General features: G+C 42.4%; 1 protein-coding gene across 1 annotated transcript; it reads right to left on the bottom strand.

The window, feature by feature from the left end:
- Window positions 1-15,244: 15,244 nt before the first annotated feature.
- Window positions 15,245-48,847, bottom strand: MMD (monocyte to macrophage differentiation associated; the record flags this gene model as incomplete). Its single annotated transcript, XM_080712608.1, has 7 exons — window positions 15,245-15,445; window positions 28,157-28,226; window positions 30,604-30,705; window positions 32,733-32,807; window positions 37,414-37,574; window positions 40,746-40,827; window positions 48,822-48,847. The coding sequence occupies 7 exons, from the start codon at window positions 48,845-48,847 to the stop codon at window positions 15,245-15,247; spliced, it is 717 nt and encodes a 238-aa protein (XP_080568734.1).
- Window positions 48,848-72,089: the final 23,242 nt, after the last annotated feature.

Below are 72,089 nucleotides of genomic sequence, written 5' to 3'. Positions count from 1 at the left end.
AAAGGGAAAACCAGACGCAGATATTCTTCAAGCCTTGAGCTCATTTTCCTTCAATACTGTTGGAAATCTGACTAACATCACAGGATAGCAAAATATCGACAACCCCATTGGGGTAGTTGTTGTTTAGAGTTGAGTTACTAGAAACTTTTGTATACATACGAAATGTTCCACAATAAAAAGTTCAAACTTTTTTTTTTTTCTATGTGTGTATGTGTGTAATATCGGGATTTGAACCTAGGAAGGTTCTACCTCCAAGCTGCATCTCCAGCCCTATTTTATTTTTTATGTTGAAACAGGGTTATGCTGAGTTGCCGAGGTTGGTGTTGAACCTGCGATCCTCTGGTCTCAGTCTCCCTAGTACTGAGATTGCAGGTATATACTACCATGCCCACCTAGTTCAAATATTTTTTTTTGTTGTTGTTGCAGTACTGGAGATGAAACCCAGGGGCATTCTACCTCTGAGCTATACCCCCCAGCCCTATTTTCTTTTTCTTTCTTTTTTTCTTTCTTTCTTTCTTCTTTCTTTCTTTCTTTCTTTCTTTCTTTCTTTCTCTTTCTTTTCTTTCGGTGGTACTAGAGGTGGAACCCAGGGGTTTTTCTACCTCCGGGCTATACTCCCATACCTTTTTTATACTTTATTTGGAAACAGGGTCTCACTAAGTTGCTGAGAGCCTCACTAAGTAGCTGAGGCTGGCTTTGAACCCGTGCGATCCTCCTGTCTCAGCCTCTCAAGCGCGGGGATTACAAGCGTGCACCACCACGCCCAGCCTTATTCTTTATTTTGTAACAGGGTCTCACTGAGTTGCAAAGGGCCTCACTAAGTAGCTAGGCAGTTTGTGAACATTGTGATTTGAACCTAGGAAGGTTCTACCTCCAAGCTGCACCCCCAGCCCTATGATCCAGTATCCTTCTGTCTCAGCCTCCCAAATGCTGGGATTACAAGCGTGAGCCATCACGCCTGGCTCTATTATTCTTTTTATTTTTTTTTTCCTTTTTCTTTTTAAAGTACTGGGGATGAAACCCAGGGACATTCTAACTTCGAGCTACACCCCCAGCCCTATTTTTTATTCTTTATTTTGAAACAGGGTCTCACTGAGTTCAAATAGCCTCACTAAGTAGTAGCTGAGGCTGTTCGTGAACCAGGATCCTCCTGTCTCAGCCTCCCAAATGCTGGGATTAGAAGCGTGTGCCACCACGCTGGCTCAAGTAGTTTTTAAAAGAGCAGATTTGAGTTGCTTGGTCAGCTCCTCTTGGAATAAATCAAGGAAGCTCAGGCCCCAAGGAAGTCAGGTGCTGAAGAGCTGGAGCTTCAGCACTTTCAGATTTAACTTTTTTTTTTTTTTTTTTTTAAAGAAGAAGGAACATTTGGGAATAAGGAATACAGAAAATCTTATGCATACTCAAGCAGCTTAAAAAAAAGGCACAAAAGAATTATTTGTTCCCTCTGGGTTTTATATTCTCTTGCCAGATCCTTTAATTATGCTTCTATTCTTTTTTCCCTAAGTTTAATTTCCCCCCAGACTTAAATAAAGAACAGATGACACTTCATAGAGGCCTTGGTAAATTAACCTTTCAGCAGGTCTCTGTCCGGGTGCAGGTCTCTGTCCGGGTGCAGGTCCTGGTTCCTTCTCCAATTCGCCACATGATGTTGGGTTATTAACCTCCTAGGAGCTTCAGACTCTCAACTGTAACACAGGATTCAGAACATTTACCACACAATGGCCTCCCAAGAAAATTGAGAAGGGGGATGGCCATGAAGGAACTTGGACAATTGCCAAAGAGGGACACTTCAGGCCTTAGGCTGGGAGATATTAAAGCATTTCTCAGAATCAGCTGGGTTTGTGTGTTCCTGTAGTCCCAGGTCTTCTGGGTCCCTGGTTTTAAAGTCGACAACCTGAGCAATCTGTGTGGCTGAGATCTTCTGAACTGCATGTTTTACTGTCCTCAAAAGATATCTTCTTGTTAATTTGCTTGTTTTGTTTTTGGTACTGGGGATTGAACCTAAGGGCCATTCTACCTCTAGGCTACACTCTCAGCCTTATTTATTTATTTATTTATTTATATTATTTTTGTGGTACTGGGAATGGGACCCAGGAGCATCTATCTCCAAGCTACACTCCCTGTCCTATTTTATTGTTTCTCTCTCTCTCTCTCTCTCTCTCTCTCTCTCTCTCTCTCTCTCTTTCTCTCTCTCTCTTTCTTGTTTTTAGAGGTACTGGGAATGGAACCCAGGGACATTTTACCTCCAAGCTACACCCCAGCCCTATTTTTTATTATTTATTTTGAAACAGGGTTTCACTGAGTTGCAAAGAGCCTCACTAAGTAGCTGAGGCCAGCCGTGAACCTGTGATCCTCCTGTTTCAGCCTCCCAAGTACTAGGATAACAAGCATGCACCACCATGCCTGGCTCCTATTTTATTATTTGGAAACAGAGTCTCATTGATGAGGGGTTGTTGAGATTCTCACTACTTGCTGAGGCTGTCCTCGAACCGGAAATCCTCCTGTCAGTCTCCTCAGTACAGGGATTACAAGTATGTGCCACTAACTATGCCCCACTGATTTTGTTGTTTTGACATAACTTTCATCTGGAAAGGTGTTACCAATTTGCGATGATGCTTCAGGAAAGAGTATTCTGGAAAGAGATGAGATCAGTCCTTGGTCATCCAGACTACAGGGCAGAGAACAGCCTCCAAAAGCAGACTATCTCAAGGATTGCGAGTCATTTGAATTTGATATCACAATGATGATGATGATGATGACGATGGAGTTTTACCTTCTTAATTTTGTTTCGCTCAGGCTGACTTTTGAAAGGGCAAGGTGGCCTGGGTAGACAGTCTGTGGTGGGAGGAAGTCATACCTCGAGAGTCCCCTCTCTTTGTTGGTCACCTGGGAAGATTTCTGACACACACAGATGGCTCAGCTGCCTGCTAGCTTGGTCTATTTCTTGTCTTCTTAGTACTACTGATGTTCTTTTCTTTCTTCCCTTCCTTTCTTTTTTCTTTACCACCAAGTTCTTCCTTCTTTTTGTGGTACTACTGGGGATTGAACCCAGGGGCATTCTGCCGTCAAGCTATAACACCACCCTTTCTTACTTTCTGTTTTAAATAGGGTCTCTCAAGGAGCAAAGGATAGCAGTAGCCAGAAAGGTGCAGCTAGGGGCAGATAGGAAAGAAAGGCTAGCCGGAATGATTTCAGCTTCCTCCCTGTTGCTTGGCACATTTGAGACTGTGCTAATCTACTTTTCTTTACCACCAAGTAGCATTTTTGCTATTTATTTATTTATTTATTTATTTATTTATTTATTTATTGTGGCACTGGGGATTGAACCCAAGGACATTCTGCCTCTGAGCTATACTCCCCGCCCTTTTTATTTTGAAATGAAGTCTTGCTACGATAGCGCATGCTGGCCTGTAACCTGTGATCCTCCTCAACCTCTCAGATACAGGGATTACAGGTAGATGCCACTGCACCAAGTTTAATTAGTTTTTTTTTTTTAAGGTTTTTTATTTTAAGGTTTACCAGAGCTAGCTCCTGTATATTAAAATTGAAAAGAATACGATATAATCCATTATGAATGGGTAGGATGGGTGATCCATCACTGGGAATTATGATCCTTCTCTCTTAATGTCGCATTCTACCTCTAAGCTACATTTCTAGCCCTTTTATTTTATTTGTGGCACTGGGGGTGGGACCCAGGGCCATTCTATCTGCAAGCTACACCCTCAACTCTATTTTTTATTCTATATTTTGAAACAGGGTCTCACTGAGTTGCAAAGGATCTCACTAAGTAGTTGAGGATGTCCGCGAGTAGTTGAGGCTATCCTCCTGTCTCAGCCTCCCGAATGCTGGGATTACAAGCAGCGCCACCACACCCGGCTCCCTAGCCCCTTTAAATTTTTGTTTGGACATAGGGTCCCACTAGGTTGCTAAGAGTCTTGCTGTGTTGATGAGGTTGTCCTCCAAACCTGCAATCTTTCTAGCTCAGCCTCCCAAGTATTAAAATTCCAGGTGTGCACTACCATGCCTGGCTACTAACCCCCCCCACACACACACACACGTGCCTGGCAGGAGAGTGCCTTGCGAGGCCCTGCGTACTCTGTCATCCAATACCCCTGTTCAAGGAAAAATAATGTATGACACTGGTCAAGGCAGCCTTTATTCAAGGGAGTTACTACAGTAAACTGTGAAAACAAGCAAAAGTAGAGATTTATAACCAGTGAGTAGCAAAGGGGTCAGTGGATGGAAAATTTCTAAGAGGAAACAATCAGGCTATGGGCATTCTTGCCGAAGGCAGGCTGGGGTGATATTAAAGGTAAGGGAGAGCTGGGCGCTGTGGGGCATGCCTCTAACCCCAGTGCTTGGGAGGCTGAGACAGGAGGATCACACGTTCAAGCCAGCCTTAGCTACTTAGTAAAATCCTCTGTGGTTTCAAAATATTATTTGAAATATTTCAAAACATTTAAGACCCTGTTTCAAAATAAAAAAATAAAATAAAATAGGGCTGGTGGTATAGCTCGGAGGTAGAATGCCCCTGGGTTCAATCCCTGGTACCACAAAATGATAAATAAATAGATAAATAAATAAATAAATAATAAAATAAAGGTAAGGGATAAGAAATCCAATCCACTGTCAAAGGTGGAAAATTTTCAATCAAATGACCAAGTCTGGCTAAAACTGGACTAGATGGATGACAAAGACCAAGAAGGTCAGGGACTAGTCAGAAAGACTTGGAGGAGTCTGACTCAAGGATGATCAGAGGAGAGTGCTTGCCACCGGTGACCTCACTGCCAAGACGATTCTGCCCTCGCTCCAAATACGTCAGGGCCTCCTCCTTAGCCAGGCTCTCCGGCTGAGGCTGTGCGCTGCCTGTGGGCTCTGCCTGAAGCCTTTCCCAGCAGGTCTTGTGGGTGGTCAGGGCCTTCTGCCTCTCAGGTCTTTACCCAGATATCTCTTCTTTATGAGGTCTTCCTTCCTCAAGCCACTGTATTTAAGAACTTGCATCCACCGCTGTCCTGGGCGTTTCCGGGGCCTCTTGCCTGGTTGATTCTTCTCCTTAGGGCTTATTCCCACCTAACAGTTTGTTTTCCTTAGGTCTTGTACTTATTGTCTGTTTCCTCCTCTTATCTGTCCCACAAGCTAGGAACTTGTGCCTGTTTTCTTAAAGGTCTGTACCCCAATACCTGCAAAAGCACCTGGTGTGTGGGAAGGGCTCACTGTTTGAATAAATGGTGCCCCCAGCCACTCCCACAAGTATGGCACAGCACAGGACTAGGGTGAATGACGGAGGGACCGTGGGCGTCCCTGTAAACAGGGAAGGGAAGCATCTCAGCCCAGGCAGGTGTTTCTCACCCATCATGCTTTGTCTGGAAGGATAAATCAACCCCATTTCCGCTGAGCCTGACACACTGGATGTCTGGATGAAGGTCTCTCTGAATACCCTCAGATCTTGATTATCGACATTAAGAGAGAAGGATCATAATTCCCAGTGATGGATCACCCATCCTACCCATTCATAATGGATTATATCATATTCTTTTCAATTTTAATATACAGGAGCTAGCTCTGGTAAACCTTAAAATATTACAGGCATGTGTCCCAACGCCCAGCACAATATTTTATTTCTATAAAAATTTTACTGAGGTTTATGGTTATAAGGGGTAGATAAAAGGCAAAGGGCCAGAAATGCTGAAACAAACAAACAAAAAAAAATCCTTCTAGGATTCCATTTTCTGCAAAAGAAATCACATTCATACAAGACCACCTTCCTCACATCTCAAAAATAATAGCTGAGTTAATATATATGTAGCACATGCAGCCAGGTGTGGTAGCACTTGCCTGTAATCCCAGCACTTGGGAAACTGAGGCAGGAGGATTGCAGGTTTGAAGTCAGTGCTTGGTAATTTAATGAGACCCTGTTTTAAAATAAAAATAAATAAAAAGGGCTGGGGATGTAGCTCAGAGGTAGGCGACCCCTGGGTTCAATCCCTGGTACTAAAATAGGAAAGGAAATAAAATGAAATAATAAAATAAAATGCACTAGCCAGGCATTGTGGTGCGTGGCTGTAATCCCACGATTTGGGAGGCTAAAACAGAATTGTGGGTTTGAGAGCAGTGCATGGTAACTTAGCCATGCCCTTTTAAAATAAAAGGGCTGAGGATAGAGCTGAGAGGTAGGACACCACTGAGTTCAATCCCCAATACTGAAAAAATAAAATAAAATAAAATCCATTAGCCAAGCATGATGGTGCCTGCCTGTAATCCCAGTACTTGGGAGGCTGAGATGGAAAGACCACAGGTTTGAAGCCAGACTCAGGAACATAGGGAGGCCCTCAGCAACTTGGTGAGACTGTCTCAAAATTAAAAATAAAATATGGCTGGGGGAAGAAGCTCAGAGGTAGAATACCCCTAGGTTCAATCCTCAGTACAAGGAGGAGGAGGAAGAAAAGGAGGAGGAGGAGGAGGAAGAGGAGGAGGAGAAGGAGGAGGAGGAGGAGGAGGAGGAGGAGGAGGAGGAGGAGGAGAATTGTTTATAAAATATGAAAAATGGCTGGGTCCTGAGCAGGAACACAGTTAATATTCGCTATCACTACTATCACCCTTCCAGATACCCCATGCAGCATCCTTCCAAGTATACCGCATGCTGTTCTGAAACCCTGCTGCTTCCTAGGCCTTCCTTCCCCTGCCTCTGCACACTGCCCTCTCACTGGCCAATCAAGCTCAAATGCTGCTCTGCAAGGAGGTCTCCTTACTCCCCCCCACCACCCCAGGCACAGTTTATCACTCTCTCCTCCACAAGAGCATCCCTTACAAACACGGCAGGATAACTGTTCATTGGTCCCCATGTCCTGCTCCTTAGGAGACTGTAGGGACCTGCAGGGCAGGGACTTAGCTGCTTCAGTACTGTATCCCCAGCTACTCTCAGAAGCACAACACAGAGCATCACTCTAAACAGGGAAGGGAAACATCTGGGCCCAGGCAGGTGTCTCTTGTTCATCATCCTTTGCCTGGGAGGATAAGTCAACTCTGCTTCCGAAGAGTGAGCCTGACACAAACAAAAGTGCAGCCAGAGGATGAGGGTAGGTCGTCCCCACACCAGGGCTCCTCATTTGAGGGCAGAGGTCACCACGGGTCCCTCTAGCCATGACCTGCTTGGGTGTCCCCAAAGGACCTATCTCTAGACAGGTAATTCGAATGCAGCCTTGCAGATACACAAATCTCCAGCACAAAGCGAGGCACTGGGTTGAGAAGCTGCGTAAACCAGTAGCGCTTTCTACTTGCCTCATACCCGCTGTTGTTCCCTAGCACCAGGCACCTGTCTCTATGGTGCACACAACCAGGACTACAAAAGCTCACTGGGTGTCAAGTTCAGGCTAAGGAACCGAGGCCCCTGGAGCATCTAATCTCAGCAACAGGCACTTGGGTCTTTTTTTTTTTTTTTTTTCTCTAGCATCCCTAGTCCCTGGAACATAGTTGGTACCCAGGGAACATTTGTTGAATGAATATGTGAATCAGGAACCCTGAAATAACACTGGGAAACAGGTGGAGACATTATAGCACTGTAGTTTAAAAGGATTCTTTAATAAGCCGCTGAAGGTTGCTATAGTAAGTGAATCTGCTCTAGCAGGTATGCTCAAGCTAACAATATATGGAGACCAAATGGTCTAATTCATCAGAGTATGGGTCTGGTTAACTGAAAGTGTGTGTGTGTGTGTGTGTGTGTGTGTGTGTGTGTGTGTGTGTGTGTGTTGCTGTGGGTGGAACCCAGGGGCATTCTTTCTCTGAGCTACTCCTAGCCCTGTTTTATTTTGAAACAGGATCTCATAAGTTCCTGAGAGTCTCACAAAGTTGCTGAGGCTGTCCTCAAACACGTGCAATCCTCTTGTTGCAGTCTCCCAAGTACTGGGGCTAGTGCGTGCCACCATACTCAGCTGCTTTTTGGGTCTTTTGTTTTAATACATGGAGTGTGCAGCTCCCACCTGGGCTCAAGAGAACTGCTACAGCTTCCTTTCTCCTGGAGCACTCAGCTTCTTACCTAAGGAAATACTGAGGACGTTTGCTTAAATGTCAAAAAATTATTAGAAAGCCTGGGGTGACCATGTGTTTAGCCACGGCCTTTGTTTGTTACAAGACTTCTCTTTCTCTCTCTCTTTCTCCCTCCCCCCCAATTTGGTATTGGAGATTCAACCCAGAGTGTGTGTGTGTGTGTGTGTGTGTGTGTGTGTGTGTGTGTTACTGGGGATTGAATCCAGGGGCACTGTTTGATCCAAGACATTTTCTCTCTCTAATTTTGGTATTGGGATTTCAACCCAGAGCCATTCTATCTCTGAGCTACAAAGTATGTATGTGTCTTTGTGTTACTTTGTGTTACTGGGGATTGAATCCAATGACATTTTACCTCCGGGATATACCTCTAGCCTTTTTTTTTTTTTTTTGGTAGTACTAGAGATTTAACTCAGGGCCATTCTACCTCTGAGCTATATCCTATTTTTTAATTTATTTAATTTGGAAACAGGGTCTTGCCAGGTTGCTGAGAGCCTAGCTAAATTGCCAAGGCCTCCCAAGTACTGGGATTACAGGCATGTGCCATCCCATCTCTCTTTGATCCAAGACCATTTTTAAGAGCTAGAAAATGCAACAACAACAAACAAAAAAAACTTTTTCAGAGCTCCTTCAGGTTATTTCTGCATGGAAAATCTCCCCAGGTGTGCTACAGCCATAATGTTAAAAGCTTAGCCATATGCAAAGAAAGCTCCTGGATATCTTTTCTAGTACAGTCATATGCCAGAATGTATAAATGAGACACTTTAGGTATATATTTTTAAATCTTATGACCATAGCTGAGGGAGGTGCTATGCCCCTTTTGCAGACAGGAATTGAGACTCGAAGGTAATAAATATGCTCACCCGGCTCCTCATCACAGGCTGTCTCTTTCACACTGAATTGACAGGCAGCTCACCGATGGGACTCAGACATCTAACACAGGTGTGAGTATAAGAAAATCAGATATTTTTAAGGAGAATGTTCTCTCAGACCTTTGCTTTGGCTGTCACGGATCAGGTATATTAAGTATGGCCTAGAACAGGACAGGAAAGCACCTGTGGCCTCTCCTAGGAGATTAGGTAAGTCTCCAAAGCCTATTTTCCCCAGCACCCCCCACACACACCCTTAAGCCTTGCCTGGTCTGCTTTGACTTAATGACCTCTGGCGGCAGGGAAAGTCAGAGTGCTAATGAGTCGTGCAGCAATGAGAAAAGGTTCTGTTGTGCCAAGCAGGCCCCTGATGCGGTGAACGCTCCCTGCCATGCAGCTTGAGTGCACAGCGGCACCAGTTCCTGGAAAAATACCACCACTGATACATCGTGGGGATGTAGGTGGGAAGAATGGAAGAACATACTGGCATTGCCTATTTAAAATGGCAAAAGCCACAGAAAGATGGAGTGCTTGTAATTCTAACCTCGTTATGCTGAAAACCTTCCCCAAGTCCTCTTGGGATACATCATTTGGCTTCACAAAGGGGAGGTGATGCAGGTTCTTTGAGGCCAGTTTCAATTGGGAGATTTTCCTATTCCAGTCCCCATTTAATTGGCACAAGGGGAGAGAAACTCTACCCCAAAGACACCAAGAAAAATGTGGAGCTTTGGAATGAGCTATATTTTTAGAAGGTCTTCCTCTGGGTAAACCCATTAATGAGCCTTTAACCCAGGAATTGAACTCTGAAAAACGAAAATGGCCTCTAGGGTTTTTGGGGTTCAGTTGGGTTCTGCTACTTCCAGGGCAAAGAAACCCGTCCTCTGAGTTTGCTTCCTCGTTTCTTAAATGGGGAGAGAAAAATTATCTATAGTGTTTGTATTTTTTTATTTTTTCCCCCGGGTCTATATGGTTTTTAAATGAGATGATCCGTGAATTCTAGCATGAGACCCAATAGATTAGCAACACTCAATTGTTTATTATCTATAAAACCCAATCATAAATAAATATGGGCAAAGCTTTAGGTTTCCTACATTATTTATAATAATAAAAAATTTAAAAATCCAAAATTAAGTGGATGATTAAGCAAACAGGCTTCATATTCAGCTTTAAAAAAATGGAGATATGGGAAATTCTGGTCGTGTTGCCTAGCATTTGTAAGGCCTGGGTTTGATCCCTTATACTCCACAGGGAGAAAAAAAAAAAGGAAATTTCTGGCTATAAAAACTATTTAACACTTTTAAATGCTTATAATAAGTGGGTAAAGGTAGTACCATATAAAAGTATACATATGTGGCATATTTATAATATATAAAAACAAAAACTAAATCCTATGAATAGGGGGAAAATTGATAAGAAGCATATGAAAATATATTAGTATGACTGAGCTCAGTAATTTTTAATTTTCTTATCTATTTGCCAAAGAATTTTTATAGTTGCATGATTTTAGGGTAAAAATATATAAACTAATATTAAAAATCTTAAAGTTATTGCTTTTTTAGCATAATCTGCACAAAGGCTCAAGGGTTGCAGAACTAAGAGCTATTTTATTAATATGTTCAGAAAAGAAGGGCCAGAGGGAAATAAGGTAGGCAAACTAATTTTCCAAGCATGAGAATTGTTGATAGTAGGTTCTGTGAGAACTTCAATAAATGAGCTTGACTTCTCCTTATTTAGGGAGCATTGTCTAATATTTATACCCTCATTCTTACCAACTTTCCTGTGGTTGCTCCAAATGTTCTAGAAAGCTAAAGGTCAGGTTCCAGCTAGTCAGTGAGACCAAAACTTGTCCTCTCTGCCTTTTTTTGTTTATTTTTTTGGTACTGGGGATTGGACCTAGGAGCATTCTATCCCTGAACTATACCCTCAACACTATTTTATTTTTTAAATTTGAAACAGGGTTTCCCTAAGTTGATGAGGCTGTCCTTGAATCTGCGGATCCTCCCGTCTTAGCCTCCCAAGTACTTAGGTTACGGACGCGCACCACCATGCCTGGCTTCTTTCAGTCTTTCCTCTTCACAACACCATCCCCCAAATTTTCTCTCCTTCCATCCAACAAACTGTCTAAACCATGACCCCTGAGAACAGAGGTGGAGAAGACTCGTCACCCTCCTTGGGAAAGTTTGGTCCCAGGACCACACAGGAAGAAATAGTTAAAAACATCAATGCAACAGGTCGGAGTCGTGAAGGAGAGTATCAATCAGTGCTGGGAATCCAAAATGAGGCCAACTAACCATATATGGGCCTGAGTCAACACGCGGTTGAAGGGTTGGCATCTGATGGATATTTTGAGTGCACAAATGTTTTCCAGGTGAGAGGGTCTGGGGGAAAGGCATTCCAGGCCAAGCAACAGTGGGTACAAAAGCAATATATAGCAACAGGTAATGGGAATAAGGGAGAGGCTATGAAATTTACCTGCAGGGCTGGTGTCAAGAGTGGTTCAGTTGGGTGAGAGGATAGAACCCAGGTATTCAGCACGAAGAGTCCACACTAAGGCATTTGACTTGTGTCTTATAGAAGTCAATGGAAATGTGGTTTTGGTATTGGGGGTTGAACTCAGGGGCATTCTATCTCCAAGGTACACCTCCATCTTTTTTTTATTTTGAAACAGGCACCGGCTAAGTTGCTGGGGATGTCCTTGAACCTCTCATCCTGCTAAGCAATGAGATCACAGGTGTGCGCCACCACACTTGGCTAGTCAATGGAAGTTTTGCAGCAAGGAAGTTACATGATCTGACTTTTTTTAGGAAGACAATGCTGGCAGCATTGAGGAGAACGGGCTTATCTGAGGGGTGTAAGTGGTGGCAGGTTTACCAGTGAAGGAGTAGCTGTCGTAGTCTGAAGACAGCCAACTAGGGCTTTTCAGGCCCTTGTAGCAGGAAGGGAGGTAAGAAATCTTACTAAAGTTATGACTAAGGCAGAGGTGATACCTCTAGTCGTCTGGAGAGACCTGGGGGAGAGAAGAGAAATCAAGGATGGATGAACAGATGGATGGCTGTGACCATGCCATTAATTAACATGAGAAATTTCAGAGAAATGGGCTTGGTGGGGAAATATGGAAGATGATGAACTCTGTTCAGATGAGTAAGATGGACATGGGGCAGTTAGGTAGTTGATTAAAGAAGTCTGGTCCTTAGAAGTAGTTTCAGGCTGGAGGTGCTGATCAGGAAGGTGGCAGTAGGCAGTGGGTGGATGCTCTAGAAATAGATGGCGTCACCTTGGTGAACTACAGGATTCTTAGAAATAATAATGCTTTAAGATGTTCATTCTCAAAAATTAGATTGGACAGAGGTCTGAGGGCTTACTGAGGCTCTAAACTGTGTGAATAGTGTTTTCATGTTCATGCCTAATGATTTTTTCAATTCAAGTATTTTGTTTTGTTTTTGCTGACTCTTTTCCAGTGAATGGGAGGCTTTGTAATTGGACAGACCTGGATTCCTGTCTCAGCTTCCTGATTTAGGAGGAAGCAATTATGTCTCTCTGACTCTCATTTCTTGCACTATAGAAAAGGGAGAATGACATTTTAACACCCACCATGGTTAGGTTTACAGTATGATGTATGTCTGGCTGGTAAAATAAAAGCCTGCAACCTCAGCCCGACAGTGTATCATATTAGCTACACCAAAGAACTGTTCTTGGTAAAGATCTATCATCTACAAAACTTATCATCTTCAGGGCCCTGATTCACATCTTTTAAACTAGTTAAGTGTGCTGCTTAATATGTGAGCTGGCTCTGGCATTTCAACTATTAAAAAGCACACTAGAATGTTCTAGATAAAAGGGCATTTGTTTTTCTTTCCATTCTGATTCTTTTTTTCTTTTCTTTCTTTCTCTCTTTTGTTCTTTCTTTTCTTTCTTTCTTTCTTTCTTTTTTTTTTTGTGTGTGTGGTACTGGGGATGGAACCCAGGGGCATTCTATCTCTGAGCTATACCCCCAACTCTATTTTTTATTCTATATTTTGAAACAGGGTCTCACTGAGTTGCAAAGGGCCTCATTAAGTAGCTGAGACTTCTGCAAACCCAGATCCTCCTGTCTCAGCCTCCCAAATGCTGGGATTACAAGTGTGTGCCACCATGGCTGGCCCCATTCTGATTTTTTAAAAAGGGACTAGTCTAAGTCAGGCATGGTGGTGCATGCCTGTAATCCCAGTACATGGGAGGATATGACAGGAGGATTGTAGCAAGACCCATAGTAACCTAATGAGACTCTGTTTCAAAACAAAACAAAACAAAACCAGCCAGGTGTGGTGGCGCACACTTGTAATCACTGCGCTTGGGAGACAGAGACAGGAGGATCATGCAGGTTCGAAGCCAGCTGCACTGGCTTAAGAGACCCTGTTTCCAAAAATAAAAAATAGGTCTGGGAGTGCAGCCTGGAGGTAGAAGGGCTTCCAGGAACCCCAGTACCACCAAAACAAACAGACAAAACAGGTTGGAGTAGTTTGGAGGTAGAATGTTACTAGGTTCAATCTCCTGTACTAATTTATAACTTCCAAATGCTAGATAAACTCAAGCTCTCAAAGACACATTATTATTTTCAGCGTCACCTTATTTAGACACATTAGAATAAATCCAAGTAACAATTTTATTCTAGTCTACAGCACAAATTTTTAAATACATTTTAGTGGTTTTGACAGTGTTACTTTTGAGCAGACTTTAAATCAATCCACAAAAGTTAATATATTAAAAATAAAATATACACAGTAAAACAAGAAGCATCCAGATGTTCAGAATCATGCATATAGGGGTGGTCTCACTGATGTTATCCCTGGGTACCATGCCTATTTAAGGATTCACCAGTAAATATCAGTTTTTCTGCTCCTCATTCCCCTATAATTTATCAAAATAAGAAAGTTCTAAGCAGACAGAATAACCTCTCTTCTAAAGCTGCAGAAGTACAAAATTTGAATAAGCTTATTATCAATCTGACAATTCGACTGAACAAGCCTATTGCTAGAAAACAGGTGGTGTTCACAACCAGTCTAAAGGCAAGGTTATTTCATTTCTTAAAACACCAACGAGAGAGAGTGACCAACAAAGCAACTAATCCATTAATCTTAATATAAGACATTGAGAGAAAACCAAAAATAGTATATAAATACCATTCCATTGAGCCAGGATATAACTCATAAGTTACAGACACAAGTTTCTACTTGCTGAATAATGTTTTAAATATTTCTCTGTGAAAAAAGAAAACCACACATACTCAGTATACTGGGAGATGCAGAGAAAAGGCAGAAATGTGAATGTATGCATCTAGTTCCACAATTTAAAATGCATATCACACAGATACAATAAAGCTAAGTGACGATGACCGTTGGGCACCAAACAAGCACTACAGCTCCTCACTGTGATTCATGATGCTCCTGAGGGGTCTTCTCCAGGTGGCCAACCCAGTAACACTATCACAGCAGAACAGACGGGATGCGCATCTGCTGTTGAGAGAGACCCCGGAGAAGACGTGGCAAAGGCATAGAGAAGAGTTGGCTCTCTGGAGAAACATAATGATATCGAAATGCTTTTCCATCAGTGGTAAGCCAAACTATGTCAAGTGTACGGCCCAAAGCAGCACTGAATACAGAGTCAGAGGTTGGCAGAAAAGTTTGGAAAACTGCAGTTTTTAAAAATTGGCAATTTCTCCACACTTTGTAGAACTAGCGGAAGAGGTACAATGTTTGTTCATTTGTGGAATGTTGACTGCTTGCTGAAAAACTTCACAACGTGAATGAGGAGCTGCGGAGGTGCACACCGATGAAGTAGTCGTTAAAAATTTACAAAAAACTAAAGTTTCTATTTAGAAAATAACCATGTTATGCCAAGATGGAACATGGTAAGAAGTAGTGTAAGTTCTGTCCATGATTCTTTACACAGTGAATGGGAAAGTGATAGAAACAAATTCTTTTCTTAAAAAGGAAGTTTTGCTATTGCACTGACTTTTACAACCTGACCTACTAATTTAGAAAAACCATGCAGTAAAATCTGCAAAATTAAAATACAAAATTCGGGTTTGTAAACATCAGTTGGCCAAAGTCTATCTATCCAGAGTCCTTCATGACAGTGGAATGGAATGAAGAATTAATTCACTACCTTATTGGTTTGCTGTGAGGGGGAAATTCCAGAACACAGCTTTTATACTTTCACAGTAATTATATTCAAAAGATATAAATAAAGTCAGTGCAGTTGCTTCCCCCCCACCCCTTGTACAATTTTCAGCTCTTACCCCACTCCCAAGTGCCATAATTGAGATAATACTGGTTTGGAGACCTAACACACACAGGTCATAAGTGGCGCATAAAATCTGTAGGACTTCGGTACAGGTATTTCCAAATGGCGTAGTAGTGCACTGCGGCGGCGGTGGCCACAAACAGGTGCCAGATGGCATGGGCGAAGGGAATGATGCCATCGCTTTTGAAGAACACGACTCCTAGGCAATAAATCAAGCCCCCACAGGCAAGCTCTTGAAGTCCATCGGTATTATTCTGGCGAGAGAGGGAAAGAAATAAAAAGGGTTCGATGTTACTGTGATCTAACAAGTTACAGAGATAACTGTAATCCTCTCTAAGGCCCCTGATTTTCTAGACAATAAGATGGGTGTGAACCGAATCCTAACCTGTAGATATAAACCAAGCATTAAGTCTCTGAGACTGGACCAGGAATAATCCCTTTGGAACGGCAGTCTTGGTTACCCTAAACAGGTGTTACATTCTGCTCATCTATTGCCCATTTAAACAGACTGCAACCAAAGCCAGATATGAAAGTTCCTTTTAACCAAGCACAAGCCTTGGCCTCCATCTTCCCCTTTGAAAGCTTCAGGCGGCCAGGCCTAAACTGCTCCCTTTACAAGCTGCATCTCAGCCAGGGCTTCCACTTCCCCTTGACCTCAGACACTAGTCTACACTGGTTGCTTTGTGGAGACTTCCCCTGCTCCTGTGAACTCACAGCTTCCTCCGAGTTGACATAGGCCGGTCATGGCTGGGGAAGACCTCGGAGAGCATATTCATACAGGACCAGGCATTTCTTTATCTCCTCCAGGTCTCCAGGCTTTGCTGCCTTTGAGCCTGGGAGTTTCTTAATTGAGCGGGAAGTTAACAGTTTCTTTATTTTAGAACAAAAATATCTATGAATGAAAAGGGGCGGGAGAAGCAGTGTTTGGAAGTTGATGAAGAAACAAGCCAGTTATCTGGATTCCTGAGGTGTTGGAAAAGAAAGGCCCCGGGTTCTTTGGGATAAATGGAAACCTCATGGCAGGGCCTTGGAAGGGGATGGGTGCGTGGGTGCCCAGAGGCCTGGATATTGATGGCAGCAGCCTTGTGAGCCTTGGAGCAGGTCCCTGTGCCCAAATCTGGCCAAAGCAAACAGAAGCTTGAAATGAGCCACTACATTGGATATATCTGTGGCCTAGACTAAAACAGATGCTTAAAATAGCAGAACAACATGACTAAGGACCAGGTGTGAGGATCCAGGGTCAGGTGTGAGGATCTGGCCTATTTTCAAAGTTCACTCGAGCCTCCAGAGTTTGTCAGATTAAAAGAGGGGGAAGGAGCCAACCTAAATTGACTGATATCAGGTTTCTTCTTATCCTTGTTAAGAAGGAACTTCAGCCAGATTTTTATTTAAGAAGTAAAAACAAAAATCGATATTCCTTCCTGAAGCTAGAGAGCAACTCATACTCATGATGTGATTCTCTGTGGGTACGTGAGAACCACTCTTCCAGAAGAGGGTTAAGTCCTTCGTCAGAGTCGCAAAGGGCCCACGACTCCCGAGTGGTAAGAATCACTCCTCTAATACAACTGCCTGATTTAGAGGGAGGAGAGAAGGGCCAGAGAAGTGAAGTGATCCAAAGTCGTACGGTGAGATACCACTCTCCGGTTACGGCGTGGTTTTGACAGACCCACTTTTTTCCTTTCCGTCAAAACAAGCAGGAAACCAAACCTAGTACATAAGTTGGATCTGACTTATTTTCAGTTAATAGTGCCTCGCAACACACATACCTTTCATGCATATGCATTCGTTCCTTTTTATTTCTTAGTAGTCCACTAACTTATTTAACATAATTTATTATTTCTACGTAAGGGTTACTATAAATAAAATATTTACATTACTTTACAAGTCTTTCTGTAGGTGAATGGTGAAATTTCTGTTGTGTTGTCCAGTCCCAGAATAAATACATGTTTAAATGAACACTTTTTCAAAAGCTTACTAGATATTTATATATCTTTTATTCATAAGAAAAGTTCTGTATCTTTTCCTTTCATGATTGATTTGGAGATAGATAAATCTGTTTTCTAGGATGATTGTCCTTGGACATAGATGGAGGAAACACGTGTTTCTTCCCAGCCTGTGCCTTGTCTATTCACTTCTTAAGTGTCTTCTAATGACAAAACCTTTTTAATTTGAAAAATTCCAACTTAACTTTTTTCTTTGGTGCTTCTATTGCCCAAGTCTGTCTCCAGCCCAAAACTGTGAGGACAAGAAGCTCCCATGTTTCCTAAAAGTTCTGACTTCTTAGAAACATTAGAGTTGGCTTTACACTTAGATCTATAAGATACCTCAAATTAATTTGTATGGTGTTAAACTGAGGTTCGTATTTCTTCTAGACCATCTGTTGAAAACAGTTCCCTTTTCCTAATGAACTTTGTCAGTGGCAAATATAAACAAATGCAATTACTTCTTTTATTCCAACCTGGCACCTATTACCTTACTAAATTAGCTCCTTAGTTCTTGTAACTCTTCCAGATCCCTTATAACTAATCATATTCACATAGTCAGTGTCATCTGTGAACAGACGCAGTTTCATGCCTTTTAATTCTGTTGCTCACCTTATTGAACGATTAGAACCTCTGATTAATGCCAAATAGAAGTGGCAAAAGTAAGCTGGGTGTGGTGGCGCACGCTTGCAATCCCAGTACTTGAGAGGCTGAGACAGGAGGTTTGCAGTCAGCCTCAGCTACTCAGTGAGGCCCTCTGCAACTTAGTGAGACCCTGTTTCAAAGTAAAGAGTAAAAACTAATGCTGGGAAGAGAGATATCATGGTGCATGCTTGTAAACCCAGTCCTTGGGAGGCTGAGACAGGAGGATTGTAGGTTTGCAGCCAGCCTCAGCTACTTAGTGAGGCTCTCTGCAACTTAGTGAGACCCTGTTTCAAAATAAATAATACAAAGTAGGGCTGGGGGTATAGCTTGGAGATAGAATGCTTCTAGGTTCAATCCTCAATACTGCAAAAAAAAAATAAATAAATAAGTAAAATAAATAGTGCTGGGGGTAAAGCTTAGAAGTAGAATGCCCCCGGGATTCAAAACCAGTACAGCAAAGAAAAAAAAAAAAAAAAAAGAAAGAAAGAAAAAAGTAAAAGTAGCAAACGCGTAGACATCTTAGCTTTTTTTAAATCACTGTCTTTAACTATTAAGTAATTCATAGAATACTTTATCAGATTTATGAAGTTTACAGGTTTGCTGAGGTTTTTAAAAAATCATGAATACTGAATTTTATCAAAAGCATTTTCTCCATCTATTGAAATGACCAATGTTTATTTCTCCTAGATTCTCGTAATATGATGAATTTCAGTGGCTGATTTATTCTTTTTTTGTTATTTTTATTTTTTTTAAATTTATTTTTATTGGTGCATTGTAATCATACATCACATTGGAATACAAGACTTGAGAGGATATACAAGCACACATCATCCAATTTGCCCTCATCTAGTCCCCATCCCATTCCCTCCCCCTCCCTTGATCGCATGCTTGTTTGGTGATTAACTTTGCTACATATGTTTATGTACCTCCTGCATTTTAAAGAGGCTCCATCCTCCCCTATTCCATACCCTCTGATTGGTCACCTTAATTGCTTCACTATAGGGCCTGTTCTATAGCTCGACCACTTCCTGTTGCCCCTTTCCTCCTAGTTATTGCTGATTAGGGGAAGCATCTGGTTTTAATTTTCTGCGATATTTCTCTGTGCATGCCGTGTTGCAAATACCGATCCCACTCTTGACGGCCCCAGTTATGGCCTGGCTACCCAGTAGACTGATCCAGACCTCGCTGGCTCAAGCAGCGGCCTTGCCTCATGGGAGGCCCCGGTTCTGGCCTCGCTGGCCCCGACACTGGCCTAACCTTTCAGCTGGCTCCGATCCCGGCCTTGGAGACCCCAGCACCGGCCTTCCTCACGGCAGGCTCCGATGTTAGCCGATGGCCCCGGCATCAGCCTAACCCCTTGGCAGGCTCTGATCCCGGCCTCGGAGGTCTCAATAGCGGCCTTGCCTCATGGAAGGCTCCAATGCCGGCCTCACTGGCCCCAGCACCGGCCTAACCCCTCGGCAGGCTCCGATCCTGGCCTCAGAGGCCTCAATAACGGCTTTGCCTCACGGAAGGCTCCAATGCCGGTCGCTGGCCCTGGCACCGGCCTAACCCCTCAGCAGGCTCTGATCCCGGCCTTGGAGGCCCCAGCACCGGCCTTGCCTCATGGCAAGCTCCGATCCCAGCCTCGCTGGCAGTGGCTGATTTTTTAAGTAATATACCAGCCTTCATTCTTAGGATAAACCTAACTTGATTATAATGGATTAGATTTGTAAATATTCAGCCGGGCATGGTGGCACATGCTTGTATCAGCATATGGGAGGCTGAGACAGGAGGATTGCAGTTGGCAGACAGCCTCCATTACTTAGTGAGGCCCTCTGCAACTTAGTGAGACCCTGTTTCAAAATAAAGAATAAAAAATAGCTCGGAGGTCAAATGCCCCTGGGTTCCATCCCCAGACCCGCCAAAAAAAAAAAAAAAAAAAAAAAAGGTAGATATTCTTTTGGAGCTTTTTTTTTTTTTTTCCTTCTGTTTCATGAAACAAACTGGCTTGTAATTTTCTTTTCCTGTAATATCTTTGTATGATTTTGCTATCAGGGTAATATTGGCCTTATAAAGTGAACTGGAAAAGTATTCCCTCTATTCTATTTTCAAACTAGTTTGTATAGGATTGCTGTTATTTCTACCTTAAATATTTGATAGAATGAATCAGTGAAGTTATCAGGATCTGGGGTTTTCTTTGTAAGAAGTTTTTGATTAATGGGTACAATTTCTCTAAAAGGTATAAGGTAAGCCAGATCTTTTGTTTCTTCTTTATTTGCTGTCGGGCAGACTGCCTTTCAAGCAATCTGTCCATTTCGTCTAAGTTGCTATATTTATTAGTATAAAGTTATTCATAACATCGCCTTATTATACTTTTAGTATCTGTAGGATCTATACTGGTATTCCTTAATTTATTCTTCATGTTATTTAATATTTTCCTCTATTTCTTGATCAGTCTGCCTAAGTTTTATTAATTGTAATCTTTTCAAAGTAATTAACGTGGTTTAAATGGCTTTCTCTATTTGTTTATTCATTTTTCTACCTTACTGACTTCCATTCTTTATTTCTTCCTGGCTAATTATTTTGAGGGTAGCTGCTCTTTCTTCCTAGTGTAAGGTAGGAGCTTGGATCACTGACTTTTAAATTTTCTTCCTCCCTCCCTCCCTCCCTTTTTTTCTTTTTCTTTTCTTTTTTTTTTTCAGTATTGGGGATGCAACCCAGGGACATTATACATCCAAGCTACATTCCCCAGCCCTATTTTTTAGTCTTTTTATTTTTGAAACAGGGTCTCACTGAGTTGTAAAGGGCCTCGCTAAGTAGCTGAGGCTGTCTGTGAACTGCGACCCTCCGGTCTCAGCCTCCAGAATGCTGGAATTACAGACGTGTGCCACATGCCCAGTCTCTTTCTTCTTTTCTAATTGTGTTTGAGTTCTTTAGGAAAATGATGCAACCGGACATGTGTTTGCTTGTGTGTACTGATTTATCTTAAGGGACTGTCTCATGTGACAAGTCTCAGTTCTGCAGGTGGGTTGGTAGGCTGGAGATCCAGGCCAGGATTAATGCTGCGGCCTAAATCCAACGGCAGGCCAGAGGCAAGACTGATGGGTTGAGGCCCATATACATTATAAGAATAATTTGCTTTACTCATTGTCTACTGAGTTAAATGTCAATCTCACCTTGAGAGTACTTAGAATGATATTTGACAAGTATCTGGGTACTGTGGCCATGCCAAGCTTACATAAAATTAACCACCACACTAATATAAGCATCTAAAGCAACCCATTTCCTCCCTCACACTGCCCAGGTTGCATCCTACAGATTGCTAAGTTGTATTTTTATTATGATTTAGTTCAAATACCCATGAGTTTACTTACAAATACTTGGGAATTTTCCACTTCTTTCTTATTATGTGATATCTCTTCTTTGAGATTCACTGGGGACTATTTTTACAGCCCAGTAAATTATTTACTTTGACTAGATGAATCTGTATCGCAGTACCTGGATATTCTGATACGCCAATTAGGGCAACTTGACTGTGCTGCTCAAATGGCATCCTAATTTCTTCTTTCGTCTCTGTGTTTACTCCTTCAGCTACTGAAAGAGGAATGTTAAGATCTCAACTGTAATTGTGGATTTCTTTCTCCTTACTTCCCGAAGATTTTGTTTTGTGAACTTTAAAGCTCTATTGTTATGTACCACTTAGGATTGTTCTGCCTTCTTATAATGCCTTGTGTCACTGTGAAATGCCCCTCTTAATCTCTAGGAACAGTCTTGGTCTGGACGTCTCCTTCTCCCGATGTCTTACACCCACTTCTGCTCTCTTATTATCAGCATCTTCACAACGTATCTTTTGTATCACCCCTTACCTTTAACCTCTCCATGTCTTCATATTTTAAAGTGTGTTTCAGGAAAACACATATGCCAGAGTCCTGCTATGTTTTAAATTCAATCTGAGGATCTTTGCTTTTTAACTAGTGTGTCCAGTTTATTTTCTTTTAATCATTATCACATGTAATATATATAAAATTACTGATGTGGCTAAGTTCAAGCCTCTCCTCTTACTATTCTTTTCATTCATTCTTTGTTTCCACTTTCCTCCTATCCTACTTTCTTTTAGATTAAATTTAATAACTGATGTTCCATTTTATATTTTCTTTTGTCCATGTAGCTATTAACTTTATTCTTTTTGTTGCTAATGGTTGCTCTATGTATTACAGAGCTCATCCCTAACTTACCACAACACGCCTTTTTTGTTACACCCCTCCCACACAAGGCTAAGACCTTTACAACAGTATACTTCTTTTCTACCTCCATTTTTTGTAGGCATATATTTTGCTTCTATGTTATAATACTTTACTTGCCTTTTGAATAAATTTAAAAAGTAAGTCTCTTGTATTCATTCACAAATCTAGCATTTCCAGCACTTTGATTTTTCACATTTCTGTTAAGAGTTACCTTCAGCTAGAAGTTGCTAGGTTTGTCCCCCCCCCCCCCTTTTGCATGTTAGAGATGCCATCATACTACCCCTACCAATTCTGCTGATACATCCATCTTTGTTCTCCGGCTGATTTTAAGATATTTTTCTTCACCACTGTTTTCTAGTACTCTATGATGCAGTCAAGAATAATTTTCTTTATGTTTATCCTCTTTGGGCTCCACTGTGCTTTGTGGATCTGTGGGTTGATATAGTTCATCACATTTGGAAAAACTTCAGCTATTCTATTATACTTCATTAGACCACCCGGGATGGCCTATCAGCCCCTAAGGTTCTGTTCCTTCTCCCCACTCCTGTTTTTCTCTCATTCTCTGGTCTATGCAGTTTCTAATGATTCAGGTATAACCAATTTATTGTTAAACCTCTCCTATAAAAATGTTTTCTGAGCTGAGTGTGGTGTCGCACGCTTGTAATCCCAGCATCTGGGAGGCTGAGACAAGAGGACTGTGGTTCATGGACAGCCTCGGCTACTACTTAGTGAGGCCCTTTGCAACTCAGTGAGACCCTGTTTCAAAACAAAGAACAAAAATTAGGGCTGGGGGTGTAGGTCAGAGGTAGAATGCCCCTGGGTTGTTTTATCCCCAGTGCTGGGGGGAAAAAAATGTTTTTCAAGACAGCAGTTTTTAGATTTAGAATTTCCATTTGGTCTCCACATTAGAGTCTCCACTGAGTTTCTGAGATTCCTCCTCTGTTTACACTTTACTTGGTAATGTCCTTGCATTCAAATTTCAACCTCTCTGTCATCTTTGGATCTCTTTCTTCTGATGTTTTCCGTAGGTGCATTGCCAATTCTCTGCTTCTTTACCCACCTGGCAATACTTTTATCTAGATGGTGAAGCCAAATTGTTACAAGTGTAGATTTTGTTGTCATCCTTTGTAGAGAGCTGAGCCTCTTTTTGACAGGCAGTTTCTTTATTGAAGGCTCAGTGGTACTTGTCAAGGTCTGTTCTGGGCTGGTGTTCCGTGGTTGTTGAGCAGCCCACAACCAAGGGCTGCCTGCAGTCGCTCCGCTAAGGTGTGGTTCTCAGCGGTTCAACTAGATGCTTGAGAAGTTCACTATCATCTCTTCACAATGTTACTAGCACTGGGCACTCTGTGGAATCTCCATTTGTGTCATAGCCTTCAAATACTTACTCTCAGCCAGGACTTTCAAATTCAGCTCACCCTGCACAAATTCAGCTTGATACCTGGTCAAGGACACTCCTTGTAGACTTCTGGAGCTTCTCCTCTCGGCAGGTCCCTGCCCCACGCCAATGCTGTCTGATCAGCTTGAAATGCCAGTTTCTGTTTCCTGTATCTGGACTCCACTTCCTTTAGTTGCCATTTGCAATGTGTCCAGGGAAACAAATGAGGAGAATTCAAGGCTCAGCTTCTGGTGTCTCTTCCCTTAAGGGTCACAGTCCTGTACTGTCCATGTGCAATGCCAAACACCAGTTGCTTTTGTTCTTTTCCCAGTTTTATAGTTTTTTGTTTTTTTTTTTTTAATGGCAGAAGAGCTGTCTTATCCCCATGGCTTTGACCAGAACCAAAGCTCTGAGTCTTCACTCATACTGTGACTTTAGCAGCTCTGAGGGCTCACGTGGTCTTTTTTGATGTAGATTCTGTCTAGTTTCTAGTTTTATCACAAGACTTGTGATGTTCACTCTCGTTGCTTGCACACCTGCCCCACCATGCACACAGCGCACACACTCAAGCCTGCCCTCCATGTCTACACAGTGAATGATTTCCAACTCTTCAAAAATGCCGGAGCTCCACCCCCACCCAGGCTTCCTCCATGTGTTCTCCAACTCACTCCAATGATTTCTTGGCTCCTACCTGACTTTCCAAATCAGCTTAACCATCCACTTCCTCTGGTGTTTCTGTCTGGGGTTCCCACAGCAGCCTAAGTTTTTCCCCAAAACATAAAATTTCATGATAGCCTTTTACTGAATACAAATTTTATTGCCTGCTGGACTCTAAGCTAGAGACGGGCAGTGTGGGGATTATACTGCTTGATGATAAACTTCAGTCACCAGCTACTGTGTCACCTAGGAAAAGGCCAGTTAAAGATTTGGGCTAGTAAAAATACTGGATGAACCTGCTCTTATAATACCCAGAATGAACCTGAAATTCCTACTCTAGAGATCAGTAACCTATCTACAGAGACTTGACTTATATTGCTCTGGCTGTCCTGAATTGCCCTCTAACTCCCTCTAACTATATGGCTGTCTTGGCCAATTGCCTAATTTCAGTCATCTGCCTCCCTCCCCTCACCCTTCTCTGTTGCCACTGCCAACTAAATTATAAAGACTTTTGGTGCTAGGTAATTATCAAACCCATCATAAACCTCTTATCTCAAAGAAATTATTTTGTTACATTTTCATAAGACATGTTTTAACTCATATTTTTATGACCAGGATAAGCACTACATATTGTAGCACTATATATAGTAGAACTATATCCTGTATGTATGTGCATGTGTGTTACTGGGAACTGAACCCAGGAGCATTCTACCTCTTGAGCATACTCCCAGCCTTTTTTATTTTTTATATTTATTCATGTATTTATTTATTTGTGGTACTGGGGATTTAACTCAGGAGGATTCTACCTCTGAGCTACACACCCAGCCCTATTAACCCTATTTCATTCTTTTGTGTGTATGTGTGAGTGGCACTGGGGATTGAACCCAAAAGCTTCTACCTCTGAGCTACACTTCCATCTCTATTTTAATTTTAATTTTGAAACAGAGTCTCACTAAATTGCTGAGGGCCTCGCTAAATTGCTAAGGCTGGCTGTGAACTTATGATCCTTCTGTCTCAGCCTCCTTAGTACTGGGATTACAGGCATGTCTCACTGCATTCAGCAATACTCTTCATTTTGAAACAGGATTACACTAAGTTGCTGGCCTAGAACCTGTGATCCTTCTGACCCAGCCTCCCAAGCAATGGGATTATAGGTGTACACCACTGCACCTGACAGAACCATGTCCTTCTGATGTGCTTATGAACTCAGGCGTGAAATCACAAGTACAGTTCTTCTGACCACTACAGGCTGGGAAGGAAGAGAGTTAAAACTAAACATCTTGGGGTCTCTAATTAATACAGTGCCTCATGCCAAAAATGTATAAAGTACTGGGATAAACTGGGCATAGTGGTGCACACTTGTAATGCCAGTACTTAGGAGGGTGAGACAGGAGAATCGCAGATTCGCAGCCAGCCTCTGCAACTTAGTGAGACCCTGATTCAAAACAAAGAATATACATAGCTAAAGGCACAAATACCAGTTGGATCAAGCCATGGGGTTGTAATAACATGTTTTTTGTTACAAAGTGACAGATATACACACCATTCTCAATAGTAATTCAATGTGGAAGGGAATTCAAAATATATACATGCAACTGCCTAGCAAAAGTCACAGAAAACTTCTTATGAAAGTCCCCAAAAGATATTTTTAGGCAAAGTTAAAAAAAAGCATTTTCCTTTCAAAGAGAAATATTATGACTTAAAAAGCAAGTGAAGCCATTAAAAAGACTAATGCATGCATACCTATGTTCATAGCTGCACAATTCACCATTGCCACACTATGGAACCAGCCAAGATGCCCATCAACAGATGAATGGATCACAAAACTATGGAGTATGTACATAATGGAATTTTACTCAGACATAAAGAAGAACAAAATTACGTCACTTACAGGAAAATGGATGGAACTGGAGGACATTATGCGAAGTGAGATTAGTCAGTTACAAAAAGTAAGAAATTGGATGCTCTCCTTAATATGCAGAAGCAAGAGAGAAAAAGGGTCATAGGAGGAACTCTAGATGAAGGAAAATTCATAGATGAGCAAATAAGGAGGCCTAAATGGGGAATAAGAGGGAGAAAGAGAGAAATTCCCTAATGTACATGATGTGCATTAACAAACATATCAATCACTAAGCCAAACAAGAGCAGGAGGGAGGGTAAAGGAAATGGAGTGGGAATTGGGTAAGGACTAATTGAGTGACGTGTGCATGTATGCCTCTACCATCTTGTACTCCATTAAGATGTATGACAATACACCAATAAGACAATTAGAAAAAAAAAGACCATTCAGCATGATCAAGTTGGTTTCATTCCAAAGCTACAAGGATAGTTCAAGGTACACAAATCAATACATGTAATGCAACACATGAGTACAATCAAGGATAAAAACCACAGGATCATCTCAGTAGATACAGAAAAAGCCTCTGATAAAATTCAGCACCCCTTCAGGATAAAAGCCCTGAGTAAATTAGGTACAGAAGGATCATACATCAATATAAGAAAGGCTGTATATGACAAATCCATAGTTAACATCAAACTAAGTGGGGAAAAAATTATAAGCATTTCCTCTAAGTAACAAGATAAAGATGTCTACTTTTACCACTCTTGTTCAATATAGAAATTGTAGCCAGAACAACTGTGCAAGAAAAAGAAACAAAAGGCATACAAATAGGAAAAGAGGAAAACAAATTATCCCTGATGATATAATTCTATACATAAACAATTCCAAAGACTCCACCAAACACTTTTAGATCTGATAAACAAATTCAGTAAAGTAGCACGATACAAGACCTCCCATATTCATGGACTGGAAGAATCAATAGTATTAAAGTATCCACACTACCTAACATGAGCTATAGATTTAATGCAATCCCCATCAAAATACAAATGACATTCTTCACAGAACCAGAAAAAATACCCTAAAATTCATATAGAAGCACAAAGAGCCAGAATTATGCTTGGGGCGGGGGGAACCATGCTAAAAGTTTCATAATGCCTGATTTCAAAATATACTACAGAAGCTGGGTGTGGTGGCGCACGCTTGTAATCCCTGTGCTTGGGAGGTGGAGACAGGAGGATCGCGCAGGTTCAAAGCCAGCCGCGCTGGCTTAAGAGACCCTGTTTCCAAATAAAAAAGTATAAAAAATAGGTCTGGGAGTGTAGCCCGGAGGTAGAAGGGCTTCCAGGAACCCCAGTACCACAAAAACAAAACAAAAAACAAAACACATATATACTATAGAGCCATAGTAACAAACAAAGCATGGTACTGGCATAAAATCAGACACATAGATCAATGGAACAGAATATAGGACCCAGAAATAAATATATGCATCTTCAGCCAATTGATTCGCAATAAAAGTACCAAAAACATACATTGAAGGATAGTCTCATCAAGAAGAGGCGCTGGAAAAACTGGATATTCACATGGAGAAAACTGAACTAGACCCTTCTCTCTTACCCTGTATAAAAACTGATTCAAAAATAGATCAAAGACCTTAATGTAAGACTTTCAATTTTTAAACTGTTAGAAGCAAACACAGAGAAAACACTTCAAGATAATGGCATAGGCGATAATTTCCTGGATAGGACCCCACTAGCCCAGGAAACCAAAAAAAGAATTGATAGATAAGATTTTATCAAGGTAAAAAGGTTCCATACAACAAAGAAAACATCAACTCAGTGAAGAGACAACCTGCACAATGTGGGGGGAAACCTGACAGGTTTAAAACCCAGAAGACATAATGAACTTAAAAACTTAACAACAAAGGAGCAAGTGATCCAGTTTGTAAAGGAGAAAATGATCAGAACAGACACTTTTCAAAAGAATTATGAGTCTGGGAGTGCAGCTCTGTTAAGAGTGCTTGCCTAGCATGTGCGGGGCCCTGGTTCAATCCCTAGCACCAAACACACAAAGAGTATTACAAATAGTCTGTGAGTATATAACATATATATATATATATATATATATATATATATATATATATATATTATATGTATATATTTGTATATAAAAAGGGCTCAATATCCTTAGACATCAAGGATTTAAAAAGAAATAACTACAATTCTGGCACTGCCTCTTACCATCGATGTCACCACCAAGGCTGGAGAAAATCCCATTGTGAGATAGAAAAAGAGCTCAACCACTTTATACCTGCAGGAATGGAAATGCAGTTAATTTTATTCACGCATTTCTTTGATACTTAGATCATTTACACACCAACTTTTCCTTTTTTTATTTTGAAAGAAAAACGCAAACTTTTAGTGTTCAAATGAAATGTACTTCTCAGGTTCTATCTCTCTGCCTAAGACAGCAGTACTGAGTAACCGTGAACTCGTATTTCTTTTAGGATTGAAAAAGCATCGAGATCCATATGCTACCTGGAAAATGTTTTCTGCCCAAAGTAGTCATACTTAATTTCAATCCACCTTAGAATGTTCTCTCTCTCTCTCTCTCTCTCTCTTTTTTTCCCCCAGTACTGGGAATTGAACCCAGAGTCATTCTACCTTGAGCTATACCCCAGGCCTATTTTTTCATTCTTTATTTTGGAACAGGTTCTCACTAAGTTGCTGAGGCTGGCCGCAAACCCACAATCCTCCTGTCTTAGCTTCTCAAGTCCTGGGATTACAAGTGTGTACCACTACACCTGGCTGAACTTTATCTTTTTAGTCCCAGACTGCTTGCTTTTATTATCATTTCAATCCGGAGATATAAGAAAGTGAAATTAAAAGACAAATGGGGACATAGTTTTGGGGTGGGTTATCAGGGGCAAAGAAATAGCAGCCCTCAGGAAAAGGAACATTCTGTCTCTTCACTTTGCATTTGTACAAACCCCAATTTGTAAGGCTCATTAAATTCGGCTACAAAATACCTAAAAACCCTAAGAAACACAGTACATTAAAAGTTGACCTATGTTTCTGCATGAGCAACCTACACTGTACAGTTCTGCAAGGCAGGTACCGAGTTCCACTTCTGTTTGGATCTGCGGGGCCCAGAACAATGCTTGATATAATTCAAGTACTCCCTAATGTCTGCCAGAACGAAGAGCCAACAGTGACTCACTTCATTCTGTGAAGTAACCACAACAGGGCAAGAATGAGTTCACGGGTTTGGCTTACACCAGAAGGCCTCGAATCAGAGAAGTGTCAGCTGCTTTACTTGATTTCCTATTTTATCCAAGAGCATAATTTAGGGGTTTGAGCCCAAGGAGCAACGTGTTCCCTTGGATTTATATATACTGCATAATACCCTAAATGATGGTCAAAAGGTACTTAAGTGAAATTTTTAAGTAAAAAAAAAATTATTTATTTTTTATTTTATTTTATTTTTTTGCAGTAATGGGGATTGAAACCAGGGGCATTCTATCTCCATGCTATACCCCCAGCCCTGTTTTTTTTATTCTTTTTTTTTTTTTTTTTTTTTTTTGTGTGTGTGTGTGTGTGTGTGTGTGTGTGTGTGGTATTAGGGGTGGAAACCAGGGGCTTTCTACCTCCGGGCTATATCCCAGCCCTATTTTATATTTTATTTTGAAACAGGGTGTCACTAAGTTGCTGAGAGCCTCACTAAGTGGCTGAGGCTGGCTTCGAACCTGCACGATCCTCCTGTCTCAGCCTCCCAAGCGCGGGAATTACAAGCATGCGCCACCACGCCCGGCAAGATGGTAGATTTGAATAAGCCTTTCTTTTCATACTGCTCAACAGTTATGACTATGGGCTATGAATAAGATATTTTAAAACCGTGCCCCAGTGCTAGGACCTTAAAGAGTTTAAGATGTCCTTCCAAATGGCCCTTTTCTCAAGGAAGCTTATTTGGAACACATTGTAGGTTCCTTTGTAGGAAAGTGTGCTGGGCATTTAGTATCTATTACTTTTAATCTTCATATAAACCTTAAAAAGGATTATTTTCCTCATGTGATGATAGTGCATGCATCAGAGGATAAGGTTAGATGGCCTCTAAAGGAGAAATGAAGTCCCACCGACTCCAAGATGACCCACCACCGCTCTGACCCTCATGTACATCATGTCATACATGTGCCATTCACTTCTTTCTACAACCGCCTGTACACCAATAATGAACACCAAATAGCTTTAAAGAGTTATTAAGCCGGGTGTGGTGGCACACGCTTGTAAGCCCAGCATTTGGTAGGCAGAAACCGGAGGATCACAGTTTGCGGACAGCCTCAGCTACTTAGCAAGGCCCTTTGCAACTCAGTGAGACTCTGTTTAAAAAAAAAAAAAAACTAACTAAAAAATAGGGCTGGGGCTGTAGCTTAGAGGTAGACTGCCCTTGGGTTCCATCCCCATACTGCAAAAGATTAAAAAATAAAAAGAATAGGGCTGCGGGTGTAGCTTGGAGGTACAATGTCCCTGGGTTCCACCCCCAGTACCACAAAAAAGTTATTAAAAGTAACATATATATTTATGTATTTATATTATTTTACAATGCAAATATAAAGGAAACAGCATTGCAATGCAATTAAAATTCAGGCAGTCCATTCTAAAACTATCAAATGTAAATTATTTTCTCTTACTTTTCATGGTAGAGAAATACATAAATGGTTCCTCCAGCTGCCATGAGCCAGATAAACCAACGCATATGAGATGCCAGAGGTCCAAGTTCACGGAGATTTAACCTATAAATGTAAACACGACAATAAGAAACACAAGAGATAAATGAAGGAAACTCACAGAACTTGTGTTTTCCTCGAATCACTGAAAACTGAGAAAATACTAGGGTCAGAGCACGAAGAGAAAGCATTCAATACAAGGAGGTATGTGGGCAATTCGGGTAAGATTAGTAACACAAAGATAAAACTGTCAGTTGACCTTTAAGACTTGATGTATTTCCAGCCTGGTTTAAAGATAGGACCAGCTAAAAATAAATACAAAAAATAAGCCCACCACACTGGGACTTTGCCCAGATTTACTTAGTGGGCAGACTGAGGTAAAGGCTGCCTGCTTTTTTATGTCTGACCATGTATTTGGGAGCAGATTGCTTACAAAGCTTAATGAGAGCCCTGCAAATCCTGAACCCAGATCACATACCCACAGTAGACACCTAATACACAGACCACATGTTTCTATTATGAACCTGTTAGAACATAAGAAGAGTTATCCCAACATGTGTTATAGAAATCATTTTACTAGAATTTAAGCATTTAGCTGTGTTCTGTTGTAAAGCCTGAATTTTAAAATATTGCACATTCATTTATATTAATGTTCTATCAAGAATATGAATTTTCTCCAATTAAAATGTAATATTCTGGTTGGCCATAACCTGAAAATTAATATTTTCCAAATGAAAAGGTCCTACTTGCATATCTAGAACTACATGTGAACAAACTGCAAACTGCTTGCTTTAATATTTGATTCCTCAGACCATTTTTTTTAAATTATTTACTTATTTTGTTTGTTTGTTTTTTGTGGAAATGGGGATTGAACCCAGAGGCATTCTACCTTCAAGTTATACCTCCAGCCCGATTTTATTTTTTATTTGGAAACAGGGTCTCAGTAAGTTGCCAGGGCTGCCTTCAAACCTGCAATCCTCCTGTCTTAGCCGTCCAAGTACTGGGATTACAAGCATGCACCACCATACCAGGCTCTTATTTTAAATTGAAGTGTACTTCACAAAAAACTTCAAGCATTCTTGTTCCAATATAAATCAGACCTATAATTTAGTAAAAGGTATTCGGGAGAGAGCTAGTGCTTACTTTTTATTCTAACAGATAATTACATTTCTTTTGGATGACTGAGGCTGCATTAGCCATAGTCTAGAAGCCTACCATTTCTAGTAACCCTAGTAGTTGATGGCATAATGGGAATTTCTGTGTGTTTAAAACTGGGCTTTGTCTTGCTAGAGAAAAACTAATATTTCCTTAATTATGGGTTTCAAAGCAACATAAGAATGCATTTGATCTGTACCAAAAGGGAAGTAAGATCAAAGACACTGAACAGAATGCTAACTATTTTAAACAGTTAACCAATTTGGTTGGTTTGTTTACTCAGACAGCAAAAAGAATGAGAAATGTGCTAGTGTACAGTAGTATAAGCGTCAAAAGGAAGCTTCCTCTCCTCCTATATATTTGTAGCATTATTTACTTGAAGAGTTCAATGTCCACTTATTTTGAATAGCAGTGGATACAATGGACAGACTATGGAAGGCAGAGGTTATATGTTTATTTATTTATTTATTTATTTGGTGGTACTGAGGTTCCTGGAAGCCCTTCTACCTCCGGGCTACACTCCCAGACCTATTTTTACATTTTTATTTGGAAACAGGGTCTCCTAAGATGCACACGCGCAGCTGGCTTCAAACCTGCGCGATCCTCCTGTCTCCGCCTCCCAAGCGCAGGGATTACAAGCGTGCGCCACCACGCCCGGCCAGAGGTTATTTATATGTTTAAAAATGAGCATGCTACCTACAGCCAAGTTCGTAACACCCACTTCCTCTTGAACCAGTCAGCACCCAGACACTCATCCTAAACAGTGATATTTTCCCCTTCAAATCTACAATCTGACTCAAGTAAATCAAATTGGAAGAAAGAATTCAAGGATGCAAGATGAGAGCTAGGGACAGAAACAGGAAGAAAAGAGGAAAAAAGGAATGAGGAATCCTAATTATGAAAACATTGTCATCAAGAACAGAAAGATTTTATCTTACCACGGAGTATAAGAAGCCGCAATGAAGAAATAGATTACCATTCTATCACACATGTGGAAACAATGCTCCACTGTCCTGGTAAGGAAGAAAAAACAAGTTAGATTTTTTTTTTTTTTTAATTCAGACTGAAAGTATGAATTATCTACTATATGGTAATTTCCACTCTTAGCTTCTCATAGCATTTATTTTATTTACTTACCTTTTTTTTTTGTACTAAGGAATGAACCCAAGGGCATTTCTACCTCCAAACTATACCCCAGCCTTATTTTTTATTCTTTATTTTTAAACAGGGTTTCACTAAGTTATGGAGGACCTCATTAAGTAGCTGAGGCTGGCTGCCAACCTGCAATCCTCCTTTCTCAGCTAGAATTATAAGCATGTACCACCACACCCAGCTTCACAGCTACTTAAAAAAAAATTATATGAATCCACATTTCCAAAGCTTTATATTGTTTTCTTTTTTTTAGATTGTACACACAACGGATATTTTCAGCATGTATGAGACACAAGGACAAAGCCCCTTACAGTTTGGAAGTCTTACGTGATTAAAAAAGTAAAATTTGACTTTTCTGATAGCTAACATGTCTTTCAGAACCTATCTAACAGAAAGGTAAAATTCCGTGAGAGCAGAACATTCCCTAGTTCTTGCTCCAGTGAAGAGCACAAAGTCCTGATGCTCAGTAAACACTCCCCAAACTGAGACTGCGTCCTTTATTTCTGTTAAGAATAACTTTGAAGAACCTTTTACTTTAAATATCCTAATATAGCCAGGCATGGTGGTGCACACTTGCCATCCCAGTACTTGGGACAGTTGAGTCATAGGTTTGTAGCCAGCCTCGGCTACTTAGTGAGGCCCTGTTTCAAAATAAAAAATAGGGATGGGGGTGCAGCTTGGAGACAGAATTTCCCTGGGCTCAATCCCCAGTACTGCCAAAAAAAAAATAATAATAATAATAATAATATAGACAATAAGTTGTAATAAAGGTAATTCAGAAATTTAGAAAGAGCAATAACAAGAACAAACAAAAAGGTATATTTGCCATAAGAGGTGGCCACTCAAATCTTTCTTTTCTTTTTTTTTTTCCTTGGGTGGTACTGGAGATTGAACCCAGGGACATTCTACCTCTTATCTACACCCTCAGCCCTATTTTAGTTTTACTTTGAAACAGGATCTCACTAGGTTGATGAGAGTCACTACTTGCTGAGGCTGTCCTCATACCTGCGCTCCTTCCGTCTCAACCTCCCAAGTATTGGGATTACAGGTGTTTGCCACCACACCTGGCTGCTACTCAGATTCCTAAGCAAGTTCGTCCTTCCAAAATCAGCCAGAAACTGTATGTACAAAGATCTGCCTCGGTGAGGCTTACTCAAAATGGATCAGGCAGAGGCTGCCATTTACCAAGGTGATTTCAAAGTACAAATGCGTAACACCGTCTTGAGTCTATTTTCAGTGTCCGAGGGAGTGACAGCTACGATTTGACGGAGACCAGCATTAGGTTTTGCCTCACTATACACACAGCGCTGATCAAAGCCGACTGAAAGGGACTCGTGAAGAAGTAAAAAATACATATGTGACAGAGTGTCTTTTAGTCTACTACACACATGCTACAACTTACCCCCAGATCATCATTTAGGTCAGGGGTCTAAAGAAGCAAACACTAGATCAATGCCTCTCAAATATAACTACATATTACAAGCACCTGGAGAGCTTAGAAAATGTAGTCATGGGATCCAGTCTAGAACTTTCTATTTATTTATTTATTTATTTATTTATTTACTTATTATTATTATTATTATTATTATTTTTTTGGTGGTACTGGGGATGGAACCCTTCTACCTCCGGGCTACACTCCCAGACCTATTTTATAGATATATTTATTTGGAAACAGGGTCTCTTAAGCCAGCGAGACTAGCTTTGAACCTGCGTGATCCTCCTGTCTCCGCCTCCCAAGTGCGGGGATTACAAGCGTGCGCCACCATGCCCAGCTAGAACATTCTATTTTATTTTTAACTTTTTCTTTTTTTCTTTTTTGTGGGTCTGATGGAACCCAGGGGCATTTGACCTCCGAGTTATACCCCCTGCCCTATTTTTTATTCTTTATTTTGAAACCGGGTCTCACTGAGTTGCAGAGGGCCTCACTAAGTAGCTGAGGCTGTCCTCGAACCGCGATCCTCTGGTCTCAGCCTCCCAAATGCTGGGTTTACAAGCGTGCGCCACCACGCCCGGCTGAACATTCTATTTTAAAAGAGAAAGTAGAGGAAAGAGGAAAGTCTTTGTTGTTGCTGTTGTTTTCCTAAACTCCTGGGATGACTGTGATTCCTAGTAAGGTTCAGGCCATTCTAACTCTGCTTTCTAGATTGTCAGACCTTGTTGGAGCCGGTAGTCAAATCTGAATTAAACATGTGACACCCACTTCTCTGACTCTCCCTTTCCTCACAGGTAAACGAGAATGACCTCTTACTGAGTTTGTGGAGCTCAGTGGATGTGCTAATGTAGGCCATATATTCAGCACAGAACCTAGCGCACAGTAGCACCTCACACACACTCAATAAATGATATCTTGTTCTCTCTACTTAAATTAAGGCTTCACTTGGATATTCAGAAAAATGCAATGCAGAGCAAAATCTACACATTGCTCAAGATTCTAGCAGTACTATTTCAAGGATTGAGAGAGTCTGGTTTCCATTACACCTCCTTCTCCAGCCCAGGGCAGGGAGGCCTTGAATACTGAAGCAGACATCTACAACTCTTTATTGATTCAGAAATATAGACATCAAAGCCAGGTCTGCCGAGGCAACCACAAGTGATGGAGCTTGCCAAGAGGATATGAAGTGCTCTGCTTCCAGGCTGGCCTCTGGGCTCCGTGACAGTGGCTAAGGAGCACAGCATAGGCGCTTTTGTGGTGCTCTCTCCTGTGAGTGTGTCCCAAAGCGTCCTTGTGATTCAACATGGTGGTTTTATTTTAAGCCCAGGGAACTGTGTGTGTGTGTATATATATAGACATAGATATAGATATAGATATCGGACTGCAAACTGTAGGCAATATTGTGATGAACATGGTGGAAATACAAAGACAAAACACAGGGCCTGGGAGTCAGAGGCCTCGGGCTGATTCTGATTCTGCAGGTCTCACCAACTTAGACAAGTCAGGTCACTTCTCTGAGCCTCAGTCTCTCAACTTAGATTTAAGGAATTTAGATTACATAATCTCTAAGTCTCCTTCCAACTCTAAAACAGCATGATTCTACATGTGACAAAACCAGCAATCAACTCATACTTTTTAATAGTAGATTGTTTTAAGAGTTTGAGGACTTTTTTTTACATTCTATAAAGCCAAGTTATTTTCAAATATTATTTGTTCAATTGCCCTTAGTCAGCTCTAAATCATTCTTTTAGAAAAGGAATGTTGTCCTCTTGGATTTATTCTATTAAACCATTGCAGAGCCCATATATCACAAGCAACCTGTTCCTACCTAGATGCTGTACTGCTCTTTCTGCTTCTTCTGCAGTTGTCCAAATAAATCCTTTACTCAGAGAAGGGACACTTTTATATCCTCTGCAGTAATACGAGGGTCTATCAAAGTATTGTTTGAAATGTGCCTGAGCCGGGCATGGTGGCGCACGCTTGTAATCCCAGCATTTGGGAGGGCGAGAAAGGAAGACCGCACAGGTTCGAAGCCAGCCTCAGCTACTTCGTGAGGCTCTCAGCAACTTAGTGAGACTCTGTTTCCAAATAAAGTATAAAATAAGTCTGGGAATATACCCGGGAGGTAGAAAAGGCCCTGGGTTCCACCCCCAGTACCACAAAAAAAGAAAAGAAAAAAAAAAAGTGTGCTGACAGTTAATGATAGCAAAATGTGTGAATTTTGTTTGATTATACATAAAACTTCATTCTGAAAGTTTAACTTCACAAACCAATAAATCCTGTCAGACACCACCTTCCATAACGCAGTCCTAGTTTTTTTGTAATTTTCAGAAACATCTTCACATCCTTATCTTCCCCCTCTATCATAGCAACCTGTGAGTCAGGCATCCTAACTGTCATTTTAGTGAGGAAGAGACCGAGGCTCCCTGAGGTCAAGGGGCGTGCCCGAGGTCAAGGGGCAGGGCTGGGACTCAAAGCCCACTCGATGACTCCAAGTCCACTGCGCACTGTCACTAAACCATGGCTACTGCTCTCATCCTAACCTTAGTGGGCTTGATGGAATTGGGAAACTGCTCTCAGGATTTAAGTTGTGAGTCTTGAGGAACTAGTGAGGTATTGTTTGTAGTTATTTAGCAAAAGCTTGCTTTCTTAAATGGGTAAGTAGGGTGTGGTCCTCAAACTCTGTCCTACTTAAAGAATATGGCCTCAAATATAGGTCAGTGGTTAAAGCTGACAAGATTGGGAAAATATCCATTCTTTGCTCCTACCTGACTAAAAGATGCCAGTGTGGAAGCAGACACTACACTGAAGCTGAGCACGGTGTGCATGCCTGCAATCTCCGTACCTGGGAGACTTGAGATAGGAAGATCACAGACTTGAGGCCAGTATGCGATAACTTAGCGAGATCCTGTCTCAAAATAAGGTTGGGGTGTAACTTAGAGGTAGAACACCTCTGGGTTCAATCTCTAGTACAAAAAAAAAAAAAAAAAAGTCAACTATTTTGATGGGTTGAAATAGCGTGCCATCCACTGTACCTTAGGTGACTCTTTTTCCATGATACAATGTGAAATACTGTAGAAACGATGAAGAGGGCACAGAGGCCCATTCCATAAATCCATGCTGTTATCTTTTCCCAGCAGTCATCAGACAGCCGATGGAGGAGGGCACTGCCCACGATGGCCGGTACAATGAGGAACTGGGAAAAAGGTAAAGAGAAGGCAAGAAACGAGACTTTCACTAAGATGACAAGGCTTACCAGAAACAATTTTAGCAAAATAATTTTATAACAACTATTTACCTTTCTTGATAATAATTATGAGGCAGATGAGACTGTTGATTGCTGCACTATAAGCAGATTTTGCTGTATAAGACCCAGGTATGGTGCCAGCCAATACATACACACATGGGCTGGCAAAAATGCAAACTTACTCAACTGTTGCAAAACATATGTTCTTTATCCCAGTTTCATTAAATAAGGGTGCATTTCAGTCTACTCTCTGATCTGATCTGCAGGTTCTTAAAATGTTCAAGTGTCAAGCATCTACCCAGATTTCCCAGAGGTCCTGATTTTAAAACATTCTGTCCTACTGTTCCCCCATGAGCTACTGGAATTTCAATATTTCAGCAAAGGGTCACTGAATGAATCAAGTCAATTAGTAACAGAATATATGCAACACCACACACACACTGAATTATTCAAGTCATGTCCTGGTTTTTAGTTTGAATCTGTTTCTACCAACCTGGAGCTATTATTGGGTCATTTCTTTTCTCCTTTTCTCTTTCTTTCTTTCTTCCTTTCTTTCTTTCTTTATTATTGGGTCATTTATTTTCTCTTTCTTTCTTTCTTTCTTTCTTTCTTTCATTTCTTTCTTGGGAGTACTAGGGATAGAATTCAGGGGCAATCTACATCTATATTTAATTTTAAAACATTGTCTCACTAATTTGCTGCATGTCTTGCTAAGTGGCTGAGGCTGGCAGCAAACCTGCAATCCTTCTGTCACAACCTCCCTAGTATTGGGATTACAGGTGTGTGCCACTACACCGGCTGGGTATTTCATTTTCTTCCTTCCTTCCTTCCTTCCTTCCTTCCTTCCTTCCTTTCTTTCTTTCTTTCTTTCTTTCTTTCTTTCTTTCTTTCTTTCTTTCTTTCTTTCTTTTTGGTGGTACTGGGGTTCCTGGAAACCCTTCTACCTCCGGGCTACACTCCCAGACCTATTTTTTATATTTTATTTGGAAACAGGGTCTCTTAAGCCAGAGAGGCTGGCTTCGAACTGGCATGATCCTCCTGTCTCCACCTCTCAAGTGCAAGGATTACAAGCGTGCGCCACCACGCCCAGCTGGGTATTTCATTTTCAATAGTACCTTTTAAGTAAGCAAGAGCTTACTTAATCCACTCCCAAGGCCCAACTATTAAAAAAAAAACTGTAAGAAAAAAATATTAGAGAGAATTTTGCTTTTTGTGCCGTACTTCATGGGCACAAATTTCAGTGTCTAGTCATATAAGTACAATTTTGACTAGTAAACACTGCTTAACACAGAAATTCCCAGGAGAAAAATATTACACCTGGCAAAAAGAGAAAACTTTATCAACTTTCTTCATTTGTCCCCAACATCTTACTTTTGCCTCTTATAGAATATTAAATCTCCCAGATGAGACAGGTACAAATTTTCAGATGCCAACGTTTTCATTGGCCCAGAGAACAATAAAAACAATGAGGACGATGACAAAGTTTCTCATAAGAGAAAACATATTTCTTTAAAAGAAATGTCCTTTATTTCAAAATACATCCTTCCTTCCCTTTTAATGTTATTCTCTCAGCGATGCAATGGAAGTGTTTTTGTTTATTTAAGAAATTTCACTGGTCACTGAAATGCAGAAATTTAGGATACAGTTTATAAAAATTATATTTTTTTTCTGGTCTAAAAACTTAGCATGAGAGTTTTGTCAATTTTTTCTAAATTTCAGTTTATAGAAGTCCTTTTACTTAAGATGTACTTGGAAAAGATAAGGATTATTCAGGTCCATCCTAAACAAATACTGTTCCAGAAGGTGTTCTCTGTATCTCAGTACTCAAATCATTCTACAGTACTAATACTGTCTTTGAAATTGAACTAGGCACTTCTCCTCCTCCTCCTCCTTCCTTTTCCTTTGTCATACTGATTATACCCCCAGTCCTATTTTATTTTTATTTAAAACAGTCTTGCTAGGTTGATGAGTGCCTCACTACTTGCTGAGACTGTCCTTGAACCTGCAACCCTCCTGTCTAAGCCTCCCAAGTACTGAAATCACAAACATGCACCACCATGCTTGGCTCGAACCAGTTTCCTCTAAATACTTTTCACATATAGGAAAAATGTGGTTTTCTCAATTTGTTTCCAGACTACATCCCAGCCACCATTTTCTCCTCAAAGGTCTCATAAATGACCACTTACACCCCATACACAAAAGGAAGAAAAGTACCAAGTGTTAACAGTTTACTTCTGGGTCATTTTGTTATTCTTATTTTTCAGTGTTTTTTTTTTTTTATAAAGTTTCTTACAAGGAACATGTTTTGCTCATATAAGAAAAAATATTAATAGAGAGCTCAGGGATCACATCAGCTTTTTCTTCAGCAACATAAAATAACATCTGCACCGAGAAGCCACAGCCACTGTGGGGGTGGCAAGATGTGGCTCCTCCATTTCAGAAGATCACTTAGTTAAAAAAGCCCCTTTTGCAATAAAATGTGAGCTCTTCTTGACAAATGAGCACAGTGGAGTGTCTTAAAAAGAAAATTTATTTTAGTCCAGGGGTGACAATCTTCATAACCAAGTTTCTTTGTTATCCTATAACTAGGGTGTTCCTTCTTTTCTCTCTTGTGCGCGCTCTCGCGCTCGTTCTCTCTCTCTCTCTCTCTCTCTCTCCCTCCCTCCCTCCCTCCCTCCCTCCCTCCCTCCCTCCCTCTCTCGTATATAATACTGAGTATTTGGGTTTATAAACCCATCCCCATTTTATTTTGAAATTGGGTCTCACTAAGTTGCTGAGGCTGGCCTTGCACTTAGGATTCTCCTGTCTCCACTTCCTGAGTACTGGGATTACAGGTGTGCACCAACACACCCAGCATCATATTTACTTATTATTATTCCTCTAAAAAAGACTTTGTTGGGGAAAACAAGCTGAGGATAGAGCCAATTGTAGGCCAAAATACACAAGGCGTTTTGTGCATTCGCACAGTTTCTGGTGATGTGACCCAGCACTAATTTCTGGGTAGTTAAGGTCACAGAGATGGTGGTAAACCCAACTAGTCCCCATGAAATGACTAGAGATAATTGCCTTTTGCCCAACAACCCCGAGGGAGGCTAGCAAGAGCAAAAAGCTCATACTCACTGCATGTGTGTAACAGTTAGCAGCGTGCTCATAGCAAGTTGGTTTGTAGCGGCCATTGGCTGGAGCGCGGTGGTTCATGAACCTGTAGAGACAAAGTCAGCTTGTGAGAAAAGCTCAAAGTGTGAGAAGAACAAAGGGGAGGCCTGTCATGGTGGTTTGGTCTATTCTAAATGAACAGGTCACTGGTGAAAAATACCTAGTTACAGGAAGAACACCAAAAGCCACTGAAAAGGTGTGAACTGGCTCAACAACAAGGATTCTAAAACAAATGCCCAAGTCTACTGAATATAGTATTCTTTCAGTTTACTCAAAAAATAAACCAAGCAAAAGCAAACAGAAGCCACATCCAGCTCGTCAACTGGTACCCCCTATAATCCAAAAAGCACAATCAAATATTATATCTTGACGGGTGTGGCAGTGCACGCTTATAATTCCAGCATTCCGGAGGCAAAGACCGGAGAATTGCGGTTCACGGACAGCCTCAGCTACTTAGTGAGGCCCTTCGCAACTCAGTGAGACTGTTTCAAAATAAAGAATAAAAAAAATGGGGCTGGAAATGTAGCTTGGAGGTATAATGCCCCTGGGTTCCATCCCGGGTACTGAAAAAAAAAAATTAAATCTTACTATTAAAAAAATCAAGGTAATTTTTCTGAATTTCAGTTTACTGTTATTAAATACAAGGTACACAGCATTTGAAAGGTTTCTCTTTACTCTTTCAGAATGCATAAAGCTATATACATGCAGATTTAAACCCTGCATCCCACGATTAAAAGGCCTGTCCAACTAGTTTCCCTGTATTGTATTACCTGTTTTGGCACCAGGCAGTTTAAATGATACTTGGCTACCTCTAGGCCATCTAAACAAGGAATACATTTTCACGTTCATTTTTCCTGAATTATAAAGAGCTTGCTTCAAAAACTAAACACATTACTAGTACCTTACGTTCTTGGCTACAAAACTCACGCATACACAGAAATGAGTGCAGGCATCTAAATATCAAAACCTGCTACACCCATAGACACATGCCCCTCTTCTGTACTTCCTCGCAGGCTAACGTCACCATGATCATCAGTACTACGAAAGCAGAGATGGCTCAGGACAGAAAGAGATGCCGGCACGGTGTGTCAGCATGTAGGCGAGCATGCCCATAAGCCCTGCACCCATGACAGGTTTCATGAGGGATTCGAGATTAGTCTGGCTATACTAAGAAGTGGGGGGCGAGGGGGAGGCAACTATCTGAATGAAAGCACAAAGAACCAGATGCAGAGAAAAAGGACTAAAAGGGCCCAGACAGCACCCAGGTTTCAGCCTATCAACAGGCTTTGTACAATAAATTCTCTTTTTGCTGGAGCTAGTTTTGGAGAGGGAGTTATTTCTGGCCACTAACAAATTCTGCCTGGTCATCCATTATTCATTCACATGATAAAAAATGGTAACAGGATGACCAAACAGCAGAGCTGAATTGCCAAAAAACTGGCTAAAAGACATGACCAAGCCACTTTTTTTTTCTTTTTTTGTGGTTCTAGGGATGGAACCCAGAGGCATTCGACCTCCAAGTTACACCCCCTGCCCTAGTTTTTGTTCTTTATTTTGAAATCAGGTCTCACTGAGTTGCAGAGGGCCTCACTAAGTAGCTGAGGCTGTCCGTGAACCACAATCCTCCTGTCTCAGCCTCCGGAATGCTGGGATTACAATCCTGTGCCACTACACCCGGCTTGACCAAGCCATTTTAAACAGTAGCAGTTTATCAACAAATGACTGGCCAATACTTTCTCCTTGATTAAGAAGAGCCCTGCCTGTTCTTAAATCAAAGAAATAAAAATAAAATGGCAGTCCTTACTAACCCCATATGCATAGTTCAGGTGGAATGGTTACTAGGATGAAAAGGGGTCAAAGATACTCCTCTTGCGCCACCAATGGGTAAGGTAATCAACTAGTGTGAAAACGATTTACCTATTCAATGTAATCGACTAGATAACTTGAAAACCACAGAGGAAAAAAAAGTATACAGCGAGTAGTTTCAGAATTTATCCAAGCAATCCTCACACATCATTTTTTCTCCCCTGGTGATCCCTTAAATAATTTTACTAATTTCCTAAGGGATGAGAGTGTTGCTATACAGCTCTTATTAGTAAAAAGAAAAATAATTACACTCTTGGGAAGGATGCTTTCAAAGTGCCCCAAGCACTGAAGGATCTACCCTATCATTACCCTGAGGCATATGAACAGAACTATAAGTAACACAATCCTAACAGAAAGTTCAGGTAGAGTGCAGCCCCATAGGCCAGCAAGGCCAGAATCGGGGCCTCCCATGAAGCAAGGCCACTGCTTGAGCCAGCGAGGTCTGGATCAGTCCACCGGGTAGCCAGGCCACTACTGGGGCCGTCAAGAGTGGGATCGGTACTTACAACGCGGCATGCACGGAGAAATATCGCAGAAAATAAAAACCAGATGCTTCCCCTAATCAGCAATAACTAGGAGGAAAGGGGCAACAGGAAAAGGTCGAGTTATAGAAAGGGCCCTATAGTGAAGCAATTAAGGTGACCAATCAGAGGGTATGGAATAGGGGAGGATGGAGCCTCTTTAAAACTCAGGAGGTACATAAACAAATGTATCAAAGTTAATCACCAAACAAGCATGGGATCTAGGGAATGGGAGGAAATGGGATGGGGAGTAAATGAGGGCTAATTGGATGATGTGTGCTTGCATATCCTCTCAAGTCTTGTATTCCAATGTGATATATGATTACAATGCACCAATAAAAATAAATTTAAAAAAAAGAGTGAGGCCCCATATGGTTGAGATTAAACTGAAAGTTCCCTATGTACCCACTACCAAGCTGTAGATTAAAATACATATATAGCTGGGCATGGTGGCATATGCTTGTAATCCCAGTGCTTGGGAGGCTGAGACAGGAGGATCGCACAGCTTCAAAGCCAGCCTCAGCTACTTAGTGAGGCTCTCAGCAACTTAGTAAGACCCTGTTTCCAAATAAAATATAAAATAGGTCTGGGAGTATAGCCCAGAGGTAGAAAGGCTCTGGGTTCCACCCCCAGTACCACTGGGAAAAAAAAAAAAAGAAAAAAATATATATATATATCGCAACCCCATCTAAAAATAGCCAGGGTATTACATAGCAACAGGGATACACTTTCATATTTTTCTCCTATAAGCAAAGAAGCTGGTGGCCATGTATATGACACTGTGATCTCTACCCACCTGGAAAAATATAAGTAGGAAGTTACCCTCGTGACTTTAGGTCTGTCCTGATGGATAGAGCAAAATTAGGGAAATAAGAAAAGGTGAGAGCAACTATCCTGGAGGCATCTCAGTGGGATAGAAAGCACAGTGGCTGGGCTGGAAAATAATACTGTAATGTCCCCATTTCTCTCTGCTCTGCCAGGGTGCCATCCAGCCTCCTCCACAGCCTTCTGAGGAAATCACTCTTAAGACCTAAATGGAAAAGCAGATGTAGAGTGCAAATAAACTCTCACACAGGGGCCTAACCCCCACTCCCAAATAAGACGGTTCAAGTGTTATGAAAAAGAGCACCCATTTATAGAAGATGGAAGTGAGGCCTCCTCCCTTCTCTCTTGCCTCCCTCTTGCCCAGTGTCCTTATGTGCCTATAAAGCAAAAAAAGAAAAAGAAAAAGAAAAAGAAAAAGAAAAGGAGGGACAGGGATGAGCCTTAGCAAACCTCAGAAGCCGATGAACAAATCCTACAAGTTGTCCTTGATCACTCTGTATTCCTTTCTCTACATGGAAATATATCTGGCATGACCTGCCAGATCAGCCCACCTCTCTACAATGCCACAATTCCTACCTTAAATCAAGACACCAACATCTCGAGTCTGTATAAAATACAGTCTCTTCACAGGTCTGTCCCCAGGCATACTGTCTTCTCTACACAGTAGCCCATGTGTCAGTTAAATCCAGATCAGGTCAACCTGATGGGGTAAGACTGTGACAAGCCCCTGGTCCACCAGGCTGAGCAGCCTGGCCCTCACTACTTCCCCAGCCTCAGATGCCACCTCCCTGTTACTCTGTCTTCAGGCAGCACCCCCTCCTTGCTGCTCCTTCAACAGGCCATGGTCTTGTCTGCCTCAGGGCATCAGCTGTTTATCTCTGCCTAGAACAGAGACCTGAGAGCACACACAGTTCTCTTCAAATCCTTCAAGCTTAACCCGACCATCACCTGCTCAGATTTTCTAGACCATCCTAACCTAAAGTATCCCTTCGCCCCTCCTCACCTAACACAGCTCTTCTCGTAATTAGTAAGAATTTTTTCAACTTGTTTATTTCATCTTTCTCCACTGTAATAGGAATCTCAGGAAGGCTGTCTTGCTTGTTTCATTCGAGTACAATGCCCAGCTCATTGCTGAAGCTTAGTAAGTGACTGTCCCATGAATCAACAGAAAGACAGACATTCCAGCTACTGCTAAGCTATTTTAACAGAGAACTTTCTCACAGTCAATTTACTTTTACTGGGGATTCAGAAGGTTCTATATAAGTAGAACAAGTAGTCTCAGAGTCAGAACAGCTCTGAATCTCATGAAAAGAAAACCCAAAGGCCAAGATGCTGGATATTCCAAGGGTCCCTTCAACATCACTTGATGTTAGAACTTTAGCCAACTCTCTGCAGAGCACCTACCAGCACTCTTTTAGGACTGAGCGTATTTGTTCAGGAAGTATATGTCGAGTGGTACTCTTGACTAAAGGAGAAAGGGCATGTGTAAGGGGACTACAAACATGCAAAGACGACAGCAAACTCTACGAGCTTGCAAAGGAGACAGCAAGCACTCCTGGAGAATATCCTAACACCTTAGCATAACATGCTTTCCCATATATTCAGTTTTGAAGCTAGTCAACAATCACAAGGCTGGGTTTGAGGAAGGGAACATCCTATCTTTGGACACAGATGTCGTGGCATGGTCAGACAGAAGTGCTAACCATCAGTAAGGGTGGTAAAGAGATGAACTGGCTTTGCCCTTTCCTAGCTGTTTGACTATGGCCAAGTTACCCATTTTTCTTTAAACCTGTCTGTTTTTCCATGAAATAAGTATACAATTCTGTCTTTGAGGGTTACAGTTGAGGATGATATGGGTAAAATACAAGTAACCAGCCAGTGCCTTGGCACAAACAGGCACTCCATAATGTTAGCAGCTATCATCATCAGTCAGAGATGTAAAGGGCAAAGAATGATTCTGTGTTATGTTTATGATTAGCATCCTGGGAGACTCAACTGTGAAAGGAATAAAGCAAGGAAGAACATAGGTTCTGTATCCCAGGGATCTTTCCCATCGTAAGCTCTTTGGAAAGCCACCACTGCAAAATCCCTCCATTCAGGATAGCAGGCTGCTTCCTGATAGCCCTCCTCCTTGGAAATGGCAGAAGTCTGGAAGCTGATTCAAAGCCGCAGTAACCACCAAGTTTCCATTAGGAACAAACCAGCAAGGTGCTCTTGTAATTTAGGCATAGCTACAAAGTATGACCCTAATGAAATGTTTCTGCTACAACCAAATGTTCCCCAATGGAGTCCCCATAAATCTACCAGGGGAAAGATATATCAGTTGAATGACAGTGTATCCTTCCCTATAGCTCCTATGTAATTCACCTACCTGTAACTACACCAAATGCTCAGAAAGATGTGTCATAAGCACAGCTTTAAGAGGTGTAGAATGGTATTCTCAGCATCTTAATATGCAAATCACAAGAATTAGTACTTTCTTCTTATACTTTTGTTTTCAGGCTTTATTTCCAAAGTTCAAACTGATGCCTAGAAATAGCTTTCCAGCCTAGCCTATAATAAAGAAACAGGAAATTATGGAATCATTCACATCTTCAAACAAAATCAGGGTAGATGCAGATGTCATCAAGAAACTAAAATATCCATGGGATACAATGAGGTGTGTTTACTGAGAAAATTGGGCTATGCTGCACCGAAAGAAAATGCCTACATTTTGCTGGGCGTGGTGGTACATGCTTGTAATCCAGGTACTTGGGAGGCTGAGACAGTAGGATCACAAGTTTCCTCCCAGCCTCATCTACTTAGTGAGGCCCTCTGTAACTTAGCGAGACCCTGTTTCAAAATAAAGAATAAAAAATAGGGCTGGAGGTGTAGCTCGGAGGTAGAATGCCCCTGGGCTCCATCCCCAGTACCACATACAAAAAAATAAAATGTCAACATTTTAAATTCCTAAATGGATAAGAGCCCAAAATCACATTACAATAATGCTAAGAGGGAGTAGAGCAATCAGCTGAGATGGTTGGATCCTAAACAAAGTAGGGCTGATTTTTCTCCCCATTTCTTTTGGCTGTTTTAATGTTTATGCAGTAAATAATAAAACAGGCTTCCCCCCCCCTTCTTTATAAAATGAATTCAAATGGGTAGAAGAGAAATACAAACTTTTAATCAAATTAAAGAAGGGGAGCCGGGCGTGGTGGCGCACACTTGTAATCCCAGCATTCGGGAGGCTGAGACCTGGAGGATCGCGGTTCGCGGACAGCCTCAGCTACTTAGTGAGGCCCTCTGCAACTCAGTGAGACACGGTTTCAAAATAAAGAATAAAAAATAGGGCAGGGGGTGTAGCTCGGAGGTCAAATGCCCCTGGGTTCCAGACCCGCAAAAAAAAGGGGGGGGGGCTATTTTCACAGAATAGAGCAACTGTTCTCTGAAAACAGGAAGAGCACAGACAAGTAAAACCAAATGAAACAAACCACATGCACAAGGCTTCACAGAGCATGCAGGAACCGAACGAATGTTACAGTCTCCCTTAAAGCCCCTCGGCCTCAGTTCCTGATGGGGGTTCTAAAGACAGAACCCTCTGCTTCCCTTCTACCCTTAGAGACACTGGCATGAAGTTCCCACTTGGGAAATGGTGACAGGCATTTGGCTCCCTGCGTGATGAGCAACATTGATAAGCCAATCCAAGTCAAGCTGATGCCACTCCTGGTGGCACAGACCACAACTCTTCCTGTGCTTTCTTGGCTTGCCCTTTGGGACTGGGGGAGGAAGGAGATAAGCATAGTGGGTAAGTAGGCAGTGAGGGAAAAGAGGCTGGGAAGAAAAAAAAAGAACCGTGCATTTTAAGGTTTTAAAATAAAAGGCAGTGCCTAGAAACTCAACCTCTTTGGAAGCTTTCATGCTTCTTTGAAATCCTCCATCAAGGCGCACTAACTAGCCTGCTGGTGGTGAAGTTCTGGGAACAGGGATAGCTGCCTGGTTCAGACAAAGGGATGGAGAGTTACCACGAACACAAGAGAGGTGAACTTTCACCCACTTAAACGAAACAGAAAAGTCCAGAGCTTCCTCTGGGAACTACTGGCCAGCCTCCATCCTTTGCCAGAGAGCAGATCCCTGGAGAAGGGTAAGGCCAGACGGACTCCCCAGGCGGACTTCCCACCAGCTCCCCACCTAAGGAGCAGCAGACCAGCCTTCCGGTGCGTTTCCTCGGTCGGTCCTCCTCATTTCCTAACCCTGTCTTTCCCACCGTGGGTCTCTCCACCGGAATGCTAACTTGCCCCTCTGCAGGGCCCAAAACAGCACCATCCTGGGACTCTGAGCCAGAGAACCAGAGAGGCCTCGACTTCGCCCTGCAAGGCTGGGCCAGGGGGCGAGGGAAGCGTGCCTCAGTTTCCCAAAGCATCTAAGACACCCAGACCACCCCTCCCCCGCTTTACGACAAATCTCTCCACAGGACGCAGCAGCCACCCAGGTTCCTCCGGCCAGGAAAGACCCCACCCCCGGGGGTAAAAGGATGGAGGCCGAAGCCAGGGTCGGAGGACTCGGGGGCGGCGCTGAAGCTAGGGCTCGGTGCTCAGAGCTGGCGAGAGCTCTGCAGGGATGGGGATCCGTAGGGCGAAGCCGATCCTGCAAGGGGATCCCGGGAAGGAGGGCAGGCACGGGGTCCCGGTGCACAGACCGCGGGGGCACCCGGTCGGGCTCAGAGGGTGGGGGCGCCCAGGACGGCGGGCGGGGTCCCCGGAGCCGGGCGGGGCCGGGCGCGGGACCCTCGGGATGGACCCGGGCGAGCAGCCCGGACCCGCGCCAGGGGCGGGCGCGCCAGCGCTCTCACCGCTGGAATCGATTCTGGAACCGCATTGATCCTCCGCTGCTCCTCGGGGGCCCGGGGCTCAGTCTCGTCTGCACGGGCGGCGGGGCGCGCGGCCCTCATGGGCTTGGGCTGCTCCGGAGGCCGCCTGCGAGCCCGGCGGAGCCGCGCGGCCGGGCAGGGCCGGAGAGGGCCAGGCCGGGGGTCGGTGCAGGGCCGGGGCCAGACCGGGCGGCTGGGGGCGGGAGGGAGGCCGCTTAAACGGCCCCGGCGCCTCCCGCCTCCCGCCTCCCGGCTCCTCCGCCCCCGGCGCCCGCGCCCCGCCCCGGAGCCCGCTCCGCCCGCGCCCCGCCCACCTGCGTGCGTCCGCGGCCGCCTGCACGTCACCGCGCCCGGTGGCCAATCAGCGCCCAGGACAGAGCGGCGGCTACGCTGCCATTCATCCCGCGGAGCTCAGGCGAAGGGGCGGGGCCTCGAGCGAGGGGCGGGGCGAGGGGAGCGCAGCAGAGGTGCAGGGCTGTGTTCTTCAAGGCTGTCTAGAGATGGATCCTGAAAAGAGATGGAGGGAAGAAGGAGAGCAGCTGTTAAAGAAATGGCAGCAAATAAGGATCGATGCCTGCGTTCTAGCCTCAGAGCTGTATCATTCATCCATCCTTCACCATTCATTTGTCCATCCTTCCGTTCATGTAGTCCATCACTGTGAGAAAACTCAAGGCAGATGTTAAAACCTTTCTTTATCATATGGAAAAGTTGAAATCGCTAAAGTGTAATCTGAGATTCAATGAGAATGACAAAGGAGGAGTCCTTTTATGTTATTCTTCAATATATATACTGCAAATATACACTGCAAATATATTTGTATGTATACAAATATACAAATGTATATATTTGTATGTATACAAATATGCATATATATATTTATATATATAAATATCTGTATTTGCAAATATATATTTGCAGTACTGGGGATTGAACCCAGAGGCATCCAACTTCGAACTACACCCCAAGTCCTATTATTTATTGTTTATTTTGAAACAGGGTTTCACTAAGTTGCAGAGGGCCTCACTAAGTAGCTGAGGTTGGCCCCGAACCTGCAATCACTTGGGAGTACTGGAATTACAAACGTGCACCACCACGCCCAGCTTATTTTTTATTTTTTAGTACAAACAGTATCCAAATATAGTAAAATATAGATTTGAATCAAGGTCCAGTAGCTACACTTTTTAGCCAGACTAGTTCAAATGAATGAAAGAGGAAAATGAATGAGTGGTTTGCTGAATCTCTGTTTGGAATCTAGGTGGGCTCCCCTCCAGGTGTCCAGCCCATGGCCATCCCCCACTCCTGACATTTGAGACTCTCAAGGGGACTTTAGGCCAGCCTATTAATAGTGTTTTCTCTGCTTGCAATAAAACATTGGAAAGCTGAGTGTTTTTTTTTTTTTCTTATTTATTTTTCTTTAAGCTCCCAAGTGCCAGGATCTACAGAGTTGCTTCCCATGGTAATGGCATTCATTTTTTTTTTTTTTTTCTTCCAGGAACTTCTCTGGATAGGCATCATCTTACTCATTCCATAGATAAGGAGGCTAAGGCTTTTAAACATTAAGATGCTTGCCAAATGCAAAACTAGAATTCACACTTAACTTTCTCTAACAGGAAAGCCCCAGATCCTTTTAGTAGACCAGAATTCCTTTCCCTACGTTTTAAAGAAGTGTCTGTCTGTCTGTCTGTCTCTCTCACTCTCTTTCTCTCTGTGCTGGGGGTTGAGCCCAGGGGCATTCTACCTTTGAGGTACACCCCCACTCCTTCTTATATTTATTTTGAAGCAGTGTCTCACTAAGTTGGTGAGGCTGGCCTGGAACCTGTGATCCTCCTGTCTTCGCCTCCCAAGTACTGGGAATTACAGATGTGTGCCACTATGGCCAACTACATATCTGTGTTAAAACATACCACACACTTTTTTTTCTCCATACCCAGGAAAATGAGCATGGATTTTTAAGTCTAACATTAATTGGCTACTTGGAACTCCTGAGCTACATGACCAGGTGCAGGATTGGGGGGAGGTAACAAAAGAAATATCTAATATAAGTAAGATTAATCATGTGAAACAAACATAAGAAGGATTAAAAACCCCTTTTCCTTGAACTGAAGCCTCAAGGAACCCCATTAGTAACAAATATGCCAATCTCCTGAGAGCTATTGGTAAGAGGGGAGGCTGTATATGTATGGAGACAGAGGGTCTGTGGAAACTCTTTTCCATTGGTTTTGTTGTGAGCCTCCAACTGATCCAAAAAGAATCTTAAAAAACCAGTACTGGTATATGCTACAATGTGGATGAGCTTTGAAAACACAATTTTAAATTAAAGAAACAAGTTACAAATAACCACATGGAGTATGGTTATATTTATATGAGATGTTCATTTATACAAGATGTCTAGAATAGGCAAACTATAGACAGTAGATTAGAGGTTGCCTAGGGCAAGGAAATGGGAAGAGATGCAAAAACTAGAAAGAAATGGGTAATAGGAGGAAATCTAGTTGAAGAAAGGGTCCTATGGAGGAGCAATTAAGGTGACCAATCAGAGGGGATGGGATGGGGGAAGATGGAATCTCTTTAAAGCACATGAGGTACTTAAACAAATATATCAAAGTCACTCACTAAATCAAGCATGGGATCGAGGGAGGGGGAGGGAATGGGATGAGGATTGGATAAAGGCTAATTGGATGATGTGTGCATGTATAGCCTCACAAGTTTTGTATCCCATTGAAATGTTTGACTACAGTGCACCAATAAAAATATATTAAATAAAAAAAGAAAAAATGAGATAAAAAATCAGATGAATTGGGACAGAGTAGAGCCTCTTGGCCTATAGCAGTGTCTTCCAGAGAGCTGCAGTGAATATTAACTGAAGGTGGCATATTTAACAACTATGACCCCATTTCAAATTTGCCTTATACTTAAAAAAAACCCACCCTCCAAGGTAAAAGGCAACCTCAAGAGATAAAAATAGCTGGGCGTAGTGGCTCAAGCTTGTAATCCCAGCATTGAGGCTGAGATAGTTTTTGGATAGCTTCAGCTACTTAGTGAGGCCCTCAGCAACTCAGTGAGACCCTGTTTCAAAATAAAAAATAAAAAATAGGACTGGGGGTATTGCTTGGAGGTTGAATGCCCCTGGGTTCCAGTCCAAGCATGGCAAAAAAAAAAAAAAGGAGATTAAAAATAAAACACAAAAAAACCTGAATGCATCACATAAGCACATGCAACCTGTTTTTAGTGAGGTGTTCTTTGCACCTGTTTATGGGGAGGAAACCCAGGTATGATTGCAGAAAAGTGATGCTACATTCAACTTGGGGATCAGGGGTGATGGGAGCAGAAGAAAATGGAAAGTTTTTTTTTTTTTTGCATTAGCAGAATGCAATGTTTTTCTTAAGCTCAAAGATATAGTTCCTCTTTCTGCAGAACTACAGGTACACATTCATATGCACAAACCCATGCCTTGAAGAAGGGACTTGCAATGGAGCAGACTCCGGGTGCAAAGGAACTTTGGGGAGAACATCTGCTCTGCTTGCTGAGGGACACAAAGATCCTGGACAGGATGTTGACCATACTAGGAAACACCTGGGACCCAATCCCCTGACCGTGATCCCCTAGTCAGAATATAGCAAATCCGCTCCAAACTTTGACTCTAGAAGCCCTGAGAAGGTTAACTGAACTTTTCATCTCAGCCTGTTTTACCGCCTTTCAAGCTGTCTCTGAAATTATAAAGGGTCATAATTGGTCTTCTGTCCACAGTGTCTGGCGGGTAAGGAGAGCTTATCTCTGACATGCCCAGTTTCTAGGCTTTTGTGATAAAATATTTGAAGAAAACAATGTAGACAGGCTATATTGATCTATATAGTGAAGATGAAAGAGAAAGAGAGAGAAGAGAGGGAGAAAGAGAGAGAATATGAATGAGAATGTTGCATAATCTGGGGAATGTTGGTAAAGGTGTTTTGAGAGGTGAAGAAGGGTTTTAACAAAGTAATTGGATTCATAAAATGTGAAGCATGAGAAGAATGGAAAAAAGGGAAAGGGATTGTGAGGAGTTTGGATATGTTATATATGTTATATGTTAGATATACTATATTTTCCAGCAAACAAAATTTAGAGTCCTTTCTAAAAAAACTATTATTCAAGCCTGTTTTGATGTGTTGATTTGAAAGTGGCTCCTTTCAGGAACTAGACCACATGGAAGGGAGAGGTAAATGGCAACACAAATTAACTTTTGTGTTGGGGTGAGGGTACTGAGAATTGAATCATGAGCATTCTACCTCCAAGCTACATCTCCAGACCTTTTTTTTTTTTTTTTTTAATTTATTTTGGTACTGAGGATTGAACCCAGGGGGCATTCACTGAGGATTGAACCCAGGGGGCATTCTACCTCTGAGCTACATCTTCAGCCCTTTTTTTTTATTGTTTGTTTGTTTGTTTGTTTGTTTTTGCAGTACTGAGGATGGAACCCAGGGACATTCTACCTCCAAGCTGCACCCCCAGCCCTATTTTTTATTCTTTATTTTATTCTTTATTGGTTCTCACACTGGTTCAGACACCACAAGATCACACTGGGGGCTTTCATTTCACTGAGTTGCAAAGGGCCTCACTACTTAGTGAAGCTGGCTGCAAATCCTGATCCTCCTGCCTCAACCTCCCCAGTGTTGGGATTACAAGCCTGTGCCATCATGCCCAGCCCTTATTAGTGAGGCAGAGGGCCTCACTGAGTAGCTGAGGGTACCCTTGAACCTGCGATCCTCCCATCTCAGCCTCCCAAGTACTGGGATTATAGGTGTGTGCCACCATACCCTGCTCACAAATTGACTTTTAACCTAACCTACTCCTAGAACTTTTACATCCATTTTATTCCCCTTAAACATTCTGTGAGATTGAGACTATTGTGTCTATTTCATAGGTAAAGAAATAAAAACCTGCAGAGGTTGCTATGCTTTGCTTGGATTGGTAAGAATAGGTGAAAAAGTCAAGATTCAAGAGCAGGTTTTTCTGACTCTGGGCCCAGTGCTTTCTCCCTGCATGCTTTATCACCTTATGTGACTACGAGTCATTCCTCACTGCACGAAGCAGTGCTCTATTCTGATGGGTGGTTGAGCTCTTTCTTTAAAAATGTGCTATGAGAGGTGGTGAGGACAGGGCTGGGAGTGCCAGAATATGCTAACAAGTAACATTAAACAAAACAGAAGCTGATGACAATGGTTCTCACACCGGTTCAAGCACCACAAGATCACACCATGGGGCTTTCGTTTCAATCTGTAAGAGCTCATAGCTATGCTGGGTATGGGGGTTCACATCAGTAATCCCAGTACTTGGGAAGCTGAGACAGGAGGATCTCATGTTTGAAGCCAGCCTCAGCAATTTAGTAGCAATCTGCAATTTAGTAGCAATCTGTTTCCAGATTTAAAAAAAAAAAAAAGAGCTGGGATTATAACTCAGAGATAGAATGCCCTGAGTTCAATTCCCAGTATCTCCCACAAACTAACAAAACCACATGTCTATACTTTGGCTTCAGCTAAAAGAATAAAGAATTATATTTAATGAAATATATCTGGGTCTTTTTTGTGGTATTGGGGTTCCTGGAATCCCTTCTACGTCCGGGCTACACTCCCAGACCTATTTTATGTTCTTTTTTATTTGGAAACAGGGTCTCTTAAGCCAGCGCAGCTGGCTTCGAACCTGCGCGATCCTCCTGTCTCTGCCTCCCAAGCACGGGGATTACAAGCGTGCGCCACCACGCCTTGCTATTTGGGTCATTTGGTCATTTATTTTGATGTTTCTTCCTTCTGGAGGTAGAGGTAGCTGGAACCACTGTGGGTAGTCACCCTGTGGCTTTTTTTTTTTTTTTTTTTTTTAATCCTGGCAAGGTCAACCCTGAACAGAAAGACTTGAGAGATTCTTAGTGTCTCTGTAGGTCTCAGTTGTCCTATTTGTAAATGATAAATAATCAGTGGTGACAAAGATGAAGCATGACTTCTTTCCAAGGGGGAAAAGCAGGTCATATTGGTGGGAATGCCCATGACTTTTTTTTTCAGTACCAGGGAATGAACCTAGGGGCATTCTACCTCTATATTATGCCCTCAGTCCTATTTTTTTTTAACTGTTTGTTTTGAAACAGGGTCTCATTAAGTTGTGGAGGGCCTCACTAAATAGCTAAGGATGGCCTCAAACTTGTGATCCTCTTGTCTTAGCCTCCCAAGTACTGGGATTACAAACATGTGCCACCACGTCTAACCCCATGACTATTTTTTTTTTTTTTTTGGTGGTACTGGGTTTCCTGGAAGCCCTTCTACCTCCGAGCTACACTCCCAGACCTATTTTTACATTTTTATTTGGAAACAGGGTCTCCTAAGCCAGCGCACATGGCTGGCTTCGAACCTGCGTGATCCTCCTGTCTCTGTCTCCCAAGCGCGGGGATTACAAGTGTGCGCCACCACGCCCTGCCCCCATGACTATTTTTAAACTTGCACACACCAAAATACCAAGAGCTGCTGCTCTGAGAAAGTCTGAATCCAACATGTGAACATTCATTGTATTATTCACAGCCAACTGGACTTCCTTGGACAAGCCTTCCTTGCAGATTTCTTATACAGCTCACTCTCGCTCTCGCTCCCCATGGGTTCTGTATTGGCAGATTCAACCAACTGTGGGCTCACAATATATTTTTGAAAAATTCCAGAAAATTCCAAAACATAAAACTTCCCAAACTTACTGTGCACTGAGTTTTGCGTTGAATCGACGTGAGCCAAGTGAGGAAATGGAAATGGGGTAGATGTTGTGTTAGATATGATAGATAATGCAGAGATGATGCGAAGTACACAGAAAGGTGCGCAGAGGTTACATGCAAACACTGTGCCCTTTTATGTAAGGGACTTGAGCATCCTCAGAGGTTAGATTTTGGTATTCCTGGGAGAGAGGCGGGTCCTGGAATCAATTCCCCACAGAAACCAATGAATGGCTGAACTTAAATACAAAGTTGAAAGTACAGATGAAATGGCTCTGATTGTTCCTAAAGCTTCTTATGAATACTGAAAAGAGAACAGTTTTTCCTGTCACATGTCAATTCCACAAATGCTTACTGAAAATCTACTGAGCAGAGAGGTGCTAGGTACAAAGTTAAGTGAGATGGACCTCCTCCTGCCACTCCGGGTGGTGGGAGAGGGAAAACAATGACTGGAAGTCACTGCTGAGTATGTTGAGTGCTAGAGTGGAGTGTTGTTGAGGGTGCATCTTATGAATCACTTGATATTAAGGTGGGGTAGCTAGGCAGGGTGGGTGGCTTTGGAAAAGAGATGGCATTGGAACTTGGTCCCCAGTCCCAGTAGTTGGTTGAGAGAGAGGGAAAGGGAGAGGGAGAGGGAGAGGGAGAGGGAGAGGGAGAGGGAGAGGGAGAGGGAGAGGGGGAGAGAGAGAGAGAGAGAGAGAGAGAGAGAGAGAGAGAGAGAGAGAGAGAGAGAGAGAGAGAGACCAGGTATTGTGGCATTCATCGTAATCCTAGTACTTGGGAGGCTGAGACAGGAGGATTGCAGCTTTGAGACCTGCCTAAGCAACTTAGCAGAATCCTGTTTCAAAATTTAAAAAATATATAATAGAGCTAGGGATGTAGATCAGAGGTAGAATGTCCCAGGTTCAATCCCCAGTAGCAACCAACCATCCAACAAACAAGCAAAGAATTTTAGATTGAAAAAAAGAGAATACCATTTACACAAAAGCACCATATGTTTGAAGTCCTACAACTGATATAAGTAAAGGGCCTTTGTGAAGAAGTGTAGTAGTTGGGGATTGACAGGAGAGAGGGTCCTGACTAAAGAAAGGATTGATGTGCTAAACTAAGGAGATTTGGAGTTCATACCAAAAGCAGGGAACACGTTCCACTGTTCAGTGCACAGACAAAGCGATAGGTTTTATATTTAGACAGATCTCTGATAAAATTTCTATGGAGAGCTGGGTGTGGATTGAACACCTGCAAAACCAGTACTTTGGGAGGCTGAAACAGGAGAATTGCAAGTTTGCAGACCAGACTCAGCAATTTGGTGAGGCCCTGTTTCAGAATAAAAAATAAAATAAAATAAGGATGGGTTATACCTTTGAGGTAGAAGACTCCTGGGTTCAATCCCCAGTACTACCAAAAAAAAAAAAAAAATTCTATGGAGAGGAGCCTGAAGGGAACAGATGAGACCACTGGCCATCTATAGCAGCGCTGTCCAGCAGAGCTGCCAGTGTTTGACAGTCTATGCCTGCACTGCCACTTGCTGCTCTTGAGCACTTAAATGTGCTCTGAAGAATCCAATTTTGACTATTATTTAATTTTGATAATTTTACATTTAAATAGCCACATGTGGCTAGTGGCTGCCATACTAGACAGGGCAGTTGTACCTCCTCTTTTTCTCTTTGTCTATACTAATAGAAACCCCAGGGTTTTTTTTAGCTGGGCACATGACTGCCTAAAATAAAAAACATATTTTCTAGCTTCCTAAGAGCTAAGTGTGACCATGGGACTAAGGTCTTGGCGATGGGATGTGAGGTCCCGTGCCTTTGAGTAAGAGCCTACTTACTTCTCTTTCTACCTACTTCTCTTTCTCTCCAGGTTGAAATATGGACATGGGAAAGATGCCTTTGCATTAGATAAATCAGGATAGCTCTTTGGCATGGCAGAGAAGTTAGATAGAAGGAGTGCGGTCTCTGATGTCTCTGGCCCAGAGCTGTATGCCAGCTCATACTTTTAGATATAGAGATGTGCTGGGTATGTTGATGCACATCTGAAATTCCAGAACTTGAGAAACTGAGGCAGGAGGATCATAGGTTTGAGGCCAGCTTATAGTGAGACTCTCAGCAACCTAGTGAGACCCTATTTCAAAACAAAAGGTAAATAGGGCTGGAGGGGTAACTCAGAGGTAGAAGGTCCCTCAATCCCCAGTAAAATAGATAGATAAATAAGTAAGTAAGCGAGTTAGTGAGTGAATGAGCGAGTAAGTATGTACGTAAAGAAACAAATAAATAAATAGAGAGATGTGCTAGGTGTGGTAGTACATGCCTATAATCCCAGTTCTTGGGAGGCTGACACAGGAGGATCACAGGTTCAAGGAGAGCCTTAGAAGGTAAGTGAGTTCCTCAGCAACTTAGTGAGACTCTGTTTAAAAAAAAGTAAGGAGGGGGAGCTGGGAGAGTAGCTCTGAGGCAGAACACCCCTGAGCTCAATCACAAATACCAAAAATAACTAACTAACTAAATAAATAAATAAATAAGTAAACATGTCTGCATCACTTTGAATATCACTGTGAAGTATAATTACATTGCACAGTAAAAGTATAAAATCAGTGAATAAATAAAAGAAGTAAAATTCTACCTCATTTATACCATTCTTATTTGGAGCTTCTCTTTCCTGCAGCTTAACCTAACAAATACTTCGAGTGAAGCTGGAAGAATAGGAACTAGTTACAAAGGGATTACAATAGTCCAGGCAAGAAGGAATGGAGGCCAGAACGAAGGCTATTCTGATGAGAGTGAGGGAAAGAAGGGATAACCTGAATGTGTTAGTCAGCTTTCCATTGCTGTGACAAAATGCTTGAGATAAAGTTTTAAGGACAGAAGGTTTGTTGTGGCTCATGGTTTTGGAGGTTTCAGTCCATAATCCCTGGGCCCATTGCCTCTGGACCTGTAGTGGGGCTGTATGCCATGGAGGGAACTGTGTCGGAGAGGAAATTGCTCACCTCGTGGGGCCAAGAAGCAAAGAGAGAGAAGAAGGATCGGGGACACCAATATTTCACCCCAATAACTTAAGCCTCATCTTCCAATAGCACCACAGGCTGGGGCCAAGCTTTTAATACATGGAACTTTGGGGGATATTCAAGATCCAAACAGTGGCACTGAGCAAGATGAAGGGGGCTTTTTACACAAAGCTTGAGTTTGTGAAGATGCTTTAGAGCCAAGGAAGAAGAGAATTCCCTCCATGACAGCTTCTGTGTGCTCTGCATGCAGCTCACAATTTAGTGCCATTTAAAAATAGAAATCTAATGAGCAAGAGAAACAAAAATGGGACCTGTGCTCTTTCCCAGATCCAGCTTAGACCTGCAGCAATCTAGATTTAATTAAATCAGTAGAGGACCCTGACCTCTTCGGAAACTGAGGCTTCTTTTCATTTTGGACTGCCCAAAGGGAGGGCAAACTAAGAGCTAATGAACAATTTCTAGTAAATATGTCTATTGTGTGACTGTCAATTACCAACTCCATGTCAACAAAAATTGACAGGTTAAGAGCGATTCATTAATGGGAAAATAAAATACCTTTTAGACTGCAACATTTCTATTGCTGTCCACCAATTTGGTTGAAATAATGAATATTTTTGAAGGTTGGACCTGCAAAGAATTCTTGGCACGTAGGAAGTCATCCCTATCCCTGCAATGAGATCTGTCCGGAGTGCCTTTCCCAAAGATCTGAAAACTGTCACTTTGAAATACAATCATCAGAAAGGATCTTCCAGGCTCTGTAGGAGAATAGAGTCCTGACTTCCATAATCACCAGCCAGCAGTCCCAACTGGCTTAGCCACATTCACACAGATCAACCCTCTGTAATTTTCACTTCCCTGGCTCTGCTTGAACCCTGCATTCTCCCTCTTCCTACTTCTTTAATCTCCCTTTAAAACATCCCAGTCACCAGGAGTGATGATATAGTTCTATAATCCCAGTGCTTGGGAAGCTGAGACAGGAGGATAGCAGGTTAGAGGCCAGCCTCAGCAACTTAGCAAGACTCCCAGCAACTTAATAAGACCCTGTTTCAAAAAGAAAAAAAGAAAAGTGGCTGGGGGTGTAGATTGGAGGTAGACTGGCCCTTGGGTTCAACCCTTAGTATCATAAAATAATAAATAAATAATAAAAATAAATTAAAACAAAATCCCCAGTCACCTACGCACAAATTGGAATGGAGCTTGGCTTTTTTCCTTATTATCAGCAGTTAACGTATAAAATCTATTTCACCACCTCAGCTAAAGTCCAGCTTTGTTTATCTGTGGAAGAGGCAAGAGCCAGGTCTGTTTGCCTAAGAAAGCTGTGACATGGGCTTTCTCATCCTTACTTTGAAGATGAACAAATTGATCAACCAAGAAATAAAATCACCCGATATCACATTTGTAGCTCATTAGTGCTTGAGTCATAGAGTTATACAATTATTCAGCTGCAAGAAACCCTGAGAGTCGCCTTGCCCAGCCCTCTCATTTTACAGAGGATTCTGAGGACCAGAAACTTTAAATGTCATCTGCTAGAAGAGTCAGAACTAGAGTCCTGGGTAGGATTGCCAGATTTAGCAAATAAAAAGAAAGGATGCCCCATGAAATTTTAACTTCATTAACAACAAATTATTTTTAATATCAGTCTGCCCCATACAATTCTGGTTAATTTGTTATTTACCTGTAATTAGAATTTAACTTGGCATCGTGTATTTTATGTGGCCATCCTATTTCGGGGCTCTTTCTTCCCAGGGTCTTTCCCACTCTGTAATTTAATAAAAGAAGCTTCATAATTTAGTTTCATGAAATTATCATGTTTGCATGATTTATAAGATAGGAAGACTATGATTGGTGAGTTTTGTGATTTGGGTGAGATATGAAGCCTTTCCGGAGTTGGGAACACTCCATATAAGTTAAATTTGTGAGGGAGGCATGGTTCATTCACAAATAAATCCACTACCAAAGCTGGGCATAGTGGTTCACACCTGTGATCCCAGTACTTGGAAGGTTGAGGCAGGACGATCTTAGGTTGAGGCCAGACCCAACAATAGAGTGAGACCTTGTTTCAAAATTAAAAGGTAATTGGGAGGCTGAGACAGGAGGATCGTGGTTTGCAGCCAGTCTCAGCTACTCAGTGAGGCCCTCTGCAACTTAGTGAGACCTTATTTAAAAATAAAGAATAAAAAATAGGGCTAGGGGTGTAGCTTGGAAGTAGAATGCCCCTGGGTTCCATCCCCAGTACTGCAAAAAATAAAAATAAAAAGTAAAAAGTAAAAAGGGCTAGTGGTGTAGCTAAGAGGTAGAATGCCCCTGGACTTGATCCCAGTACCAAAAACAGGGAAAGAAATTAACCACCAATTTCAATTGAAGTGTTTTATAAATGTAACTGTATCAGATAATCATAAAATTGGCTCTCAAACCATCTATCTGCCCCAACCCTTTGTGGCAAGTTTCTCCTCCATCAATTAGAGTATCCTGGGCTGGAATCATCACGTTTTTTGAGGGCTGAGGGCTGAGGAGGGAGGCTGGCTAGGTCCAAGGTGATAGAGGAGGTAGGATTTGACCAAGCAGAGAGACATACATGTGAAGAGCCAGGCCCAAGTCGACCGTAACCCAGCCCAAGCGAGTGTTTTTGCTGATGAGTAATCAGAGCTGTGGAAAAATAGATCTGTCTTACTGATTAAGAGACTGGTGCTTCCAGAGTTGACTCATTAGTGAGAACAAAGGAATGCAGGTATTTTGTGGCAATACCTGTGACTTTATAAACAAGGACACGCTGCAGGAACCGATAACATTAGCTCTTTTACTGATGTAAGCCCAGCACCACTGATAACAATGGTTTACACATATGCCCCAAGGAATGCTACAAAAAATCTCTTATTTGCATAGTCTTTTTTTGCATACTCTGTCTTAGCTGTGCTATGGCCACAACTCTTAGCTGGATACTGAAAAAATGTTTTGTTTTTGGCTCTCCCCTCTGCCATACCCATTCTATAAATAAAGCTGTTGAGGTTCAGACACATTAAGGACCAGTTCAAGGTCGCCCAGTGAACGTGGCAGAACTATAACTCCAATATAGTCTGAATAAGGAATATTTTCCAGAGTGCCATGATCTGCAGATTACAGCTGGCCAGATGTGTGGAACACATTTTTTAAAGTCTCCATTAAAGCCAAAGAGAGTCTTAACTTTCAAAGCACACCTTGGGTGTGGCTTACCACACTCCAACATGATGTGCAGTGTGCAAGTGTAACTCTCACAGCACACACAGGTGTAGCACAGCACACTCAGGGTACCAGGGACAACTCACAGGCACCAGGCACAAGATGCAATGCCCAAGACCTAGTAGGCAACGAGCAGGTGCAAGGTCTGCTAGCTAGGAGCACCTTGACAACCATATGGAGTCCCTAGCAACTGGAGGGCTATAGTTGTCAGTACCTGAGACTGAAAGTTTGCAGTTTCTACTACCGAGAGGCCTTGCCACCTAGCCATGCCAATCACTGATAATAATGCTGACCTGGCCAGCTCTGTTGGTAGCCATTGGGCAATTCCTTACTTTTGGTTCTGGTTGAGAACTGGTTGCGGTCAGACCTGAAGACCCAGAGCAAACTTAACAACCAACCTGCACAGAGACCCTAACACAGCCAGCTGAGCTCCATGGTAAATGAAATGCCCAACCTGCTTTCCAGAGAGAGAGTTGTACCAATCCTCTCTCTCTCTCTCTTTCTTTCTCCCCTAAAATAATATAAGTTGTATACAGTTTGTGTGAAGTGTTAACTAAAATACAACCCATCTTATGATTACAATAAACATTGCTGAAATGCCTGAGACCATGTTTTAGTTTTTTTCCATTATATAAATCTGCTCAGAACATTAGAGTTGGGGGCCCTGCGGTGAGTGTGACTTCCAAGTTCACAATAAATATGGAGACATAAACTTTTAGCAAGTTCACACAGGGTTCTTTTCTTTGCAAAGAAGCTCCACTCATTTAGATGATGCAATGGTTAATTTGTCATAATCAGCAGGATTCAGAAAATTCTACAGCAGGGCCGGGCATGGTGGCGCACGCTTGTAATCCCAGCATTCAGGAGGCTGAGACCCGGAAGATCGCGGTTCGCGGACAGCCTCAGCTACTTAGTGAGGCCCTCTGCAACTCAGTGAGACTCTGTTTCAAAATAAAGAATAAAAAATAGGGCATGGGCTGTAGCTCGGAGGTCGAATGCCCTTGGGTTCCATCCCCCGACCTGCAAAAAAAAAAAGAAAAGAAAAGAAAAGAAAATTCTAGAGCAGGAAACATCATATTTCCAAATGCTGAGAATCTTATAGCAGAAGGAACATTTCCATGTCTTTCTGTGACTGTTTAATCTTCCTTTTTGGCTCCTCTTTTTCCTCCTTCCCTGAAGTTATTTTTCCTCTGTGTACTAACTTCTTCGGCCTATTCATGGCTTGTTTGAAACTCTCAAAGTGGTGCCCTCTTTGAATCTTTATGACCTTGCCTCTTGCCTTGCCCAGCCTGGAAAAACACATTACAGCTCAGTAAAGAACACAGATTCTAGCCGGGCGTGGTGGCGCACGCTTGTAATCCCCGCGCTTGGGAGGCAGAGACAGGAGGATCACGCAGGTTCGAAGCCAGCCACGCGCGCTGGCTTAAGAGACCCTGTTTCCAAATTTAAAAAAATGTAAAAATAGGTCTGGGAGTGTAGCCCGGAGATAGAAGGGCTTTCAGGAACCCCAGTACCACAAAAAAAAAAAAAAAAAAAAAAAAGAACACAGATTCTGAAGATCTATTGCTTGAGTTTGACCCCTGATTTAACTTCTCGGTGTTCTAGTTTTCTTGTCTATGCAATGGGGCAAATAATAGATTTGGAAGTTCTTGTGGTTTGATATAGAATGCTCTCCGAGGAGCTCATCTATTAATGTTCAGAGTTGATATAATTAAATCATGAATGAGGGTTGTAATCTCATCAGTAGATAAACCCATTGTAATGAATTTACTGAGTGATAACCTAGTGGGTGGGGTGTGGCCAGAGAAGATGGGTTCCTGAGTGTGTGGCCTTAGAGACTGTGCTGTTGCCTTTGAATCTGTTTGTTTTCTCTCTTGATTCCAGCCTCCATGATGGAAGAGCAGAGCTCTTGCTCTCTCCTTCTCTCTGCTTCCCACCACCCTACCCTGAGCTCCATAGACCTGGCCTGACATTGACTGAAATCTCTAAGTACTGTGAACAAATAAATCTTCCTTCCTTTAAGTTGTGTAGTAAGTTCTTTTAGATTATAGCAGTGAGAATGTTGACTGAGATAGAGGAGTAAAAAAAAACATTGGAGATTTGATGAGTGTGTAAGGTAAACTGGCTACAGACAGACTCATAGGAAAGAAGGCGTACAAATTTATTAAGTGCACAGGATATCAGCAGAAGGTACACATCTGGCAAACTGATAGTTTAGAAGTTCAGGTGCCTTCTTCATAAAAGAGGGAGAAGGGGTGGGAGAATAAAGGCAACATATAGAGAGAGCAATTTTAAGGAAGGCAAATGGGCCTGAAGAACAGATAATAGCCTGGGAGGAAGTGGAATGGGTTTTGGGAACAAAGTTCATCTGGGCTTTGGGGACAAATCTTCAGGGGGACAAATCTTTAGGTAGATAGTGAAATGGGGTTTCTTGAGAAGAAACATGGCATTTCCTTAAGATGAAATGGGGTTTCTTGAGAAGAAACTCGGCGTTTCCTTACCAGATTCTTGTCTGCAGTGAGCGAAGAATGACACCCGCAGATGTTAGGAAGGGAGTAAAAGGTTTATTGGAAATAGCAGGGAATAGGAGAAAGTGGCCGAACACCCCTAAGGGCTGTTGGGACTCTGATGTCCAGCAGCTGCCTTCAGGACAATACTTGAGGGTAGCCCAAGCCAAATGCCTTCAGTTGCAAGCTGCTTTCTCCCAAAGTCCACGCAATCTGCCAGAAAAGAAATGCAGGTCACCCCTAGGGGCCCTGGTTGGTCTTGATGTCCAGCAGAGGCCTTCAGGTCACTACCCGAGTGTAGCCTGGGCCAAATGCCTTCAATTGCACCCCACCTTCTTTCAAAGCTAACGCGACCCACGAGAGAAAGAGAGAGAGAGAGAGAGAGAGAGAGAGAGAGAGAGAGAGAGAGAGAGAAGCTCCCCAATGGGGAGGCATTTACCTAGAGTGGGTAATCGTCCTGGTGACTGGTCTAGGGGTTTATATATCTCTGCATGCCCTCTATTGCTTGGAGTCTGGGAGGCAGTGCTTAAAATTTGCATAGGGTATTTGCACGTCCTTTGAGGGGTCTCCTTTCAGTAGGGGTATCAGACTTGCTCCAGTGATGTCTCCTGTTGATTAGTAAACAGATGGTTTTGTGAAGCTTTGGTCATTCTTAACTCTGAACCTTGGAAGACCCGGTCTCTTTTAGGAACCTTGGAAGTTAATTAGTATTCGTTGCCCCTCAGGAAATTAAGTTTCTCTACCGAGGCCTCTTCCCTATCTGCCTACTTCCTTTCTACCTCCTCAATCGGGGAACTATAGAGAAAACTTCCCCCTGTGCATCTGTGAATAAAGGGGAGGGAAGATATCAGAGAACCCTTTTTTTTAATATTTTTTTTCTTTTTATAGTTCAAAATACTGAACATGTTAAAATGCCATACTTTGTGGTATGGTTTACCGAGCCCCAACAGCCTAGACCTCGTAGGAGGTTGTAAGAAGTGGGAAAAAAAATGCCCTTAAATATTGAGCATATTGACTGTCACATAGTATATGCTCAGTAAATGGATCTGTTATCACTGCTGTTGTTATGATAGCAACTCTGGTGTTTATAGCTCCTGTTTGAGTAGTTTGGGGTTTCAACTTGAAATTCTCAGTGGAGAGCCCTATTGACAGAACTCACCTCTAGGCCGCAGGTAGCATCATATAAATTGGCCATTCTGGTCCCATCATGTATGGAACACATATTTTTTAAAGGGGTTCCTTTAAAGCCCCAAAGAGCTTAACTTCCAAAGCATACCTGGGTGGGGCTCACCTCACTCCAGCACGATGTGCAGTGTGCAAGCATAACTCTCACAGCACATACAGGCATGGCACAGCACACCCAGGGGTGGCACAGCACACACAGGTGCCAGGCACAAGTGCCCAAGACTAAAAAAACTAAAACAAAAAACTAAAACATGATCTTAGGCATTTCAACAATGTTTATTATAATTTTGACTAAGATAGGTTATTTATTAGTTAACACTTCACAAAACTGTATACAACCTTTGTTATTTTACAGGAGAGAGAGAGAAAGAGAGAGAGAAAGAGAGAGAGAGAAAGAGAGAGAGAGAGAGAGAGAGAGAGAGAGAGAGAGAGAGAGAGAGAGAGAGAGAGAGAGAGAGTTTGGTACAACTTGGAAAGCAGGTTGGGCAGCTCATTTACCATGGAGCCCAGCTGGCTGTGTTAGGGTCTCTGTGCAGGTTGGTTGTTAAATTTGCTCTGGGTCTTCAGGCCTGACCTTAACTGGTTCTCAATAGGCAATGCCCACGTGCAAAGCCTGCTGAGCAGGTGCACCTTGACAACCACACAGAGTCCCTAGCAACCTGAAGACCGTAGTTGTCAGCACCTGAAATTGAAAACTCACAGCTTCTCCTGCCAGGGATCCTTGGCACCTTGCCATGCTGACTACTGATAATGAGGATGAATGCTGACCTGGCCAGCAGTGCTGTAGCCAGCAGGCAAGTCTTCACCTTCGGTTTTGGTTGAGCACTGGTTAAGGTCAGTTCTGAAGACCTGGACCAGACTCACAACTGACAGGACCTGGGAGACTCTCTCTCTCTCTCTGCCCTAAAATCGCATAAGTTGTATAAAGTTTGCATGGAGTGTTTGTGAATGAAGAACCTGTCTTGGTCATTATTACAATAAAAGTTCTTGAAATGACTGAGACCGTATTTTGATTGTTTCCCACTATCTAAATCTGTTCAGAATACATCAGCTCAAGCTGTGCTGTGTATTGTGGTCAAACAAATGGGCCACCCAGCTACACTTCACTGGGAGCTGTGAATGGAGGAAGTTGTTATATAAAGGGGAATGGGTGTGGCTAGCAACTAACTGAAAGATTCTTAATGCTAAGTGTGGGTAAGAATTTGCTCTCAGACAGTAAATATCTAATTTTAGTAAGTGTGCACAGTCCCCAAGTTATGATGATCTTCTCCTTCTTGGCTCTGTTGGGTAGATAGGAAACTCTTCCCAATCTCTATTCCTATGGCATGCTTTCTCATACCCCAGAGCTCCTTGTGCCCAGCCCAACTCATCAACCTACAGAGCACAGGGCACCATCACCTGTACTCTGCACATTGTGGGAGTGGTTATAGAGAAGCCCAGCAAGAGGGAGGGGTAGAAAATGAATGAAATACAATGTCTGTCTTTCAAGGCTTAAAATCTAGAGAGAGAGCTGGGTGTGGTGGCGCACGCTTGTAATCCCCGCACTTGGGAGGCTGAGACAGGAGGATCGCACGGGTTCGAAGCCAGCCTCAGCTACTTAGTGAGGCTCTCAGCAATTTAGTGAGACCCTGTTTCCAAATAAAATATAAAAAAGGTCTGGGAGTACATCCCGGAGGTAGAAAGCCTCTGGGTTCCACCCCCAGAACCAAAAATAAATAAATAAATAAATAAATAAATAAATAAATAAATATCTAGAGAGAATCACAAAATAACTCTAAAGCAAGGGAATGTATGATAAGTATAGTGCTGAATTCATAAAGCATTAAGGGCCCCCAGAGATGGCCAGGCATATTCTATTCAATGGGTTTTTTATTTTATTTTTTTGAAGCTTGAACCCATAGGCATCTGCCTCCAAGCTACACCCCCAGTCTTATTTTACTATATTTTTTTAGTTTGAAACAGGGTCTTACTAAATTGCTGAAGGACCTTGCTAAGTTCCTGAGGCTGGCCTGGAATCTGCAATCCTCCTATCTCAGCCTCCTAATTACTGGGATTACAGGCGTGCACCACCACACCCAGCATCTAGTAGGATTTTTAAAAATGTGCTCATGGGGAAAGTCATTTGGCCCAAATGGTGAAGAATAGACAGATCTAGCAGGTGTGATGGAACATGCCTGTAATCTCGGTACTTGGGAGGCTGAGACGGGAGCATCACAGGTTTCAGGTCAGCCTCAGCAACTTAGCAAGACACTATTTCCAAAATAAAAAATAAAATAGGGATTAAGGCATAGCTAAGAGGTAGATACCTCTGGGTTCAACTTTTTGTATAGGAAGGAAAGAAGGAGGAAGGAAGGAAGGAAGGAAGGAAGGAAGGAAGGAAGGAAGGAAGGAAGACAGACTAGTAAAGTTGAGTACAAAATATATCACATATAGATTGAATAAATATCATGAGTAAGTTTCAGAGATGGGAAGGCATGATGCTCATTGGGGCCATGGACATCAGTCTGGTTTAGTTGAAGTGTAGGTTGTTTTCTTAATAGGAAAGATTATATTATGTGTGTAGAAACAGTGGCATCCAATTGTGACACCTAGTGTAGGGGTGCTGGGAAGCAGGCTGGAAGAAGTGCTTCCCCCCCCCACCCCAGCATGAGAAGTTAACTAAAGAAGTCTTCTCCCATATTAGGATTAGAAATAAGATATTAGAATATAGAGTTAAGATATAGAAGCAAGGTAGGATTGGAAAGAGAATGAAGATCTGTAAGCCCAGCTGCCCAGGTTGCAGGATTCAAGACCAGGGTAGGGGACCCACCAGGTCAAAGCCTCTAATCTCCAGCTTGCCGGCCAAGGTCTCTGTCCTCCCCGCGCTGCCCCCACAGCTGCAAGCAACATGGGCCCCATCCCCATATCTCTGAGCCAGGTCAGCCCTCCCCCTCTGGCCTGGGGAACAAGGCCATGCTAATCTGCTCTCCAGGCAGATTCCTCAGTGCAGAGATAAGCCTGGCCCAGCCAAGGTGGGTGGGAAAGGCAGCCCTAGGGAATGAACACATACCATAAGGGAGATAAGCAGTCCTTAGCAGGCTCTGACGTGTGTGGATGCATGTTTTAAAATTATTGGTTGTACTTGTTTGTCCTTGTATCTGATTGGTTGTATTCTAAGGTTGGTGGGCTCGGACTTTTGTTGGCGGGCTTTGACGTGTATAACCACTCCCTCCTGGGCTATAAATTCAGACCTTGGAGTGGGCTCTGGGTTGAAACCTCGACCATTTAGTGTCTTGGTCTCGACCCCTGGCTTGCCGGGACAGAGCTGCAGCACAATAAACCTCGCTTGCATTTTACATCTCTTGTGAGTCCTTCGTTATTTGGGTTGGTGGGCGATTCTCGGACCCTTCACTAGCTAAAGAGTTTGTGCCTAAATACACCAAGTGACGTATGCATGTATGTTTGTATAGCTCCGAGATTCACTGTGATTTATAATTATAATGCATCAATAAAAGGATAAAAAAGAGAGTTGGTTCCCAACTTTATAAACAAGGACAATCTATTAAAAGTAATTAAGTTACCCAAAAGCTAGGAAACCAAACTACCAAACTAATGCATGTGTATCTATGTTCACAGCTGCACAGTTCACCATAGCCAAACTGTGGAACCAGCCAAGATGTCCATCAACAGATGAATGGATTACAAAACTGTGGGATGTGTACACAATGGAATTTTACTCAGCCATTAGAAAAAACTCAATTACATCATTTTCAGGGAAATGGATGGATCTGGAGGACATTATGCTAAGTGAGATTAGTCAGTCACAAAAAATAAGAAATCAGATGCTTCCCCTAATATGTGAGAGCTAGGGAGAAATGGGTCATAGGAGGAACTCTAGGTGAAAAAGGAGATCCTATAGAGGAGCAAATAAGACAACCTAAAGGAGGAGATAAGGAGGGGGGAAGAGGAAAATCTCTAAAACATGCAAAGTACTTAAACATATCAAAGTTAACCACTAAGCCAAGCAAGGGAAGGGGGGATGGGGAAGGAATGGGGTGGGAATTGGGTAGGGGTTAAATCAGTGATGTATACATGTATGTCCACACAAGGTTTTACCCCAATATGATGTATGAATATAATGCACCAATAAAAATTAAAAAAAATAAAAAATCTGCTGAAAAAATAAAAAATAAAAGTAATTAAGTACCTGCTAAGTTTTTTTTTTTTATCCTCTTATTTTGTTGGCTGCATGTGCTGCAAAAGTATGTTCATCTAAGTGGATCTTTCTCCCAGCTTCTACAAAGTGGGAATTATATAACTATCATGACTGAAACTCACCTTTATACCTGCCAGGTATTGTTCTAGGTACTAGATAGTTATTCTGAGCTTTAGAAAAAATAATTTGTTGCAAGCTGTGCAGGACCTGATGCTTTGGCTAATCTTAATGAAATGAGATGGGGAGGCCTAGTACTTAGGTACTAGGCCTAATTACCTATGGCCTTTCTTTTTTTTTTTTTTTTTTTGGCGGTACTGGGGTTCCTGGAAGCCCTTCTAACTCCGAGCTACATTCCCAGACCTATTTTATATTTTTATTTGGAAACAGGGTGTCTTAAGCCAGCGTGGCTGGCTTCGAACCTGCGTGATCCTCCTGTCTCTGCCTCCCAAGCGCAGGGATTACAAGCATGCGCCACCACGCCCGGTTTACCTATGGCCTTTCTCTAAGCCTGAGAGATTAAAAAAAAAATGCTTCCTGATCCAGACTAGGGAGATGGAAGAAGAGTCATGCTTCCCTCAAAGACCAGAGAGCAATTCTCTAAAGGACTTCAAGCTCTGAATAATTTATGCCGTGATTCATTCCTTTCTTAGGCGAAGCTTTTACTTTCAAAACAAAAGACCATCATCGGAAAGCACAGATGTGTTCTTAGAATCTCAGAGTCAGGAGGACTCTCACAGGTTGTTCAATACAGCATCCCCCTCCACACTGGTTTCTTGGGTCTCCCTCAGCGCGCTCTCCTCTTTCTCAGTAGCGCTCAGCCCTTTTTCCATACCCCCACACTCGGTGCCTAATATTCCTATGTGATACACATTACCCTTGCTAGAGAGATAAGAGTGTATGGGTTATGTGCAATTCCTGGCACGCTTACCCTGTTCCACACCTTCTTCCACCTAGAGTGAATTATTAATGCAAATAATGAGGAGGGGTGCTATTACAGAGGCAGCCTTGATTACATCCTATTTCTTTCTTTTTTTTTTTTTTTTTGTACTGGGGATTGAACCCAGGGGCATTCTATTTCCTCCAAGCTACATCCCCAACTCTTCTTCTTCTTCTCCTCCTCCTCCTCCTCCTCTTCCTCCTCCTCCTCCTCCTCCTCCTCCTCCTCCTCCTTCTTCTTCTTCTTCTTCTTCTTCTTCTTCTTCTTCTTCTCCTCCTCCCCCTCCCCCTCCCCCTCCCCTTCCCCCTCCTCCTCCTCCTCCTCCTCCTCCTCCTCCTCCTCCTCCTTCTTCTTCTTCTTCTTCTTCTTCTTCTTCTCCTTCTTTTTTGTTTTTCAGTACTGGGGATGTAACACAGAGATATTCTATCTCTGAGCTACACCCCCAGCCCTATTTTTTAATTCTTTATTTTGAAACAGGGTCTCACTGAGCTGCAAAGGGCCTCACTAGACAGTAGCTGAGACTGTATGTGAACCAGAATCCTCCTGTCTCAGCCTCCCAAATGCTGGGATTACAAGTGTCTGCCACCAGGCCCTGCCCAACCCTTTTTATTTTTATTTCATTTTATTTTGAAACAGGATCTTACTAAGTTGCTGAGGCTGTCCTCGAACCTGTGATCCTCCTGTCTCAGCCTCCCAAGTACTGGGATTACAAGTATGTGCTGCAAAGCCCGGTTTAAATTGTACTTTTAAAGCCACACTATTATCAGTCAAAATGATGGTTAGCTTTCACTGGGCTGTTCTTGACAGGAAGGCTTTCGAATGGTAAGTGCTGCTCTCACCTCTGGGTGAAATGCTGCCATAGGGAAGGTTCCCATTTCTGATGGAAGTTCATGACAATGCCAGACAGAGTTTACTGGCAGCAAGTTTCTTCTTTTATTCAGTTGGGGGGTGGGCGAGAAAGTCTCAAACTCCAACTGACCTGCAGGACTGGGAAGCCCACCGTGCACTGCTCTGAATCTTCTCCTAGTGCTCAGAGAACCTTTTCTCAAATTTCATAATTTTCCAGATCTTTTATTCCAGTGCATGTTCCATGCTCAGCAGAGAACCTCCCTTAGACCCTGCTAAGTACTTAGAAAGCGTTTTCTGAGGAACACTCCAACTTTTAGACCCGATTTTAACAAGAATGTGTGTCTCCCTCCTTGCCCCGATCTCAGAGGAAGGGGCTAGAGCCTTCTATAAGGCTGCTTTATCCACTCAGGGTTTAAATCGAATCCTCCTTGGCACATTCAGGGACTTGGTTACGTTAGAGCATCACTCTTCTTGGGGTAGAAATGTTCTCTTTTCTCAAAGGACGACTTTGCTCTGAGCAATTGTTCCATTTTAGAAACTGGAGTAGTGAATTTAATCCTCCTCAAAGAAACTCCTAAATCTTTCATTCATTCTCAGCACAATGTTCTTAATTTAGTACCTGGAAGAATTACCTGG

Source organism: Muscardinus avellanarius (genome assembly GCF_963383645.1).
Source record: "Muscardinus avellanarius genome assembly, chromosome: 16".
NCBI classification, from domain to species: Eukaryota; Metazoa; Chordata; class Mammalia; order Rodentia; family Gliridae; genus Muscardinus; species Muscardinus avellanarius.
This window is presented reverse-complemented; position numbering and strand designations above follow the sequence as displayed.